The sequence below is a fragment of the Pieris rapae genome, chromosome 8, assembly GCF_905147795.1.
Source record: "Pieris rapae chromosome 8, ilPieRapa1.1, whole genome shotgun sequence".
In the NCBI taxonomy this organism is placed as follows: Eukaryota; Metazoa; Arthropoda; class Insecta; order Lepidoptera; family Pieridae; genus Pieris; species Pieris rapae.
Window position 1 is genome coordinate 10,560,278 of NC_059516.1, and position 60,630 is coordinate 10,620,907.

Genomic DNA, 60,630 nt, shown 5'->3' on the forward strand with positions numbered 1-60,630 from the left:
GCCATCTTGAAAAAACTGCGTCATATGGCGGGAAAAAACGTAAATGATAGAGGAAATGATTTTACGCGTATATTTCAAGCTTTCTTTATATAAAGAGGATGTTGTTATTAATTTATGTAATTTAACCCTTTATAAACATATGTTTGGGTTCGGATTAACTGCTATTCAAGGGGTTGGATGCGTTTAATTTTGAATTTATTTTGATTGCGTCTTGTTTTCGTTGTATCCGGAGAGACTTCCGTTTGGTAGGTTCTTAGAACTTCGTCTCAGGAAATTATTATTATGAAGATAAGCAATTAAATATTAGAGTATTTTTAAATTTATTAATTAAATCTCTAAGACACAACTACTTTTGTCAAAAGTCTACTACGCGTGTGGTCGTCAAAATAACGTCTAAGTCACATTTATAACAAAAACCATTCTACATGTACCTACTCTTATGCAACTGTGAATAAATTATACGCCAATAAAAATTCAAGAAAAAACAAAAGCCACATAAACGCATTCGTTGAGCACGACAATTGAATTATAATATTTAACACTTTAAGAGAATTTCAAATGTAATAACATTTAGTTAGCAAAGACAAATGGCTCGCCGGGAGGCGAACGTGGGACACGACATGACATATTCGAAAACTTTAAATTACTTAAATTCTTGTGATATTTCAAAGTGCAAACTTATGTGGCGGTTATAAAAGATTGCCCTCATTAATATTGTGATTTAACATACTTTAAGGATAACCTCCCACGCTTCAATAGCATAGGAAAAACGATGATCTATAATAATAAATAAAATTCTCTCCACGTCACAATAATTAAAAAGAGATATTATCATAAAAATATAATACTAATATTATACAATTAGACGATATTATCATATTTCTCAGTAAATATTACAAAGACAACAGACCGATTTATAACATTTCTCTGAATAAGCTCCATCAAGCAGGACGACACGTGGGTGTCTCACGCGACTCTGGCGTTGCTCTGTGATTTGGCACTTTTGACCATTTCATCATTTACATACAGAGTGTTATAATTCATTAAATAACTATTCAACTGATATAGGCTTCCAATATAAAATGGTTTTGCGTTTCTTTATTTATCTATAAGTAATCTTACAGCTACAGATATACAAATAACGAAAGAAAATATACAAACAAATACACATTGTTAAACAATATATACGAAACAAAAAATATAAGTCATTTAAATACATAAATTAAGAACTACTCTAGCTATTCAAAGTAGAAAGCTGCCAGTATCTTCGGAAGCTTGCCTAAATGGACTCTTGTTAATAATATAGTTTAGTTATTGTATTATATTTTTAAGATTTTTTAAGCTTCAAGGAATGTTATTTTTATGTAGTTTAATTAATCTAGTACATATTTAGATAATAGCTGGTTAATAATGGATACATATTAATTAATAAAAATATAACTGAAATATGAATTTTTATGTTACCTATGTGAATAAAATATGTGGGACACTATATTATATTAACAAAGAGATTACGGCTTGGGATAGATTTAATATATTTTAGATATAACTGAAATATCTACTGCTAAATAAAGTCAAGATAAAATATTATATTCTAGGACTAAATCTCATAGAGGACGTCACCAAAGCAAAAAAATGTTTTGTAGAGAGAGGTCACAGTAGCGATAATATGTATTTAATATTATATATTTTTAAAATTATAGTATTATATGTCCTAAATAGTAAAATGAGTCCAATGTATAGTTTTTAAATAGTTTTGCGTGTCTACGAACGCGGTAAATTTAGCGGTAAACATAAATACTTTTTTGAACACTCCATACACAATGTACTAAAGATCTCGGCTCGTTAACGTGTTGACTTTGTGTCGAGTGTTACGATTACGTCGAACCGGAGTTCGACTCCCGACCCGACAACTGATTTAATTTCATACTAATTTAGACAAAATTACCGCAATTGTGAAGTGAGTGCGAACTTACGACGCATTTGAAGTTATAACCACATTGAGCAATAAGAAAGGGTATTTATTTTATTTATATTTGTTAAGATTTAGATATTATGTAATATTGCATATATATGGTCTGGGCCTCAGATATCTGTATCTATTTCATGATCATTTGTTAATCTAATAGGCAAGTAGGTGATCCTATGCCTGACACACGCCGTTGACTTTTTGGATCTGAGGCAAGTCGGTTTACTTACAGTGTTTTCCTTCACCGATTGAGCAAATGGTAAATGCGCACATAGACGCAAAAATATTAGTTGGTTTTGTGCAAAGTGTGGAATCGTACCTACGACCTCAGAGATGAGAGTCACACGCTGATGTCACCTGTCTTTTGGTTTCGGGTTCGTAGCAATATCTATCTTTCATCATCTGTGACGATATCAAACTGATCTAGCATTTGGTGACACCAGTCCATGCGAAGGTGTTTTTAAAATTGTTTAAACTTTCTATTTATAATTTTTTAATACAATTAAGAACATGGTTTGTGTGTTAGAATTAATCGAATAAAATATAATATCAAACACATTTTACAATCATAAATAATATGACGATATTTTTACTATGTCCTCTCTATAGAAGTTTATCTAACAGAAACCTAGTGTAGCAAAAATATCGTAATATCGTAATACCGCTCGTATGAAAAATGCCTCAAAAAACTGTAGTGCAAATTCATTTAGCGAACAAAAGGATTGTTAGCAGATCCGATGAACTCACGTCAACACAATTTTGTCTGTTTGCTCTTCTTCCGCATCGCGTTAAGGGGAATTCAGGTTGGTTCAATGTTACAAATATATAGGACAAAGCAGAGACAAGTTTAGATATGCCACATATAATTTGATTTAGATGGTTTTAACGGAATCTGTTAGCTTAAAAGTGGGGCTCATAATGAACCAAGATAAAGCCAAAATAATGACAAACAGATAGACAGTATCGAATAAATTTGTCTATCATGTTAGAAATCATCTATGCTAATATAATCATCTCTTATGCTACTGTCCAATGCACTTATTATCTAGTTTCTCAAATATATCGGAAATATATAATAATTATTACGCTGTTATTATATGATGTTGAGGCAAGAGCAAGCCCCAGGAAGAAATATCTGAGAGTGGTAGAGTTTCTGGTGGCTCGGTGCTTTGAGGAAATGCCACAATTTTTACGACAGCGTAACGACATTGCGAATAAGCACCTCAGTAGTTAGTATCCAATAACACTACTTACAGTCTCTATTAAAGGGAAGACACTCTGTTCTTGTGTTCTATTTTTGAGGCTGATGATGATGATGATTATATTTGACATGTTATTCATATTTGATAATATAAAAAATTTAAAATGTGATAGTACTTGGGGGATTAAAATGTTGAACAGCTTCCCTTAACATTTGTTTATATTTTCACAGAGAGAGAAGCTGTGATGGTGTTTGACAAGTGGACTGTTTATCGCGGCCTCGCTGCCCCGTAACAAATATTATTTTGGATGTATATAAAACAATTTTTATGTTCGTTACCCATGACTATTGTACCCACATTATTAACGCGTATTATTTTATACAAAACGACGTAAGAATCAGATGGTATATTTAAAAAATGATCAAATAAATAACGTATAACAGGTATAGCAATAAATTTCGTATAAATTCTTAAAAGACTGGCAATGCACTCTTGTGAGCATTCAGGTAGTGTGCATCATAATGCATCGCGTAAATATAATTAATAATCAAACTACGGCTTTGCTGTTTTACACTTTCACGAGTAGTACAAACTATCCGAAGACTGTACACCTGGGTATCCCCTGGCGACAGATGTCGAAATCAAATAGACTATATATTAATAGGGGCCCGATGGAGAAGCTCAGTGACGAACGCTACTACTTACCCGGGTGCTGACTGTGGATCCGATCATCAGCTCCTTGTGGCAACTGTGCAAGTGCGTTTTAAGAGAATATATAAACCTAAGCAGGGTCCAAATATGCAACGTCTAAACGCCGATGGATTCAGACAAGGTATTGCTCAGAAAATGATTGTGTTTCATAATGAAGAGAGAGATAGTAACAGCAAATGGGAGAGTCTCAAAAGGGTGATCGAAGAAACAGTTAGAGAAAACATGATAGTGAAACCCGTAATGAAAGATTTCATAACACCAAAGACGGCCAAAGTCATCCTAGAGAGACGGGAACTAAAGGAAAATGGTATTCGCTCGCTAGAAGATCAGCAACGGTATACAGATTTAAGCCGTCTGGTTCAACTTTACTGTCGGAAAGACTATGAACATCACATCAACGAAATCTGTCTCGAAATCGAACAGCACTCTTTGAAAAACGAATCCAGATATCTTTTTCAAAAAGTAAAAGAACTGACTGGTACTCGTAAGCCAAGAACGTGTGCTATCGAAGGTACAGATGGGCGTCTAATTACAGATGTGGCTCAAGTGTTGGACCGCTGGAAGAACTACTGCGCGGAACTATATGACGCTGAAGGGATTAGCAAGAGCAGCTCATGGGCAACAGAAGAGCCTGATATTCTACCATCTGAAATTGAGCATGCCATCAAAGCTCTCAAGTGCAACAAATCGCCAGGTAAAGATGGTGTGACAGCCGAAATATTAAAAAACCTAGGTCACCGAGGTACAAAGGCTATAATCGAGATCTGCAACACCATATGGCGGTCTGGAAGGTGGCCAAATGACTGGACAGAATCGGTGTTTATACCTCTGCACAAGAAAGGCTCTTCTAAAGTCTGTGGGAATTACAGAACTATAGCATTGATATCTAATGCGAGTAAGATCCTTCTCCATGTAATTAACCGACGTCTTAATTACTACCTTAGCCGACAAATACCTGAGGAGCAGGCAGGCTTCGTTAGAGGCAAAGGAACGCGGGAACAAATCCTTAACATTCGCCAAATCATTGAAAAGAGTAGGGAATTCAACACTCCCGTGATCTTATGCTTTGTTGACTATACAAAAGCCTTTGACTATGTGCAATGGGATAAACTATGGAGGGTTCTACTTGAGATGGGAGTTCCTGAACACCTCGTAGCTTTAATACAGAATTTGTACATAGAAAACCGTTCCTTCATCAGGATGGGCACTGAATACTCCAATATGTTCCAAACAAAAAAAGGTGTGAGACAGGGCTGCATTCTGTCACCCGCACTATTTAACATATATGGAGAGTACATTATTCGGAAGACAATGGAAAATTGGGAGAAGGGTTTTGCAGTAGGCGGAAAGAGAATAGCAAACCTACGATATGCTGATGACACGGTTCTTCTGGCAACATCCATGGAAGATATGGAAGAACTGTTCCAAAGACTCGAGTTAGAAAGCACAAACATAGGCCTCGCAGTGAACAGAACAAAAACTAAACTGATGTTAGTGGATCGAGCCAGTAAGCTTCCACGTGTCACTTGTAACATTCCTGGAATTAATATCGTAGACCGCTTTATATATCTTGGATCCCAGATCTCCAACGACGGCAGCTCTGTCCCCGAAATAAAAAGGCGAATCGGCATGGCTAAGGATGCCATGACACGTTTAGGCAACATCTGGAAGAAAAGAGGAATTGGCATCAAAACTAAAATAAGACTGATACGGGCTCTGGTTTTCCCTATCTTCCTGTATGGAGTAGAAACGTGGACCATCCTGGCTCGAGAACGACAAAGAATCGATGCCTTTGAGATGTGGTGCTGGCGGCGAATGCTCAGAATACCGTGGACTGCAAAGCGCACCAACACATCAATCCTGACCCAACTTCGCATACGAACTCGCTTGTCTACCGTATGCCTACAGCGAATCGTATCGTATTTCGGCCACACAATGCGCAAAGGCGATGAGAACTTGGAGAAGCTGATCGTGGTTGGTAACACAGAAGGCAAAAGATCACGTGGCCGTTCACCAACCAGATGGACCGATCAAGTGAAAGACTCATCGTCTTCAAAGCTATACAATGTTATAAGAGAAGCGCTGGACAGAAACCGGTGGAAGCAGATAGTCCGCGCTAAATGTTACGTTGCTGACCACGACGCTCAGAAATGAGCTGCCGACTAAAGAGAGAGAGAGACAAACTAAAATGTTTTCCTCTAACACGAAACATAAACAACAAACATGATAATTAATACCCATATTACCCTCGATGGCTGGCACGCGACATTCGTCCCCTACGATGCGCTTGCGTTCATTAACTTACGTTAAATAGAAGATGGTCTGTGCCTTAGCAGCTTGTATTAGCTTATGAGTTTCAGTTTTGGGTTCGTGTTTTTGTTTGAACACTGATAATAATGTATCTGTTTCATGACCTAAATGAATCTAATTGGCAAGTAGGTGGTCGGCCTTCTGTGACACGTTAACTATTAAACAGTAAGACTATAGAAAAAGTTAATTTAAAAGATTTAATTACGGACTATTTTTTTATTTTTTAGGTAAAACACTTTAACTTATATGTTTCTAAATCATAATTCCACACGTATCACAACGTCCATCCCTATAAAACTGAGCGTTGGAGTTTTTGCCGCGCACCACCACAATATGGACCACTGAAATACTTCCGAACCAAGTATAAAAATATTTGCAACCTTCGACTTAGGGTCCTTCAAGAAAAAATCCTAAAATGCCAACAAGGCACTCGCATTAAAAGTGTCCTTCTGCGATCATACAAAAATAAGAACATAAATTATAACTATTCTGTGGCCTCGTAATTATTAAATACCCATTTATCTTAAATTCATAGGCGATGTTCAATGTAACAGATTTCTGACAAAAAAAATTCATTTAAAGTAAGAGCTGCAATATGTATAAACATAATTCTGTATGCGTTGTACCTTTAGATTAAATAATTTATTATTTTATTCGTGGCTAATTCGATCAATTTCATGTTTTATAATGAGAAGTCGGCGTATGGTGTTTAGTATGAAGAGTAACCAATCAGCCTCATGCCATCGCTGGCACGCGATTATTGGGTAAAATTACGTAGAGCTCGGCCTACCAAGTATGAGTAGTTCAAGCTTTGGTTACTTTTTACAGGCGTTAATTTAATATTTATGTTGGCGTCTGATAAATCTGATCTGTGTTGCGTTCTTCGCTCAATGAATAAGTATCGCAATACTGTGAAGAAATGCTTTAAAGGTACACTAGACTAAGCCTAAGCTTTTGAATTTATTTTAGTTTTCTATTTATACATTTTTAAATATTATTAGGTTTGTTGTGAATAATGTAAATAGACACTTACTATCTATGAAGTTTTGTATAGTAGCAGATTCTAAGAACAATTTTTAATCACTTGTCAGTATCAAAATTGGCATAATTGTCCAAATAAATATAAATACCTATGAGCAGTGTGCTTTCAACGTTTGACTTTCAATCCTGGGTCGCTTTGATCGTTCGAACAGCTTAGAACAAAAAAAAGCTTAGACTGCTTAGAGTGTGTAAGGCCCAGAAGCTTGATCACTTACTTGCCTATTAGAAATAAGAGCACAAATACAGAATCTAGACCTATATGGTTGCAGCACCATTTGTAACATGGTAAAGGCTGGCTGCTAGCCATAACAAATATACGCGCTCTATACATTGTGACTCATTACAGCCCCTCAGATGCGCACGCGCCTAATTTAGTTTTTATACTACATATTTGTTAGTTACTGGATAACTAGCTCCTATGATTTTGAACATCCCCTTTCAATAGGTAATCATACATTTTGAATTATTAGCAATTTTGTCGGATACTGCAGTTCGTTAGCAACAGTCGACGTTATTACAAATGTACCAAAATTTCTAATTCTTTTAGGAAGTGGTTAGATACTAAAAAAACATTCAAACTTTTTTTTATGTGCCTTAATTAGTCTGTATATATTTAAACAAAAATTTCTTCCACTGAAATAAAAACGTCGTTTAAGAATGGGTAATTTCCTAAATATGGTATTTAGACAAGTTACACTCATATACTTATATATTATATATGTATATAGATTAAATTAATGATACGGTGGGTATGGAATTTTTGTGGGCAAGAGTATACCCGGTAGACCGAACCTGCGTTGCTGCGAAGGAGTTGTCAAGGACTTCGAAACAATAGGGGATCGAGATTTGACACGGGAAGAACTATCAGAAGCAGGATAAATGCGGGGTGTACTTTTATTGAAGTTTACCAAATCATACATAATATATTTAAGTGTGTTACTAAGGTTTTCTAAAATATATGCCAATAATCTTGGTATACAAGAAATCTAAGAAAAAAATTGAAATACAATAAAAATACTAGTAAGTATATATTAAATACAATATTAATTCCTTTTCGACTGTTATAATAAAATACTTAAACATTTGACAACAGAATTGATGATAGCTACAATAAGGGACGCCACCCCATATGCCACTCAATGAGCCCTAACTAATGTGTGCACGCCCTATCGTGGCCAATACGATGCTAATATTGATTCTGTAATATATTTAAATTTCTATATTCAATTTTTTTTTAAATTCAGCACGTGATAAGTTTATTTACTTTAATATAACTATAAATACTAGACAATCGAGACTTATGATTCGAGTACGTTAATTAATACAGTCTAAAAACCTACAAACATACAATACAATTTATGAAGATGTTGACATTTTCCACCTTACCATAGAATAGAAAGGAAATATTTTATGAAGCGGGAAGACTTTAAATTTATTTAGCAGTAACAATTTAAATGTTTCATTTGCAGTTTTCTTTTTTATAATTAATGTACTTAATTTACATTTGTTTTCGATATTTTGTTTAGCAATGTTTTTGCTTTGTATATTGTCTAATTGTTTTCTTTTATAACATGTATATGTGTACCTGGAACGTTACCTTTATATAAATAAATGATGTACAGTACTGTGCAGGCACAATCATTTAGTCAAAGCATCTAGTCATTGTTCAAAAGCGCGCCATACAAAATTAAACTGATCATGATGATGGTCAACCTTCGAAAGGAGATGGCACCTCTGCTTGCTGGTTGTATTCTTCTTCTAAATACGAAATTAATTTCATGTTGTTTATTCAAAAGCAACGGTCATTTTAACCATGGAATTAGTTCTAAATAATTAACTCAACGGCGCGTGCGCTCACCCTCCCCTAACAATCACCCCGTATTCAAATTAACAAAGCATTACGATATTCCGAAACAATTATTTTATTCATCTTCAAAAAATCGACCTATTTCAGACATTTGTTTCAAAGAAAAAGGAATTTTATGTATACTACATAGAGCTGAGAATCGTTTGTATGTAATAAGGTTGTAAAATGTAGGTGTAATTGAAGAAAAAAGGTGGCACGAGGCCTGTCGTACGCGCAAGTACTGTATCTTCCCTAGCGATCGTGGGGTTGATTGGGGATGCACCTTGTCGATAAAATGCTTTCTTGCTTTAAATACAACATTGCAAATAAATAATATCTATATGAAAGAAATTATGTTATAAAAGAATGCGATGTCATTTGTTTATATTTGAATTGCCACCAATTTTGCAATTATAAATTATAAATATCACGTTGAATTAGCGACATTTACGTTATTGCATTATTTAAAATTTAAACTTACATAGTGATAATAATAATTAAACATTGAAAAATTGAAAAATAAAACAAATTAAAAAGTTTAGTCCTTGTCAATGTACCTGTAACGCTGGCAGCATTTCCCCGTTTCATTTCGATATTTATTCGTTAGGCACAAACTATTACTTATTTATAAAACCAATTTCACTAATATTAATTACGCTGGTAAGATTATGATTTAGTGAATAAAAGAGGATATCATATTATGTAAACGAATTGAATGACATAGTTCCATCTCGACTGAAATGTAAATAAAATCATACAAAAGCTTAATAATACCGATATTTTAGTCTCGCGTTCGTTACAACACTATCGGCGCGTGCGCAGGTGTCGGTTACGCTCCGCTCCGCTCGACGCTTATCACACACCTGGGACACCTTGATATCGCATCTAAGATTTAGATGCTCCTTTTTTATTTCGCTGATAATTTGTTACAAATGCAAATATGCCAATGGCGCTATAAACGTTAAGGTCTGGGCCTCAGATTTCTGTATCTGTACACATTTCTAATCATTCAGATCAGTCTCTTCTGTGACACACACTGTCAAGTTTTTGGGTCTAAGGCATTTTATTCTTCACGATGATTTCTCCTTTGCTTTACATATTGCTTCAAAATATACATATGGCTGTGAAGGTTTTAAAAAATCATATGTTATTCATTACGGTTTTGACATACGTCATGCTTACAACTGAGCCTCGACTATGTGAGATCTAGAATCAATCTAAATCATTCAACTAGATTCATCTTTTATATTTCATTTGACTTCCAAAACTGCTAATTTAGGTGGTCTAATTGGATTTTAAATGACTTTGGAGTGAATTACTAGTACAAGCTAGTCCTAACACCAAAAGATTTTCACCGCCAGCCGAAAGCACTGCGGGCCCATCCCATCTTGGTTAACGTTTATAAGCTCAAATATTTTGTCGAACTGCTTATAAATCATATTGAAAAAATTACAGTTCAACTTATATAATTCTTAGCAAATAAACGATAGAAGTTCGTTCTCGCCTGTCCGAGAGACATTGCGTCTCTATGCGTATTCTACAAAGTGTACTAACTAGTGTTCTGAAGCCTGTCTCGTAGCATCATCATAGCCCTATTAATTCAAAATTTCATCCGCATCATCTTCATGAGAACTCTTTTGCTTTACAAGACAATTTGTTTTGCCAACGATTGAAATGTGGAATCGACTATCGGTGAAGGTCTTCCCTTCTCCAGATTCTTCCACTTGACTCTCATCCTCGCCTCAATTTTCTAATCCTTCCCCGCGATCCCTCTTTTTCTATCTTCCCAGGTTTCAGGTCTACGTCAACTCTTTTTTTCCTCTCTAGAAGATGGACATGTTTTACAGTTATCTGTTTTCCTAATAAAGAACGTACGTGTGTATGTTACGTTTTTCTTCAACCGTTTCGACGCAACCTTTATCTCTTTATGGAAAATAAATAAAAAAACGGGTTATGCTTAAGCCATTGTTGAATCTTAAGTACGGTTGAACTCTGCATTGTAACTGACATGAAATCGCATGTTAAAGCTTCTCATTACTTTGAACTTTAGCGAACCTGAATGAGTTTATAATATTGTTAAATGGTTCAAATCTTCCACATGTAAGGCGAAGTTTACGGTGAATTATACTTATTGTAATTCAGCACCCGTGGCTGGCGTATTCTTCGCAAACTGGATTTATTATTTCCGATTGTGTAGGTACAATATATTGTGCATGTACTATATTGTGTGTATACTCCATCAGCTTATCTTATTCTTTCATAATTCCAAGCATGACTTTTTATTAATATTTAATATGCCTCAAATAATTAGGCTTCGGCAAGTAGATTTAGATATATCTTTTTACAATGAAGTACGCACAAACATTCATTAAAATTTTAGAAATTAAGGACCTATCTAATAATGAATATAATTATTATAAGAAAATTAATATCTCATTGTCTAGCATAAAACGAAAAATGTGATTTAACAACTCTTCTAAGTACTTGCCGAGAGTTAGCAAGCTTTCATAAATAAATCTTTTCACTCAAGTTAAGCAGGTTTGTTACGAAAAATTGAAGTCATTAAATACCTTCAAAATACCGCCTAATATGCCAAAAATAAACGTGTAAACCACACGCTAATAAGCCACTGATTTCGCCAAATTGAATCTCAATAAATGCGTTTCAGTGCTACTAGATGGCGTGACGATAAAATTGCCAGAGGCTAATATTACGAGAACGCGTGCCAGCTCATTTAGTGAACACAGAGTTACTCGGAAGCAGAGAGTATGAAGTACTAAAGTACTTTTCTATGAAGTAGAATGCTTTTTTAATGATCGGAGTGAATGGATTGTAAAAAAAAGACAGGGTCGTTTTATTGTGATTAATTAACAGCATCATGACACATATGACATGCACCGTGAATGCTTTTATAGATTCCCTATTCATTAAGCAATTTAGGCGTTGGTGGTTGACGTGTCGTGAATTGAACTAATCAGATTCAAGTAATACGATGGTTTCTCTCGTGGCCAGTTTTGTTGAAATATTTGTTCTAAAATAGTCTCCAGTAGGCAAACTAGATTTTACAGAACTCTTTAACTAAGATTTGATAAGAAAAAGGAATAGAAACCTTCGTATCTATCAATAAAATGATAAAAGTATCTCTGGTTTGTATTAATCTGCATGACGTATTTTATAATCTTGATTGACGAGAGCAGTTCCGTGAAATAATGATTCTTATTACAGGCTTGTTAGCTTGACATCACGAATGAGAATCAATTTGGCTAATATTACAAGCGTTAATAAATTCGTGGTTATAAAAATACTTTTAATATACGTTTCCAATATTTACATTATTTAACTATACGAAAGGCTATGTAATAACTTAATATGACTTTTTATTATAAGAATATTATGTTAAATTAAGCTACTTATATAGTTTATTTAAATTTAAAATAACTTTATAAACGTCATCAAACCTACTCAGGTGTAATACCACTTTCGGAGCTTTGAATTAACATAATTGGTATAAGTATTCAATGTTTACTTTTTATTAAGTACATATAATAAGTCATAATTACTTCCAACTAAAAAATATACCTACAGTATATTTACAATATTCTTAAAATAGTAACAATAATAATTAAAAAGTAATAAATAGAAAAGTATACAAATTTAATAAGTTTGGTCCCTATAGCAGTGTACTTTTAACGCTGGCAGTATTTAAGTAAATTATTACATCATATTCTATTGTACCTTATAAGAAGCAATAAATTTTGTGGATAGACTTACATATATAATATTTATGGTTAAAAACACACCAGCTTAATTTCTGAACTTATAATATACCACAAAAAATGTTCATTTATTATTTCAATGTGTTGATTTTAAAATAGTACAGTTAATATATGATTCTAATTATCAAGATAAAAGAAGCGAAGTGTATAAACTGAAGCCTACATCTGCCCTATAAGTAGGCACCATCAAATAAATCTTATTAAAGTAAAGCCTTATATTCTCACGATATATTACCATAATAAGAGGCCGGAAGCTCAATTTGTCGGAGGCTTACGCCCATCTATCTGTCGACTTCCGGTTTGCTGAAATAAAACGATGCTTAAAGCCTGCTTGATGACGCGTTCTGCTCGCTTTTAGTTTTATTCTCTCTCGTTAAGCTTTCGAAAATCTAGACTATTTGACTGCCTATAGTTTTCATCGATGAAACGAAAAAACAGTTTGCTAAAAACAACTGGTACCTGGCACTTTTAGTTAAATAAGTATTAAAATGTGTCATTTTACGAATGCCATAATTTCGTTTTTATTATACAGATGATAAAATATCTAATATATTAATTACCAAATTCAGCGTAGATTCATAAAAACTTTCTCACAAAGAACAAATGTTAGATTTATGTATATTACATTCCAAAAATGCCATTTCTAACAATTCGGGAGCCATTAGGGCGTCATTAAAAGACTACAGGCTCAGATTTCGAGCAATGGCGGCTGCATCGACGAGATCAAACGTCGGATGGGCATCACGAGAACGGCGATGGACAAGATGCAGAAAATATGGGGAAACAGAGATATAACAAAAGCCACGAAGACCAGGCTCGTGAAGGCACTCATATTCCCCATATTTCTGTACGCAGCCGAAACGTGGACCTTGCGAGATGTGGAAAGGCAGAAAATAGACGCTCTCGAAATGTGGTGCTGGAGAAGGATGCTTGGGGTATCGTGGACCGAGTTTCGTACAAACGTCTCTATACTTCAAGAACTCGGTGTTAAGCAGCGTCTATTTTCAACAGTACAATCTCGCATCCTTACATTCTTCGGTCACGTATCTCGGCGTGGCGATCAGTCCTTAGAACGCCTTGTCGTCCAGGGGAAGGTGGAAGGCGCTAGACCGCGCGGCAGGTCACCTACACGCTGGACTGATCAGATTAAGTCCGCCGTAGGAGAAACACTGAATCAGTGCAGCAGGATGACCTCCAATAGGCAGCGGTGGCGCAGCGTCGTGAAGCGCATTACATCTGCGCCTTCTACTTCTACTACATAGCGATCACGACCGCTCTGCCAAGAGCGAAACGAATGAGAAGAAGAAAAGACTACATCATTTTAAGTGCCTTGCATTTGTCAACCGTGACTAAATTAATATTTAATATATCATTATCGCTTTGAGAATTTATTTCTTGTATCGATTAGAAACATCTACACCTAAGGAATGCGTTCAGAAGAATTCAAATGACAAAAATCCTTCTTATTTATTAAGTTATCTTTTTTATGAACTGAATTTCTAAATAATGTATGTTATCGTTCGCTTTGATAAATCATTTTAATTATGTGACAACATAGCTATAATTGAAGAGGTAATGATGCTCTACTTTTTAACCGAAATTACCAAATATTGTACCAATTCTCAAACGGCCGGCAACGCACTTAACACCAGTCCTCTGCCCATTGCGCTCCATTATACATATATAAAAAAGACTACGCAAGAATTAAATCTACTTGCTTGTACTGTTAACTGTAACAAACGACGCTTGCGCGTGTCTTACATTATTTTTTTTGCTATAAATACCTATTTTTAAGGTTTTTTTAGCCTCAGTGTGTTTGGCATTGTGGCTTCCAATAGACCAAGTTATGATATGGAGACAGGTCCTGAGAACCTCTGATGATAATCAGATGTATCCTACTTAAATTATGGCAGATTTATGAGCGGGCTCATGTGAAAGTGTTGAGGCTGATGCGATATCTCAATGAAAATACAAAGATTTGTTATTTCGCAGATGCGTTGTAGTGTAGAAAAAGTAGTGTTTGATTTTTATATTTTTTTTTTTGTAAACGAAATTGTAATTGAATTCTTATAAGTTTTAAATATATTAAAATTAGTTCAAGTTATTGAAGACTGTTGAGAATATTGTTTTTTATTTGTGCTCAAGTTTCCATAAATAAAGTATACAGGTATGGGGTATACAGAATATAATTTAGAACGATTTAGGTATGTGCCTAATTCACGATCATTTGTCGCAAGTAGGTGATCAGGCTCTGTGCCTGACATATGGCCGTTTTGGGTGAAAAGCAAGCTGGTTTCCTCAAGATGTTTTCCTTTACCGTACGAGCTAATGTCAAAAGCGCACATAGACAGAAAGTCCATTGGTGCACAGCCGGATATCGAAACGATGTCGGATGAGAGTCGCCAGATGAAACCACTAAGCCAATACTGCTCCTACTTTTATATTACCATAGGTAATTTAATAGGAACCATTAAACAAATATCTCGTAGAATGTCTAATGTACTAAAAGCGTCTGCTAAAGTATTCTTAAAATAATTACATATTACCATTTCTTTATTCTTTGACCAAATCCCGCGACCCATTGCATTATTTTCAAATAAATCATACGTTTTTGTACAATTTTATCTTCGACAAATATAAAACTGTCAACCGTAGCCGCAACATAAAAGATTCATTCATTTCAAAGTTCATATTTAAAAAGCCGTTTGAATCATTTCGTATAAAATATACTTCGATTTTCAAATTCGGAATAAATTTCATGTCACCTGCGCCCGCGCAACCGGAAGAAGTGAGTCGTTTCATCTCTTTCGCGCGTATAGCGTTGTCACTGTCTATCTTCTTATGTTTTATTATTTGTTTCGCTTTGACTCCCGAAGATTTGTATGGAGATAATTTTTATGCCGGTTTTAAATGCGATAAATTTCTTTAAGCTAGATCTTTGCTTTGATACGTTGCTAGCAATTTGTAGAGGCGCTGACAGGTGAACTAGAATATAGATTTCTATCGCTAGACCATTGTTATCTACACTAATAAACACGGCGCATCTGAGCATACATTAACATACACGATAATACCTGAAGCGTAATTTTTTTACATACCGCCGCACACGGACGCTAGGATTGCCAGAGGGCTCGCAAGTGCATTGCCGGCCTTTTAAGAATTGGTACTCTTCTCCTGACCCTTAGTCGAATTGGTTCGGAAATACTGCAGTGGGCAGGATTCGTTAGGAGTCGGGAGTGCTATAGTAATATTTGTAATGTTACTATAATAATATATAATGTTAATATACAGTGCGTAAGCTTCTTCTCTTCTTTAGTCGTTCTTCTTCCATTCTCCCTATCTTCGGCAAGCCTTAGGGTAAGGATCTTAACAGGGTCTAGCGAGTAGGAGATCAGCCTCCGGGTCTCTTGTCTTCCACTCTACCACCGTCACCACAAATTTGTCAAAGTAACCTCTGCGTGGTTTATAACCAAAAAAAATTATTTGAGCTATTTTTTTATTACTACGCCGTCAATATTATATCATTTCGTGAGTGTTTTTTTGTAAATTGTTTTTCTTTCAGTGAAACGTATTGATTATATTCGTGTTAAGTTTTTGTATTTTTTTTAATATTTGTATTATATATTATCTTTTCGTGTGTGTTATGTTTGCCTAACAGAGTTTCACATTAAACATTGTCTTTTGTGATTTTATTATTGAAAAATTGTGTCACACCAGCCACTAAGCCGTTTCTTATTATGTAATTTTTTGCGGCTTAATTTCGCATTACTTTGTTTTGCCCGTAATCCAAGCCGGGATTCAATAAACCAAGCATTCAATTCACTACAGAGGCCGGCAAAACTTAGTTAATAATTCCCTAGTATGGGTATGTGTAACGCACACATTTTTTGAGTTATGAAGTCTTATAATAATAAGGTTCGTTTTCACTACCCAAAAAGATTTAAAAATATTGCTACTACTTAAAAACAATTAGATCAGCTGGCTTCTAGTTAATGGAGAAAAATATTATTTGTGTAACTTAATTAACAGATATACTTACTTAAACCTGGTTCCGTAATAATATAATAAATATATAGAAATGTGATGATATAGTGCTAGATCAGATAGATTTGACTATGATGATATGATTGATAATGTAAAGTAACTACTATATAAAATTATAGCTTTTAATTATGTAAGACAAATTTATACGCCATTATGTGACAGAGTATGCGGAGCTTAGATTGTACCACCATTATATTTTTGTACCATATTCTTGCAAGTCAATTATTATTATATTATTACTTTCTTAACTTAATAATAAAACGAGCTGGTGATTTCCTCGCTCAATGCGTAAGTATCGCAATACAGCGAAAAAATACAGTCAGCATTAAAAGTCTGCCACACGGTATTAATATTTGTTTTAATTTTCGCTATTTATTACTTTTTAATTATTATTATTACGTAAGCTTGAGAATATTGTAAATACTGTATATTTGTGTAATTATGTCTCATTATAAGTCCTTAATAAAAAAACTTTGAATACTTTTCAGGTTTGATGATATATAAAATTGACGTTGGTTTCCTGTTTGCGTAGTAGGACTGTATGTAGTATTTTTACTGTAACTTTTCTCCATAGATTAAATATGCGTCCACAGAATTCTTCTCAAAGCCTTTTTTGGTAAACTGAACCCAAAAATTTGTGGAAACTAGCATTTTTAATAATTCTGATGATCGTGGCCACGCCTCATCCGTTATTTGTGATTAATACTTATAATTTATGATTATAACATTAACTTTTCGATCATTTACTACTGGGTGTTCGTTTGATGTCATTATTTGTTAACTGTATCAGTTTTTTAAGTTTCATTTTAAATTATTTGTAAAAAATCCAAATACAAAAATCTTACCATCCGCGTTTATAAATAATTCGTAAGTATGTGACTTACTTCGTCACATTTATAGATAAACAAATAATGGAATATATAAAAATTATATGGGATGCAACAGGCTTAACCAAATTTTATAAAACTAATCTTAATTTTAAATAATAAATTACAATAGTCACGGTTGAGCAGGATAGGATATGGATGAGAAAAGTAATGTTTATGTAAAAAAGTTTTGGGCAGCCAAAAAAAAAATATTACCAATTTAATCTCGTAACAGTGTTTTGTTAGAATTTTTAAAGCAAATTTTATAGTACTTTTATTATATATATTGTTATACGATTTTATTGTATGTTTTTTTTGTAACACATATGATTACCTAAATTGTCATGAATTTTAGGGAAGATATATTGTAACATATAACAAAGTATATTTCTTTTAGTACATACAACTTAACTAAAACATTAAACCAATAAAAAATATAATTGTACTTAATTCTAAATATACCTAATATCTAACCTTAAAATTTAATAATTAAAATATATTATTAAAAGAAGTCCCTTTAGGTAAGGTTCCGAAGATACTGGCAGCGTTCCCCCTTTTCATAGCTAGCTAATTCTTTGTAATGTAGTTATAGTATTTTATGTGATGTGGTAAATTTCATTAAATAAACTTTATTATAACAATACCAAGTTTCCTCAATCTAGAAAAGTCTAGTCTCCCATAGGAAACAGATCTATCTTACAAAAGTTAGTTCCAATTATTCGCACGTCTTTACGCTGTTATTTTAATAATATGTACTTAGGTACATTAATATAATCAGAAAAAGTTCTATGAAGGAAAACACTACTTCGGGTCAAAATATTTTTCTACACAATGCTGTGAGTACTTTTTGTATGTTTCTATAAGCACTATTATAAATATATTCACTTGCCTGATAAATTATGTTTTTTTTTTATAAAACGTCGGCAAACGGGCAGGAGACTCATCTGTTAAGTGATATATATTTACACCCTTAATGCCAGAAGGCTTGCAAGTGCGTGGCCGGCCTTTAAATAATTGTTACGCGCTTTTCTTGAATGATCTTTCTAATTGGTTCAGAAATACTTCAGGCGCTGTTTCCAAAATGTTGTGCTGCAAATAAATAACGCTCAGTTGTCGAAGGGACGTCGAGATGCCTTGACGTCCGGATATGAAACTCAGCTGTAGGTATTAATTAGAACAACTCTGTGCACTCTATTTTCATCTGCAGGCTTAGAAGAACTACCACAACCCAATGTATATTTAGGGTATGCCAGCACAAGAAGCATTGTTGAAAGCACCTGCAAATATATCTATTTTAAGACACTACTTGGCACTTGAGATTTAGCCGACAGCGTAATTGCATTACATCCGTCTGTCTGTAAATCGTGATTAACTTTAATTTGGACTATCGAGTGGTAATTGTTCAATCGGTAATTTAAAATAATTTCACCCTTGAGTTGTTAATAGTACGCGGAATACTTTTTTAATTGTTTGCAAAGGCTCTGTGGCTGTAGTTAATTTGAAGAATCTGTAAGGATCTGATTTATTTAGCGAGCTATAAGCTTTTTATAAATAAATAAATCAGTGGCGCAATAACCTGTTCAGCTCTGGGACTCAGATTTCTGTATCTATGTCATGATAATTTGTCAATCTAATAGGGAAGTAGGTATTTTGTTGGGTCTAAGGCAATCCAGTTTCCTCACGATGTTTTGATGACTGATGGGATTGAAGCTACGAGCTCAGAGATAAGAGTTGCACACTAAACCACTAGGCCCACGCTGCTCATTAATCAATAAATAATAAAATATAAATAAAAATAAAAAGTCTTTATTCATTTTAAGTACATTTTCTTTTCAAAGTGCAAGATTTGGAAACCCTTTTAGGTAAAAAATACCTGTGTTAGGGTTTCCAGCTCTTCCATAAACATACATAATTACTTAAAATATAAATTCAAAATAAAATCTTACAAATAGGTCTAAGAATATTATTTCATAATAAGTTTATCGATATTCTCTCTATATTTCTCTCTCAATCGATTAATAATATATTTTGTAAATAGTAACAATAACAGTGGACATTCTTTATCTTGTATATAAGGCATTACATAATGCTATGTACGCACATTATTCACGAGATAAACCCGCTTTTGTGTACGTACATAATAATTCCCCTTTATGATTCTAATTCTATTCAGTGCGCGTGCGCTATGCCTCGCCTGCTATTGGCCAAGCCCCAACCAATAAAGTACACTGCTATGAATAGGTATTGGGGACCGGATTTTGAAGATCCGTTGTAAATTCTGTATATATATAGATATTAATATAATGTACGACCCGCGTATGCCAAAGACAATGTTTCATGGTCTAAAAAAACAGATTATTAAATTTTTAATAACATAAATTTAGTAATCTATGTGGAAACTATAATTTAAAGTTGTTTTTGATGAAAGGAAGCAAGGGCTACTTCAAGCATCACTTCACTAACGAGACAAGCGAAAATTTCTCACACGAAAATACTCCAGTCACCCAAAAAGAAACATGCTATTAACAATGCGAAATATATCACTAATAATAACGTATCACTTTATAGAATTGCGTATGACTCGGCGCATTTGACAGCTGTCAAGTTTGATAGCTGCCAGATCGGACAGCTCGATGAAGACGTAAGGTGTCAGAAGTGTACAGAACCGGTAATTATGTTCGCGCCTTTTTTTAATTACACGGCGGAAGACGTAATGATTAGAAAACTTAAAAAATGATTCCATTTTTAAATGGCATAATTTATCCGTTGGTTCGAATGCAATCCCATTAACCCATATAAAAATTTTCGTACAATTAAACATTTTTTACTAATTATAATTTTTCATAAGATGTCCAGAACCGGAGATTACATTGTAACATAAGTCAAATTGATAAGTACAAATCAAATTGATTAGATCTTGCAAGAATCTCCCCGCCATTCTTTTTAATCACGAAGTTTTGAGTTACATGAATTGTTTGAACTGAAGCAAATTAATCCTAAGGATTAGGGTCATTTAAATAATCGTCAAATTTATAAAGAGCTTTTTTGATTAATTTACGTTTAACAAAAGTTTTGAATTTATTAAGCGATAATTCTCTATATTCGCTTGGGAGTTTGTTCTAAAAACGAAAGAAAGCGGATAAAAATGTATTGCGTTTTGAAAAACGTTCTTTTTGCGTTGCGTTTGTAAATGGTTCAGGCTTAGTCTAGACTCTCAATCTAATACTTAGTAGGTAAACCCTAACTTTTCTGAAGTCGGTAAACTATGCAAAACAATGCGTTGAAGCAATGTGTAATGTGGAACAGTTTTAGTGAACATCTGCCTAATTTGCATAGAGCGACGGATTGTTCTGTCGATCCCCGTGATAACGTACCCTATCTACTGGCTTTTTACCGGCCAATCTCTACCACTAATAATACTATTTATATAGTTTTCATACTCACTTTATTATTATTATTTTCGTATTCAATTCCATGCCAAACGTGTACGTCATACACGTTTTTAATAAAAGATCGAATGTATGTTGGTAAAAAATATAGTAAAAAATTGATTTTAAAAATCTCTTCAAAATTCGAATGTGAACAATATTTCTTTGCAAAATATTAAAACAATTTTAGCTGTTCGAAAGCTGGACAGGCCAGGCTTATAGTTTCAACTAATACATATATTATTAATACTTACAACTAATAAATAGAAATAAATACTTCTTGCAGAAAGTACGAAGAAATTCGAAGAAGCAGCAACTGTTATTGTCGCCGTGTTAGAAGCATTTGCAAGCACAAAGATATATTTGTAGACTGGAAACAATATATAAAGTCCTATATAAATATTTCAGCAAGTAGCAGTGGTTTAGCTTTGCTTGCATTTTATTATGTTTAAATATAGTCTATAATTTATGATAATATTAAATAAGACCAAGAAAATGATTTAAAAAGTCAAAAGTTGTCTTATTTATGATAGACCTCAACTTACCTGTGGATTATATTTAAATCAACTGTTTAAGTTAAATGTTACTGTTTATTTAAAATACTCGATTCATATTATACATAGGATATAGGGAATAAAAGATAATTTATAAACAGACTTCGTGTATTTACAAACATGAATGTGTTTTACAAATTTAACAATAATTTATTCAATTTCTACTACAATAAAACTTAAACTAAATTAAAATTAATACTTTCACGGCAAGATGTTTTACATAAGTTATACCTTAATAATAACAAAATCGGTAGGACGGATTGCTGATAAAAGTAATTTTCCAAAACTTAATGACATAAGCGTAATTTGCAAAGAGCAAGGCTATGCGCAAAGGTTAATCTAGGGTGGTAACGTGGTTAATTCTAGTCATAAATATCCCTGTACAGCTACATTTTGGCAGAATACCTATAATCTCATACTGGCTTCATTATTTATGTACAATTACAACTATTTCTTACGAATAAACTGCACAACAGCTCACATAAGAACCACTTCACTCCACTACTGCAATAGTTCATACAGCGCCGCGATGTACGTCTGAGCCATTTGCAGGGTTTCATACTTGGACAATTGACGATCAGCTCCCAGTGACGGCAAGTGGCCTCGCAGTCTGTCGAAGGCTTTGTTGAGGTTCTGCATTCGCCGCCTCTCCCTGGCGTTAGCGGCAAGACGGCGACGTTTCAACACTGCAGCGCTGGTTGCACGCCCTCGCCGTTTCCCAGAGCCTTCGTCCAGGTCTTCTTCTTCCAGAATATCGTTTGGTAATCCTCTATATGCGATGTGGGTCGACTCGTGGTTGCCGTCCAGTGAAGACGTCGGCTCCAGACTGGAGCGTCCAGAGTCTGGTGATCTCGGCCAATTTAAGTAGCACTCCTCAGTGGAGTACTCCAACATAACATCAGACGAAAAGATGTCCTTTTCGGAGTACAAAAGTCGATGTCCGTAAGTATCGGTTGCCATTTTGACACAGGTGCACAGTTTGATGTCCCGAAGGGTTCTGCCGCTCCCGTTTACCTGTCAACCCTTATATATTTTCCCGGTATGTCGGAACGAGCGAGGTGAGGCCTGCGGTGTGCGTTAGAAAGGGACGAACGACGAGATCGAGAGGGTAATTTGAGGGCAATCATCATTAATTATTTTATTCTTGGGGCAGTGCGTGTGCCGATACTATTGTTTGACGCTCGACTCTCCGTGTCAACCTATTTTTGCCTTTTGTAATAGTACAGTTACTATTGATAAAAATTGGCACATCTTATATAATACCAATCTGTTATTATAAATTGTCAAAAGTTAATGTTATTGTAAGTTCAGTATAGGTAAAACTGGTCAATGGAGATTGAATATCGTAGCTGAAATGTCTAATAATGATGTAATGTTTTACGTAGTCGTCTCTGAAGCTTTAATACAACGAACAGCGCGAATATTAGAAGGTCATTTCTGGGGTAGAAGCTAATGATAGATTGCGTTTTAATAGTATCCTAATTAAAGATGCAATGTATTGTAATCAAATAATTATTTTTTGTGGCAAATATAATCTTTTATTAGTTATTGTAACAGTTAAATTTAAAGTACATATTTAAAATTTTCTTAACCTACATAGTTAACATTTAAATTAATAAAAAGAAAATTAAATCAAATTTCAAAAGTTAGGTCTCTGTCGGTCCTCGCTGTTGATCATTATTCGTTGAGCAAAGAAAACACCAGCTCTGGTGGCCAGAGGTGGTGAAAACACCAGCACCAGTACTATCTACCAGGCGCCAACTTAAGTCTATAATTAGCACTTTAACCCCACGGCCCAAAAGACAAGGATTTTATCCAAGGGAATCGAAGTCGGAAGAGAGACTATAATATTTACGAATTAGTATGAACCAACACTTAATATATTAATACATCAGATTCAGCGTTTAATTAATTTTAAAAAAAATATTAAAATGAAATGTATTAATTAAATGAGATAAGCTGAATGAAATGTTCACGTGAACCAGTCACCATTTGACACCGGAGGGAATCGAACCCGATATAGTTTTCAGTTGAGTCGCGAGGTGGGTGAAACTCAACACGAGAGAGTAGGTGGCCTGAGATTTACAAAGATCTTTAATTATGCATACAATTTTTAATTAATATAATTAGTACGTTTTAATTGATATTAAAAAATAGTTTTACGTATATAAAATGTAAACGTATACGTAAATATATATATATATATATATATGTGTGGATAAATAAAGCCTTATTTATCATTTCAAATGTTTTAATAGATATGGTATGTAAATTTAAAAAAATCTTTTTTTATAATTTTCATTTATTAATTAAAGTTCACCCCGGATATAAAACGCATTTAGTACTGTATAAGTTACAGTTATTATTGAACTTTTAATTCAAGATAAAAATATAATTCTGTAGTTACTAAAATAAGCCATGTTTTTAAGTTAATAAATATGCCCCATTTTAATCCACCACGTATTTCAAAAAGCTCCAAACACTTGCTCTCTCCATACTTATATAGCTTCGTGTGGCTTTTCTACCCCCGGTGGTCCGGTTGATTTTCAGAATCTCACAGTTTTGCAAAATTACATATTAAAGAAAGAATATTTATCGACTAATTAGTATTTTAGACGTTTCATCACGCTGATCTCTACGCCATAGAACTATGGATGGAGAATATTAATAGTTCATATCTATGAATGAATGCAGAGTTTTATGTATAATACCACCCGTATCACCTCAGTGTTCGTCGTTTTAGATCTGGAGCTTTATAATAGGTAGCTTTTGCCGTGCACCAATACTGTGGAACCAGATGCCCATTGAAGTATTTCTGAACCACTTCCACTTAGGGTCCTTCAAGAAAGACTGTACCAATTTTTAAATTCGCCAGTAACGTAGTACCAAGCCTTCTGGTAATGTGAGTGTCCATGGGCGGTATCACGTAACCTTCTTCCCGTTTTTCCTCCGTTATATATAAAGAAATCTCTTATAAAACTAAGTAGCAAATACTACCACTTTTACTTGCACATAATCGGTAATTAGTAACTAATCTATACGTGTTGATCGTAGAAGAGATTTCAATCTCTAATATACATTGCGTTCTGGCCTGGAACTCTGAAGTTCCAATAGCAACTCACAACTTTAATATCCGGCGGTAAAACAACTTATCATCTCAACTCAAGACGTTTGAAATTCAACTGTCAGGGCAATATCAATTAGATAACTATTTAATCTAATTGATTTGCCCTTACAGTACACAGTGCCTGACGACTAATTTTAATTTTAAAAAAATACTCATTGAAATGATATTATCTTTTGGTATGTTGAAACGTTTCACGAAAAATTTAGGAAATCATAAGGATGAGAAATATAAAATATAAATGTTATCTGAAGAATTAGTATTATATTTACTTAATTTTAAGCCGCAAAATTTGAAAAATTATTACTGACAGAGATTTAATTGATTAGATTAAAAATCATTGAACTAGTTTATATTGAAACTAAAAACGATGACCTAGACCTACCGTAACATTCGTATTAGATTACGTAAGCTTTGAAGTATCAAGGTCACTTTCGATTATGAACTGGTTCAAAATTAAGAAGACGATAGATTTTTGCAAATACTATCTAATCTCAATCCATATAATCTTATAAAAACTACAACGTATAAACGTATTTATTTCATTGCTAACAAGAGCAGTGTTAAGCAAGAGACTGTAGCGTAAAGACAATAAAGTTTTTTCAAAATATATTTATATTTGAAGTCCATAAAAATCGTAGTTATTTGTGGTAGTTACTCGGTTCTTATTTCTTGTAGATACTAGAATGTTCTGTATAAACTATATAAGAAATAGCAGCATAAACAATAACAGCTCAGGTAATGTTTTATCGTATGTCAAATATGTCACAACTATGTCTAAATATTAAGAACGGGTTGATTCAGGTCAAAACCGTGGTTTTTTGCATCATTTTCCGCGTCATTAAGCCGCCAACACGGCTCAGATTTCGCGGTAAAAAAACGTCCACACAGTCTAAAAGTGCCCACTTGCCACGGTGGCTTTGTGGGAAACAGAATAAGCACATCGTTTGTGATCACCATGATTTTGATTTAGTGAATTATGTAAAGATGTTCCGTAAGACAATTATGTAAGATTACTTATCTTACAGCTACACTTATCCATAATATAAAATAAAATAGACAATATACAAAGCCAAAACAGATTTGTTTAGCTTTGTATTTTGTCTAAGACAGCTTAAGAAGTTAAACAAAATTTACGAAACAAATGACAAACTAAATGAATAAAGTACCTAGCATCAATTAATAATCAATATCAAATTATAAAGACAACTGAAATTAAACATTCAACAAATGGCAAAATTTTATTTTAAAGAAAAAAATATACTTATTATTAATACTGCTAAATAAAATCAAATACTTCGCACTATTTCCTCACACCCTCTTTGGTAAGGTGGAAAATGTCAACATTGCTAAGAAAGAAAGAAATTGTCATCAGTTTTGCAGCTGAGTTGAAACCACCAACCTTGCAGGTAAGGTATAAAGGAGTATTTTGGTCATACACTAGAATATCGACATATTATTACCCATTATTCAAGTAATTGAAATCAATAATTTACGTTACTGTTCTAGTTAATATGTTGGAGATATTAAAAACATTTTCAGTGCAGTGTCAATACATACCTATATAACTATTGATATTCAGACAAACCACGCCTAATGTAACGGGATGCCGTAGTAAGTCAAGCATGATAATCCCAACAAAAACTCGTGGAAGGGGTCGTTTGTAACTGTATACAGTTAGCGAAGGGTTAACCGTTATGCTGATCACTTGTTCCGGGTTACTTCCGAAAAAATATCGTAATTTATTGGATACCCTTTATTGAAAAGTCAATCATAGATTCATTAGTTAGAAAATGTCATTGTATATGCATGTTAATATATTCGCCTCGTGAAAACAAAAAGCAATCGAGCGTAGAAAATAACATAATTTTTAAGTTAAAAAAATAAGTATTTAACAAAACGGAATGTAAAGAAATCAGACAAATCCACTAAAACATAAAATTTCTTAATAAAATTATGGAAACAATAGCCTAATTCTAATTATTGATAATTTGGTTTGATTATGCTATCAGACAAAAATTATCATAATTTGGAAATTCATCTTACATGGCCACACAGAATTGCGGATGTTACAGGAATACATAAAACTTTCCCCTATTTTGATTAAGCCTTAATAGGGCGATCCAAATTTACTTTTAAATGATTGCAATACCGGTCAGTTGAAATAGAATACAAGTAGCAATAAAACACCAAAACTTAGTCTGTGTTAATTGCATTATTATTCAAACATAAAAAAAAACATTACCATGTTAAAATTCTATTGTATACGTATATTATGTTTGGTACAATTTGAAAAAATCTATAAACCTATCATTTTTGAACATTTTTGAACCAACAATATCAGCTATTAAAAAGTCCGTCAATATAACTTTGATAAAATTACAGAGCGGCGCTCGGAAGCTGTTAAAATTGACACATTTAATGACCATAGACTTCTTGGGAGGTTGCACATATTGTCTATGGATAGCAGATAAACGGTTCCGGTAGGTTTAGATAATATTATGACATTATGATTTCCGGAGAATGCAATATTGAGGCGACAGAATACGTGTAATTTTCTTCTTTATGATTGATTTTAAACGTAATTTGGTTTAGCGTTGGAATGAAACATCTATATGTTTGGTTCCTGGGTTAACCACTCGTGTACAAATCGAAACGAATGAATGCAATTTAACTTACTGGAGAGACTGCCTCTGTCTGGCTATACTGTATAAAATTACTAAAATCACTCTGTATAATATGTAGATTATAAGGTTATTAGTTATATAATAATAAGATATATTTCATTTTTCTTTTATAGGCAAGTAAGGCAGTAAATAAGACACAAAAAGACGCTTTCAAGATAAGAGTATGTTTTGTTCGTTGTGTAGTAACTATTGAATTCGGTAGTCGATCATGTCGACCAACCTATGGGTAAAATAAAATACCTAAACTTTTTAAAGTGGCTTGTATTATAAAATTATTTTTGTGCGTGTAGACTTTGTTTTGTTAAGCTAGGCAGGTGTAAATTATACCCTCAAGCTAAAATCATCACTTTCGTTTTCTTTGATTCAAATCGATTTAATATCATTATAATATTATTATAATCGGTTCGTGTGTTTAACTACTGTTGGTTATTGTTTTCTTTCTTCCGACTGCTTGGTCTTATATGTACATTTGAATAGATAAGTACTCAATTTCTTCATTAAAATCAGTCTAAAGAGAAAGATATTTACAACATTCTCCTACTACACCACATCTCGAATGCCTTAATCTTTTTTTCAGTTCGCTAAGCATCTCGAATTGTGGTTTGTTTGTAAAAAAAAACTTCGCGATTAAAAAGAGTGACAGAGAGTTTATTGCCAGTTCTTCTCTTCCGTTCTAACTACTTTGAGAACTGGCAGTAAGTAGAAGGATTTCATATATATTTTTATTTTTGAAGTTCACAAGTGTATATCAATAAATGATTTTGATTAGAATAAAACATAAGAAAAAACAGTTATTTGGAAGGTGTTTTCAAAAAGTTTATCAATGTACTTGTAACGTTTTACTAGAGCACCAAGCAGCGAGAATATTATTAAGATTATGCACAGTCTTTAATTTTAAAGCCCTTGAGCATTTTGCCTTCAACATTTTTCAATTATCATTTTAAAAGTATGTTTTCAATTAAACAATAGGTGCATTCTAATTTAAAGTGGATTTAATCACGCGATTCATCATAAAACATATTACCTGCATTATATTTTTTATCATGAAATTGTAATGTCGTTAGTTTAAGAATATCTTAAAATTTTCCGAACTGATTCTCATGTCAATACGGTTATTTTTTTACCTATCAGAAAGTCAAAAATGTATGCAGCCTTTTCAATGTTAATCTTAAGAGATATAAAGCGGTACCTCTCTGTGTATTTCTTGAAAATGTGTAGTACAATTAGTAACAGTTACCCAATTGAAAAAATTGCAGAATTCCTAACAAATTGCGCAAAACTGTCGACTATGTTGAGGGACCGTGACGAACAATAAACTGTCTATAGGAAACACGCGTAAAATACGTATGAGTTTACGCTAAATCTATATGTGTCCCTGTATTCTTGAGATATATTTTGGTTAACATTCTAAATATAATAAATTCATACATTCTAAATGTAATCGATTTATTTCGAACACAAAAATATTAATTAACTCATTTTTACAATATTCTTAACCATTAATAAACAGAAAATTAAAACAAATTCGGAAAGTTTGGTCTATGGGTCTATTGAAAGCAGCCCTGAGGCACCGGTACAATTAGGCACCAGATTGATGTAGTCATATATATAGTATAAAAGGGTCAAACCTGGAATTAAACTGCGGTTTCAAATGGTTTATAGATATTTATTATATTTTTGTATTGCAACTGAGTTGAAGGAGTTTAGTAATACAGTCCCGAGCTGGCAATTTGAGTTTGCATGGATGGTATCACTTAACATCGGGTGAGTCTTCTTTCGTTTGCCTGTTATAAAAAGTCAAATCAAATATCACGATTATATTATTCATTAAGATAAGTGTGCACTGAAGAGAGTACAAAAGAAAGGTTTCTGAATTTCATCTTCCAGACTAAAAAGAACTGGCAAGAAACTCTCCACCATTCCTTTTAATCGTCGAGTATTTTCACAAGCTTGTACGAAGCTACAACGGATCTACATATATTTTATCATCGACTGAATAATAAATTGTTTAATTTTTATATAACATCGTCCATCTTGCCCTAGCAGGAATCGTAAGAGCATTACAAATATTAAATAATATGTTATGAAATTACAAGAAGAGGCATTAAAATCTTTCTTGCAAATGCTACTGAATAGGAGTCCTCATTCTCTGACCTTTGAGACAAAAAGGATAATTTTGAAGTAAACGGTATCTTGCCCTTGTTACGACAGGGATGGATTCATAAATAAATCTGAAGTTGTGTGAATTCTTTTTAAAATGTCATTCACGAAATTGGACCAATTATTATTAATAGAAATTATAAACTATGATTTGGATTTTTTGTCATTTTAGGATGTTTTAAAAGTCTAATGAAGAGAACTTCCAAATTTCCGACTACATATTTGTTAGTTACAATTACTCTCTTGTAAACTTGTATACTAAACAGCCTATATAAGAAGAATAATGTCTACACTTAGGCTTTTGTGAATGAATAATGTAACAAACTTATAATTTAAGGATAAATTTAATAATAATGTATCTCGTGTACGAGCGGCGGGAGCGAAAAACAAAATTTTAAGCAAAAACAGTTAAAATAGCCCGTAATATGATGTTATATGTATTTGCGATAGTGCGGCTCTGTTTTCCATTCAATTTTATAATGAACAGAGCCTATTGAGTTACATCAACAATGATCACGCAACGGAATAAGGCTTTTGAGGTTAAGAACATTGTGTGTGTTTGTTTATTTCCTCCAAGGACGAAGGAAAGGATGTGGGCAAATTATATAAAATATATACCTCATTGACTAGATTATGGGTTATTATCCTAAATGTTTTATTTGTAATTGAATGCAGAAAACTGTTTTGTTTTTTAATATAAAATACCGTCACCTGAAAGTCGTGAATTGCGGTCTGTTTGTCTATTAAATTACTGGACACTAAACCAATAATTATGTCTTGCAAAAATAATATTTACATTTTTTTCAAAAGCTCACCGCGCTTATTACAAACAGATCCCAGAAAGCGCGAGTCACTGCGCAGGCGCCGGCCACCCTTACTAGCGCAAAATTGCAAAAAACGTCTTTGTCGCAAACCGCAAAACGTAACATACAAACTTAACAATGCCTTCAAAATAGCTATTGTAGTACATTTTAAACTCTATTTATTTACCATAGTGTTCATTTTATAAAAGCATTTTTCACTATGAAATCGTTTGTTTCTGTCGCAAAAAGTTGACAATTCATATACCTTTTGTGATATTTTGTTTTATTTCTTTAGAAATAAGGATTAAATTGGCACTATTAACAGCAATATAAGGTTTGTCAAAGCGGTGTATTAGCACACTTTGTTAAACAAATACTGATTTGTCAAAAAAAGTAATCACCATTGTATTCATCTTTCGTAAAATATTGGTTATTATAATCGATATTTTGTGCAAAAAGTGTGTGACAGCGTTCTGGTTAATTTCATTTGTGCTATACCGCTAAATAGCTGCTATTAGATGTGTATTTCCTTATATGTTGATAGTACCTGAACGATAGTTTTGTATTGCAATATGGTACAAAAATATGAGAGTGGTACAATCTAAATTTATATTCTGCCACATTTCATGCAAATTCATTCTACATCATTGCATTATTATTAACTGTCTTCATTGGCAGAGCTAGTAAAGTGATCACTCATCAGCCTTGTGTCTATCAGTTATTTAGTAGACCTGCGAATTTTCATATCGTGTTTTCTTTTTGTCTGGTTTTATTTAGCAATAAATTGGAAACCAGACGAGACTCACAGTTGGCCTTCTACGTACTGAAAGTCTTTAAGGGGTGATAGTGTACCGAAGTGTACTCCAAGAACTGAGTTTACCTATAGTTACTGGTTAGTATCTATGGGATATGTGCGACGGCGAAGGCCTTGGTTATTTACGATACCAAGGGCAAGAACCAGTCTTATTTTTTTATATAGAAGAGGGGGCAAACGGGCAGGAGGCTCACCTGATGTTAAGTGATACCGCCGCCCATGGACACTCGCAATGCCAGAGGGCTCGCAGTCTGTTGCACAGATCCCTGTTATCCAGGACGTTGTGCTGTCTGAATGCTGTCTCCGACACTATCGATATATTTTTATTTTATCTTCGCATATGTACTTTATTATATTCTATTTACACAATAATAACAACAATAATATTTGACATTATCGTATTGGCATGGTCTGTAAGGAAAATTTATATATTTCTGTAATAAATAAATAAATTTTCGTTCAGACCTCAGCGATGGAATTATTTGATTTTTTTGACTATGCCAGGTTGCTTATTGCTTAACTCCTACTCACTCGAATAAGGTGATTTAATTGGAACGGGTGCGATCGGGTGCAGGTTCGATTATATAGATTTAGATTTTTTTCGGCTCAATCTCATTTCGCTGTGTAAATATAATAAATTATATTTGTTTGTTCATCGTTTCGGCGCCGTTTTTTGTTATTGATTGTTAAAAATTATAAGGTTTACTGCGAATGGCTGTTTGCTTTTGTTGTTTTTGTGCAATGTTAAGTAAAATTTGAGATAATGATAGATTTCTCGTTAATGATAATGAGAGCATTTTGTACATATGTGTATATATGAATAAAAACAATCAGGGGCACTGCAGCGTTTTTTAGGTCTGATATATCTGTATCTGTTTCGTGACCAATCAATCTAATCAAGGCAAGGCAAGCAGGTCAGCCTCCTGCCTGACGTGCCTGACACACGTCGACTTTTGAGATCTAAGGCAAGCCGGTTTCCTGACGAGGTTTACCTTCAAATTCTATCTGTTTTGCTTTCGTTTAGCGAATATTAAATGCGCACTTAGAAAGAAAGTCCGTTGGAGTAAAGCTGAGGATTAAACCTATGACCTCAGGAATAAGAGTCGCATGATGAAGTCACCAGGCCAATACTGATCTTAATCGATATGGCTAATCTTATTTGAGTGTAAATTTTAAATTTTTCATAGAAGTTTTTGCTGTATTCAGAAGAAATATAAGTTAAATATCTATTAACTATGGTCTATGACAAACTAAGGCTTTTACATAGTTATATTGTAAATTTAAACCTGACTTTGCTAAATTATTAATGTATGTTTTGTAAAAATTCCAGTGGAATACATAAAAAGAACCGTAAAACAAAACCGCAACAATGCTCTGATTATAGCAATCGTTTTTCTATAATAGACCAATTGAAATAATTTTATAGATTCGGGAGTTTTACGAACAGACAATAAACCGTTTTATATAGTAAAAAACTGTGGCGCCGATATTATTGTTAATTGGTCAATGTTTTATAATATTGTTTTGTAATTAGTAAACTATTTCAAGTATCACTCAATCGCCCAACTTCGCGATTATATATAATATAGCAAGACTTTAATAGGCTTGACATATTACATTATTATTTGGCACTTTGCTGGCTGTGGTGGCTGATAAAATCTATCTGCTTGGGGATGAAAATGGAATCTCTTAGGAGTGTATGGCTTATCCAGTTCCAATTGCTTTGCTTAATCTGCTAGCTACTTGCAGTTTCTCGGCAGAGCTCCCAAAGTTGCTCGTAAGAGATCTTCACGGGCCAGCTGTTGTCGAGATGTATAGTACTCGGCGCACACCCGGGGATCGAATCAACGACCTCAGGGATGAGAGTCGCACGATGAAGACTTTAGACTATTTATTCGATAAAACAAGATACTTTAATGAATTCACAATATTAACATTATGACCCCTGAAATAAAGTGGTTATAATGATTAAAAAGAAGCAGTTAACGCTCAGACTTCTGTGAAAATAAAATCTTTATAATAGAAGTAATAAAAGCAAATTATGGTGTTACATCCAATAAGGCACAGGCTGGTTCATTAATTGGTTTGGCAAAAACTGAGAACGCGTTTTCATGTGTCAAAGATTACACAGGCGTTAATTTAAGAAGTACCTCGACGTCCGTCGTTTCCTGATGGAGTTTTTGCGCTCCACTACTATGTAGAACCAGCTGTCCTCTGAAGGTTTCCGTACCAATTCCACTTAGGATGAAGAAAAGAGCATACCAATTCTTAAAGGCCAACGCTCTTGCGAATCTTCATTGTGGCAATGTGAGTGCCCATGAGCGTCGGTATTTACATTAGATGAGCCTCCAGCCCGTTGTTTCCTTTATCTTATATATTTTTGCGTTTATTGTAACTTGGGTACCAGTTTTATACTTCACTTCTCTGTTCCTCTTGCTCTTCTTGTTCTTTATTTTATCTATTCTTCTCTTCCCTATCATTACTTAAAAGAAACGTTAATTACCTAGTTGATGTGCGAATAATCGGCATTAGCATAATAATTGGCATAGGAGAGAGAGCAGTTGTAGTTGCTTTCATCAGAGATGCAACCAATGCATAAGCTATACTGTATCTGTAATAATAGTCTATGGCCCAATCCAATCAGTGTTGATGATTTATTGCGGGGGTGATTCCGGCGGATGTTTGTTTAATCGATTACAGGTATTATGACTACCGCCTTAACAGTTCACAGCATCGGCGCCTTAAGTGCTGACGAACAAATTGACTTGATAATGTCTTGTTTGCTTTCGATACAGGTGTTTTATGGCTTCGGAGTATAGTCTTAGCAACATATTTCTAATGTCTGGATGTTCTAAATTATTTGTCTGCCAAATGGGGATTTAATGTGCTAGAATGTCTTCTATTACAAATGAGTTTATGATAGAGGACAAATCTTTGTTTTTAATTATTTTTTTTATTCTTTATTACTCAATATGTCATATGGAACATGGTGTAGTGGTTGCAGCTCCTTACAAACATTGCGTAAAAAAAAACTTGGCGATTAAAAAGAGTGGCGGAGAGTTTATCGCCAGTTCTTCTCTTCCGTTCTACGCCCTTGATTTGAGAACTGGCAGTAAATGTAAAATTAAATTTATTTAATATTTCTTTTTTTGACGTTCATAAGTGTACATTGTTACCTACATGAATAAATAAATTTTGAATTTGAATTTGAATATGATTTGTTTCATAGTTGACCAGTGTGTAATTAAGTAATTTTGAAAAGATACATCTGTATACAATTAAGTATGCCGTAATTGTACTTATTGTACGCAATTTAAAAGTAAACATGAAAGCAAGAACATGTGTGACAGACATTCTCACTAAGATAGACCAAATGAAATGAAGATGGACGACGGTAAAAGACTGTCAGCGCAAAAGATGGGAGGACGAACTCAAATTAACTAGCTAGCTACGACTGCTACAACTGGAGAAGAGTCGCTAAAGATAACGACTCTTCAAAACTCTTCTCTTAAAAGAGAAAAGTGGAAAGGGTTAGAGGAGGCCTTTGCCAAGAGGCACACCGTACTACGAGATATACTGAAAATATATTAAAGATTTCACATAGTTTCGGAATATAATGGCTATATTAGTATTAATTTAAAAGTAAGATACCTTCGTAACAAAATGTTCAATTATAACGTAAAATAAACTACAAATTTACTATTACTTCTCTAGATGTGAGAAGAACGTGCAAGAATCGTACTAAAACTAGGTTTGATTGACTACTGTCTTTCATTTGCATTTATGCACTTACGTATTCTTTGCCTTACTGTATATTTTTAATGAATATGCGAACCATCATGTTTGTGTAGATTTCACAATATCTCTATGGCGGCTTAAAAATAACATGTGAAACAGTTGTTTGTTCTGGCACTTTAATATTTTTCAACTTCTGCCATATGGAGTATAAAATAATTAAATACCCATAAGATATGTTTCGCATAAATACATAGCAATGGGCAAAGGGTGGTCACGGTGTCTGGTCGTGCCTTATGGGAACTGAAGAAGCATCAAGGGCAGGTTCCCACGATACAGCCAATTACATGTTTGACTTTTGACCGAATGAACCCACCCTTCAAGTGTAGCTAATAATTACACATTTAATACAATAATCTCTTTCTCTGCCCAATACCATTTTGTAGACATACCAGTGGATAAGGAAGTAAAATAATTTCCATGAAGAATCTTAAGAAAATACCCGAATAAAAAAAAAGTGGCCATCTACTTTCGAGCCTATTTCTACTTATTTTTCATTGATAAAACAATTACGTTATCAAACCGTTTTTATCACTTTTTCCCTTATAGCTGTAATTGTAACATTATTTTTAATAACTGCCAGGAACATCAAGAACATATCGGGACAATTAGAATTAGGGTCCTTCAAGAAAAGAACCGGCAACGCGTGAGCCCCATGGCATTGAAAGTTGTTCATGGGAGGTATCACTTAACATCAGATGAGCCTCCGTTTGTCTCCTGTTCTATAAAAGAAGTTCAGCGTTAAGACACCTAACAATCCATGTATTTTATTTCTGATGACATCGTTCACGCTGAGTGGCCACCATTAAAATACCAACGGTAAAGCACGCTGGCGCGGTACAACTGCACGCAATTACAATTTTGATACTTATCGCTTGACTTATAGGTGGGGGATGATACTTCTATGACTACACAAGCTGTTGCTATTAAACTACAAAGAATTTTTATCCAAGTGTTTAAATTATAATGTATTCAACGCAATAATATCTTAGTTACATGCGATTTCTGATAGAAATTAAATTTTCCAACAGTATTTTAAATGTTTACTTAAAAACATTATTGTATATTTATTTCAATAAAAAAATTGATCGCAAAATATGTTGCTAAGCACAACTCGAAGATGACTGAGTAAATTGGATTTTTTACACATTGAACCATCCCTTGAACCCTGAGAAATTTGTTTATTATATATTATAGTAAATAATAAACACATTCCTCAATCTATATATAGTATATTATAATTTAGTATTTAAAAAAAGTACGAGAGAATCTTAAAAATTGCTTAAACCGTCTTTATGGGGTAGCCTAGCAAAATGTTCCATACCTATTTAAATCAAGTAAGTAAATCATCGAAGTTGGCAGGGGCAGCAAATACGAGATACTATCATTATTTTTAGTACGTTTTAATAGAAAACACAGACAAAGAAACTGATTATTCAAAAATAATACATAAACACTGATGTTAAAGTAGTCATTGATCTTTGTGAGCTTCCTAGTTCTATCCTCGTTTTAGATATCACACATAATACATAATCTTAAAATTATTGCAAATTTTAAATCAATTCTGATTATAGTTACATATGTAGGTCACCGCAGCATTAAAACTACTCAGATTGTTGACTCCAAAAGACTGATTATAACGATTATAGATTGTGGGAAATGGAAAAACTTTATTGGCGAATATCCGGAACAAAAACTAGCACCTCCGGAACCGAACCGACGACATATGGCCGAACCGTTGGCACACGATACGCCACCTGATTACTGCACGTGCTCTACCGTTTTTGTAATTTTTTTGCTACTAATCATAACGTAGACACACAGCATAAATTATATATACCGAGTGGTATGTGTGTGTATTGTTAAAGTCAGGAGATCCAAAGATCGCGATTAGGAGGATTGTGGAGAGCAGTGAAGTGGACACCGTTCCCTCGCCTAGACAGGCATTTGGCCATTGTGAGTTAAGTGCTGGCTAATTAAGCCTAGCCAAGGTCTGGATAGACCAGAAGCTAGGAAGTTACCTAGGCACTTCGCAGGCTTCACAGAGCGTCACACATTCCAGGACTACCCTGGTGACTAATTCCTCTGCGCTGAAGCAGCCTCTGCACAAGGAACTGTCTGCCACGGAAGAACAAAGAGGTGTTTATTAAGAAGACAGTGACCCGTAATTGTCCGTAAATGTTAAGATGCATCAGTAGCATCGGAGCCCCTAAACAAATGTACATGTGATCGAGATGGTTCTCATCAAAAATTAGGTTCTGCATTTAGGTCATGTAGAGACACCAGAGAGCCGGATGGACCACTCAGCGGTTAGTTGAGGATCAGATGTTTTAAGTTGGATTAAGATGGATGAACTATACTTCACAGTCATGTGCTCTTCTGTTAGCTGCGCCACAAATCTTAAACACTTATTGAATACAAAATTATTAATTCAATTTAATTTATATTATACACGATGAATTTTCTTTCTCAAGTCCTAAAAATTCAATTGAGCCTTACCGTTCTTCTATACTACATATATTTATATATACCAGATGCTAACTGATGACTGTAAGCTAATTAGGAGGCTTCGGGTGCGACCCTTACATTGAAACCCTCCTAATGTCAAGGTCAAAAGTATTGCACTGGATTAAGTGGGGTGAATGTGTATCCATTACGAAAATAAAATATAAGTTTATGAGTGTTTAAGGCCAGACAAATAAATGATACTTTGTTTTACTTGTGTTTATTGAGTGTCAGTATTTATTCCTCTAACTGTTGGGCACTGCAAGTCATACTAACATAAATATACTCCAGCGACAAACAAGATCTTAAGAGCAATTGCAAAAGTTTGCGGTTTAGGAATACCTTGAAATAAGAACAATCAAAGAGGTTCAGAGACTGGCAGCTAAATACAAAGAGCAGTTAATCTGTCACTGGATGTGTATGTGAGACGACTAACACGTCATCATATACTTGAGCTAGAAGACCGGCAGTGGCTTTCGGCAGTAGACGAGAAGATGCTTCAAATGGGAAGCCACTTCACATGACACCACAGAACAGATTCTCAAAGTATTGCTTATTAGGAGTCATTAGGATTAATGTAGGAAATCTTAGACCTAAATTTGAATTAATTTTTGATTGCGAAATTTATTAAAAAAAGGTTTTCTCTAAAATTTCCATAATATCTATTAAAGTGTTGAAGATGTTAAACAGTCGTCAAGAGTGCAACTACGCCACGCAAAGGTACCGCTCACATATACCTGGGTCGGCGTTTTCTAGTTTTTTCTTAATTTCACGTTAGTTTTTTACGTTGATAGCTTACCGCTATTATTTTGTCATAAACCGTTTACGAAATTACTTGGGATAGGTTTACCGATTGCGTTTAAAATATATAATATTTTGAATTTAGAAATTTCTTCTGTTCATTTGTAACCTTAGTTTAAGTTAGTAAATCAGAAAGGTATAATTCTTATAGATTAAGACAAAATATATTTTATATATTGCTTTAAATAAGTGTTTACGTCTATTTATAGCCATAATAATAACATTTTACAGTGGAATGTAATGATGCCTCACGAAATTGACCAAGAAACGGTTACCTGCTAATAAAGGTGTAATTTCTCTGATTTTTACTCGTTAAAGTTATTTATTTTGAATCTACAGATATCCTAAAACTGTTTTTTTTCTAAAATGATTTAATTATACTTATCCGACTTTACATTTCACGGTTTCTGAACTGTTGTGGGAGTATTGAGAGCAGTGTGTCAGGCACTGGAGGCTGATCACCTACTTGCCTATTAGATTTAAAAATGATCATGAAACAGATTCAGGAATCTGAGGCCAAGACGAGGATTTTTTGCGGGAGTATTGAGGGTCTAATTCCCTTGAAGCATGTTTTTGAGTAAAATAACAATAATATTTAAAATTAATATTAATACGCATACTTTGTGAAATATTTTATAAAAAATATGTGAGATGGAACAAACACCTATTTAAATAAACAACAAATCAACAATGTTCAAGTTGTTTTATAAATGTAATAAACCCATTATTGTAGTCATGTCATGTTTCTGTGAAAATACTATGTAATAAATATCTAAGTGTATAAAAGGATTAGTTTTTTTCCAATGTATCAAAAGTTTCCTACCTGCATTTGTTGAAGTGTAATAAAAATATATAATTTTTTATATTAAATTTAAAATAATTAAAGTATTTGTTGGAATATGAAATTTCATAATATAGAAGAGAAACAGGTTTTAGTGAGGTTTTTTTAAATCTCTTATAAGAGAAAATATATATTAAAAAAAACCACCGACCAACAGTAAAAATGCCAAATACTCTGAATGCAGGTTGGCAGTGCCTGTCCAGTTTGGCAGTGTGTGTGTTGTGTTTAAACCCACGGCCGCTCCTGTCTGCCACACCGTGTACATTACACACATAGCCGTCTATCGAAACAATATACAAAATGATTTAAATTCTTTCGTGCATGTTTTTTATCAAAAATTACAGCTGTGATAAAACCTTGTAAAAAGGTGTGATAAGTAGTCAAAGGTGATGTTTAACCATCCGGATCAACATTAAACTGATAGATAAATAATCGGGTCATTTGTCACATTCAAACCCTTTCGCAGGTGACATAATTAGAAAAAAGGGAACGGCTAATCATGGCGGTTTGTTCTTAACAAGGTAAAGGGTGAGATTTAACGTCACCGACCCTAACATTTTATCCTATTTTTTATTATAATTATAATACCTGGGCCTCTTTATAACTACTATTAGGTACTATTGTTATATGTATTAAACTTTCCTCACACCATACAAAGCATTGATCGAAGGAATTAGAATTGTTTATTTATTTAATAAACAATTCTACTACAATCTACTATAGTGAATATGCCCTTCAAAGTCCTTACAGTTTTCGTAATTAAAGCATAATTTATTCTTAAACCTTCGAGTTTTATGTACATGCAAATATGAATTTGGAGATATACCAAAAAAATAGTTGTGTTACACTATCAAAAATAATTAGGTATATATTTACAATTGAATAGAATAATGTATCAAATTTTCTTCATATAAATTTATTTTACTAACCTGGTGCCTATACTTTATGGCTAGTGAGGCAATAAAGAATTGAAGAGGCAAATAAATAACATTTTAGTATAACATACTATTTGGATACATTGTATTACTCGTAGATATTATAGATGTATGAAAACTGAAGAGGTTTTATGATTACTGCTGACACCTGTTGGATTTTCTCGTAAGTACAATGACTTGTAACAGAATGAAGTTTACACAGGTTGCAGTTCTAGTCCGCTAGATGGCAGTGACAACAAGAGAAATGAAATAATAAAAAAAATGTAAGAAAATATATTTAATTACACAGTATTATGCTAAATAGCAACATTATGGCTAAATTTCAGTCTCTCACTGATATTTATAAATATGGTAGTAGTAGTAGTAATTAAAATTATACCATAGATGTGTCCCACAGTTTCAACCACTTCAATTTGATCGTAGCCTGGATTTATATAATAACCTGATAAATGGTATGGTACATACAAACATATTTTTTCAATACAAATTAGTAGTTTCTTAGTAGTTATTTAGATAAAATTTACATTCTTTGCACATCTTACAAATGCAGTGTCTTAAAATCAATTCACAAAAGTCTCAATTAGTCTAAACTTAGTAATTTAATCCTTTGCGTTCCATTTCATCCCGGATCTTCTCTGGTTTCGGCCAAAATATTATAAGTATCACTGAACCTGAAAAAGTAACAATATTTTTTATTTATAAAAATAATTATTCAATTACACATTTCTTGTAATATGAAATGCTCATAATTGAAATATAAACAAGTTTTGATTTACCAGCAGTGAAAACGCCAAATACGCTGAAGGCAAGTTGGCAGTGCCTGTCCAGCGTGGCTCCGAGGATATTCGAACCCACCGCCGCTCCTGTCCGACCCACCATGTACATAACGCACATAGCCATCGCTCTAAAAATAATACCAACCATAGACATTAATACTTGTAACACACAAGAGTATTTTTTATAAGTACTTAATTTAACACACAATAAATCAGTGTCATAAAATGGCAAGACTATCCTCATGAAAGAAAATGATTCGAATGATTTAAATATGCATTACATAAAATATCGAAACGTTTTTGTAACAGGTAGAATAATTTCGAATAGAGATATGGAAGTAGATAAATGCAGGCTACTTTGTGTAGCGGCCTATGCTCTACATACCTCAAACATGTGGGGAATACGTCTACAGCAATTGCGGCGAGGATAGAAGCAGCGCATCCGGCGCACAGAGCCAGAATTAGGAGCGCCGTTGCAGCGCCACCTTGTGGTACAAACGCTGCACCGATAGTGGCGAGTCCGCACACGAACATTATGCAACCTAACAGACATTTAGAAGGTGGGGTGAGAAGTCGGAAAATGTCAGTCCATCTTCTGAGTTCGACACACTTTTTAAATACTAAACCTCAATGAATTATTAAAGAGGGTTCGAACCTTAGGATTGATTATGCTAACTACTCCTAGTTTATTTATTTTTAGCTAAAGATTTCCCTAAAAATGCTTTTTGTTGAAGACATCGGACAAAAGTATCCAATCTTTATATATGTTTTTTTTTATTTCATTGAACAATATAAAAATTAAACCAATAAAATATTACACTTACAATAGAATGTCTTTCTGCCAACCCTAGTGATGAAGAGTCCTATAGCCAGGTAGGTGACAGCAAACACTGCACCCATACCCATTGATATAGAGAAGACAGTTGTCGTTACGTGGGCCTTGCATACTCCATGGCTTACTTCCAACTAGAAATGTAAATGTACCAGTATATATAGGATCACTTCATGTATTTGTATATCTATATTCACACTATCTATTACACACTGTATACGTGCTAATGATAATATAAATAAGTAAAAAATCTGAGTTTACACACAAGATGTTATGCGATTATGTACGACAGTATTGCCATCTAAAGTTCTAATAAATGTAACTTCTAAATTCGATCTCCCCTACTCTCTCTTTCAATCTTTCTCACTATAGCTCTCCACCACCTCTCGCTCCATGGCACTGTGCATGATGCGATGTTCGCTCTATCTCACTCTTTCTCTCTATCTTTCTCACTTGCCCCCTACTCTCGCTCCATGGCTATTTGCTTCATGTTACGTTCGCCCTTTCTCACTCTCTCTCAATCGGTCTCAATAGTTCGCTCCCTTTTCTTCGACAAAAACGCTGTACATTTACGTAAAAAAATTCCCCTCCCATCTCATCCTGCTTAAATTGACAAGATATATATGTATAATAATAAGAAGAGACACATAAACCTATGTGAATCAAGAAAGTGGACGAAGAACTTTTTAATTTGACAAAATTTCCCTTTACAGATTGAATAAACAATTAAATTATAAAACTTACTGAAGAATTTCTCGTCGCTTGGAACTTATTGTGTATAATTTCACAAATAGTTATGCTCTTCTCACTCGTATTACTGAGCATGCTGTTCAGGATATCTGGTACCCACACGTACAAACCACTTGAGCTGAAAAAACGTCGCGGTTAAAACCCGTAGGCTTTTTAAATTTAGTTACAGTTAGTTAATACAAAGCAATGGTCTATCTTGTTCAGATGATTTAGTTTTTAACAGTCTTACGCAAGGTTGGTTTATTAAGAGGTAATTAAACCATTTTGATAAGATTTCAACTCGGAAAAAGCCTCACCGATGAAAATTAAAATTGTTTATCTAAAATTTTATGTTATGTTTACTCTGAAACATAACACATGTCAAAGAGGACAATCAGATACTTCTGAAAATATGTTACGGAACGTATATATTGTGTGAAAATGACATGAGAACTTAAGGCGCTGCGGATCTTCTCCTCAATAAAAAAGCCCGCTATAGCTCAGCATGACTCTGAATATACAATGTAAATTCCATTATTATTTAGATAATTTAAATTATTTACGCATCATCTTTACTGGTATGTATCCGTTTACATTACAATAATAAAATTAGTCTTTTTTTAAGACCAAGTTGTTTAGTTTCAATTTAATATGAATACATGATAACACTTACAGCATGAACACGGCGAACATTGATATGTGTGATATGAAGACACATTTAAGCAGTGGTGGTCTGAAAAGCAAGGAAATGTTTCTCACTGCTCCAACGAAACCACCAGATCTCGATTCTATGCTGCTTGTAACAATTTTCTCTACCTAAAAATAAAATCATATGCATATAAGGGTGAATACTGTTTTAGTCTACATAAGCATATCTTAAAGGGTGTATCGGTACTGAAAGAAGCTAGGATCTTATGATAACATATACCATCAGGGACTTTTCTGTAGACCTTGTCAATGTGTACAATACTTAGTGCATTATTTTGATAAAAAAAAAATAATGAAGTCAAGCAATAAATGAATTTGTTAAAAAGTAAAACTAACTAACATTAAATGTACAAAATTACCTTAAATACGCAAAATACAGATGTGTTTCTAGTGCGTTAATTGAAATCCTCGTTCTAAATCGTAGTTTCCATTTCGGTTAGAAACGACGCGTATTTATTATTGTAATCGAAAAAGTGCAACGCGCTGACGCAGCGCTGCGGTCGCGCTACGATGAATCGTTGACCTAATTGTTACTGTGTAATGAATTAAGGCAAGGTTTTTGATTTTATAATTTTAATTATTTTAAATTTATCATGGCATCTCCAATTGTCAGTGAAATTAAAACCCACTTATTAATAGCTGAATTGAAAAAGGAAAGAGCCCGATGCTCAGACCTGGAAACTATTGTCCATGAACTAAAGGAACGGATAGCTCAGCTCGAGCAAAATCAACCCTTAACACAAAGGGATGCGGCAGCCGCTGAACCTATCCAGTATGAGACGGACGAAGAAGAACTGGCTAAAGAAACGGAATGGGTGCGACAAAAAAGCAGAAAGAAAAGGAAACTAAACACCTCCCCTTCCCCCCTGAAAGAAGTTACTTGTAGTGAAGTAGCCAAACAAAAGTCCAAAAAGGAACCCCTTCCACCCCCGATTATCGTCGAAAATGTGATTGAATACCAATCATTTTACGACACTTTAATGAAAAAAGAATTAAATAAAGACTCCTTTACAGTAAAAATGCTCAGAAATGGATCGGTGAAGATCAATACCAATAGCGAAGCTACCTATAGATGTATCACAAAACATCTAAAAGAAGAAGAAGCCTCGTGGTTCTCTTACGAAAACAAGCAGAACAGACCAATAAGAGTTATGGCAAAAAATCTGCATGCTTCTTGCAAGCCTGATAGGATAGTTGAAGACCTCATCCTCCAAGGATTTAAAATTTTAGACGCAGCCGTTAAATATAGCTGGAAAAACAAGGAACCGCTGAACATGTTCATTCTCTCTTTCCATCATGAGGAAAACATAAAGAACATTTATCAAATCAAATCGATACTTGGCTGCAAAATTGATGTACAGCCACTGAAATCACCAAAATTGATTCCTCAATGCAAGAGGTGTCAGGCTTATGGGCACACACAGAAATACTGCTCCAAGGAGCCGAGGTGTGTAAAATGTACTGCAAAGCACCTCACAGTAGACTGTAACAAGCCTCGAGACGCGAAACCGAAGTGCGTTCACTGTGGTGAGTCACATCCAGCTAACTATAGAGGCTGTGTAGTTGCAAAAGAACTGCAAAAAATGAGAAACGTCTTAAAATCAAAATCAAATACAGAACCGGTCAAATCTGTAAAACCAGAAAAACTAGTTTCCAAGACTGTTTCTTTTGCTCAGGTCACTAAAGGACCAAAGGCTAAATCCTCAACACAACAAAACGAGAAAGCTAACACAGGCATAGATGAAAAGATTAACACCATACTTTCATTATTGACATCTTTTGATGAAAGACTTAAAAAACTAGAAAGCGGCACCATAATAGCAGCTTCTAAACGTCTGAAGCAATGATGTCTTTAAAAATAATGGCATGGAATGCTAATGGGTTATTAAAACACCAAAGAGAACTTCATATTATTCTTAAACATTAAAACATTGACATCTGCTTGGTATCGGAAACACATTTTACCAGGGAGTCATACATTCAACTTAAAGGATATCAAGCCTACCATGCCCTTCATCCCAGTAATAAATCCAGTGGGGGAAGTACAGTTATAATAAAGGACAGTTTAAAACACCATGAGACATTTAAATATGAAAAAGAGCATATTCAAGCTGTGGCTGTAAGCGTAGCAATGAAACAGTGTCCATTAACAATTTCATCTATCTACTGCCCACCTAGACATGCACTTAAGTATGATCAGTACAAAAGCCTACTAGAAAGTCTTGGAAATAGATTTGTGTTGGGAGGCGATTTCAATACAAAACATACCTACTGGGGATCAAGATTAATATCGACTAAAGGAAAAGAACTGTTCAATGCTATGAAAGATTTGAGATGTGATACTATTTCGACAGGAAAGCCTACCTACTGGCCAACAGACAAGAATAAAATACCAGATCTTATAGATTTCTTCATATTTAGAGAAGTATCACCAAATGTTCTCCAAATAGAGGAAGCCAATGATATGAACTCAGATCACTCACCAATCTTACTCACAATTGGCGAAGACCCTATAAAGCGAAAACTGAATCCATCTCTCGTAAACCCGCATACGGACTGGGACAGCTTCAAAATTTATCTTGAGAATATGATAGACCTAAGAGTACCTTTAAAGACTGAGGAACAATTAGAATTTGAAGTAAATAACTTTACAAAGAACATCCAACAAGCTGCTTGGAGCAATACTCCTAAATTTAAGAAAAAGGTACAAAACAACTACTTTCCAAAAGAGATTATAAATCTCATACAGACAAAACGAGCTCAAAGAAAAAGGTGGCATTCCACAAGATGTCCTGAAGACAAAAAACATCTGAATAATCTTACTAAACAACTAAGGAGAGAGATAAAAATATATAAAGATACCTCAATAAATAAATACCTAAGCCAATTAACATCTGATGGTTCCACCAACTACTCCATCTGGAAAGCGATAAGAAATATCAAAAAACCTACAACACATATTCCTCCCTTACGAGAGTCTAATGGGAATTGGGCTGCAAGTAACATACAAAAAGTTAGGAGGTTTGCTGATCACCTAGAAAATATACTTCAAATCGATGAAGAAGATTCACTTGACTTCGAAGAAACATCGTTAGAAGAGTTAAACATCCGTCTAGTCACACCGAAAGAAGTTATAAGAGAAATTAAATGTTTAACTAAGAAAAAGGCGCCAGGTTTTGATTTAATTACGGGTGAGGTACTACAGCATCTCCCCCGTAAAGCCGTAGTTAAAATGACAACCTTAATTAATGCCACATTTCGACTTCAATATGTTCCCAGTATGTGGAAAGTTGCGGAAGTTATAATGATTCCCAAGCCAGGAAAACCACCACACGAAGTAACATCTTACCGGCCAATCTCACTGTTACCTGTTATAGCAAAACTATTTGAGAAACTCTTTCTCAAACGTCTTAACCCCATTATTGCCAAAAAGCAGCTCATACCGGATTACCAATTCGGTTTCAGAGATAAACATTCTACCATAGAGCAGGTCCATAGAATTACAAATAATATTGAAATAGCACTAGAAGAACAAAAAGTCTGCTCCACGGTCTTTCTGGATGTAGCTCAGGCTTTTGACAAAGTGTGGCACCGAGGACTTGTTTACAAATTGAAGAAACTACTGCCTTGTCAATTTTCAAATATCCTCGAGTCATATTTAACACAAAGAACGTTTAGGGTACGACAAGAAGATGATTATTCAGAACTGAAACAAATAAAAGCTGGGGTGCCGCAAGGGAGTGTATTAGGTCCGGTCCTGTACCTCTTATACACGTGCGATATCCCTGAACTAGAAGATAACATAATCGCGACCTTTGCCGATGATACTGCTATCATGTCTACGGCAGCTACTGAAAAGGAAGCGGTAGTAAAACTACAAAGAGCTATAAATATTGTTGGCTTGTGGACCAAGAAGTGGCGGATAAGACTAAATCAGTCGAAATCAGGTGGAGTTTTACTCGCCGTCCATAAAAAATACCAGGTCATCCGTCAAGCATCGTGGGATAGTGATATGGAGGATGTCTGGGTTACTCTTATTCCTGAAGCACGTGACACTTCTCGCATAAATTTATGTGTTTGCTATTTGCCTCCTGATATTAGAATTAACAAGCTTGAACTCTTTTATAGCCATTGCCAAAATTTACTTCTTAATCGTTTCCCTTCGGATAATTTCTTATTAATTGGTGATTTTAACACACCTGATTACTCTGATTCGATTAATCCCTCTCTGTCAATTTCCCCTAACCCGAGTAAGAAGCTCCTTCTACTAAATGAATTAATGTCACTGTGTAATCTAAAACAGCATAACTTTATCACAAATGCAAACGCTCGCTTGTTGGATTTGGTGCTTTCTAATATAGATTGTATAAGTGTCAATGAAACACCTGCATTAAGTTTGTTAGATAAAAATCATCCCGCAATTTTGATTACTCTTTCTCCGATTCAGATTTCTAAAGGGCTTCAACGCGCTAACATTAAACGGCTTAATTTTGCTAAATGTAATTTTGTAAACATTAAATCTGAACTCCAGTCTGTGAACTGGTCCGAAATCTTATCGTCCCCTTGTATTGATGAGTGCACCGAAGCTTTTTATGAGCTTTTATTTGAAATAATATCAAGAAATACACCAAGGTGTTGTAGCAAATTCTCATCTTATCCAGTCTGGTACAGCAAATCCTTAATTAAATGTAATAAAGAAAAAAACTTATATCATAAACGGTTTAAGAGGTTTGGGAATCCCCGCGATTACGACGTTTTCTCTTTGCTGAGGGAGAGATGCAAATTTCTTACCAAGATTTGTTACGACAAGTATATCGCATCCATCGAGGACTCGTTGGTCAAGGACATAAAATCATTTTGGAGATTTGTGAATAATCGTAAAGGCCATATTTCAGTGCCTCACACCATGACACTTGAAAATACTTCTGAGACAGACGGTCAGGGGATATGTGACCTTTTTTCGCGATACTTTGGTTCAGTTTTTGACGATAAAACTAATAAAACTATATACACTGACCAATCTGGTGCTGTTAATAACACGTATTTTAATATATTATCTGGCTTTTCTATTACGGTAACAGATATCAAACGTAAAATAGATAGTTTGGATATTAACAAAGGGGCAGGTCCTGACCTTCTGCCTCCTATTTTCATAAAAAGTTGCGGAAAGGAGTTGTCCATTCCATTATGTGTTCTCTTTAATAAATCGTTAACTAGTGGTGTGTTTCCTAAGCGCTGGAAAACTGCCCACATAATACCTATTTATAAAAGTGGTGATAAGTCCAATTGTAAAAACTATAGACCGATAAGTATTTTATCTTGCGCTGCTAAATTATTTGAGTCAGTGATGTATACTCATCTGTTCAGTCATTTTAAGCCTGTTCTTTCAGACAAGCAACATGGTTTTGTTAGAAACAGGTCTACGGTCACTAACCTTCTGGAATACAAAAACTATCTCTGTCAAGTGTTTGCCACAGGTGGCCAAGTTGACTCTGTTTACACTGACTTCTCTAAGGTTTTTGACAAAGTAAATCACCATCTGCTCTGTCATAAGTTAGCGTCACATGGTATCCACGGCAGTTTATATAGATGGATCTGCTCATACCTAGACTCTAGAACTCAGTTGGTTGCGTTAAAGGGCTTCATCTCTGCACCTATCGCAGTTACATCGGGAGTACCTCAGGGTTCCCACTTAGGGCCATTATTCTTCGTAGTTTTTATTAATGACCTTATTCAACAACTGTCCTGCAATTGTCTCTTATATGCAGATGACTTAAAAATATTTACTTCTATTACTAATTTAGATGACTGCTTAACGTTACAGCGTGATATCAATACCGTGTCACAATGGTGCAAGACTAACTACATGTATTTAAATATAGACAAGTGTTTTGTCATTTCGTTTACTAATAAACGAAACAAAATCGTATGGAACTACGTCATAGATGGTCAATTAGTTAACAGATCAGATGTTGCAAAAGACCTAGGTATCCTGTTCGATGACAAGCTTTCATTCCGTGCCCACTATAGTCACATCACGTCTAAAGCAAACCATCTACTGGGTTTTATTCTTAGATCCACAAAAGGTTTTAAAAATCCTCGTAGCACCTTGTACTTATACTTCAGCCTCGTAAGAAGTATATTAGAATACGGTAGTCCTATATGGTCGCCGAATTATAAGGTGCACATTGACGATATTGAACGAATTCAGAGGAAATTTCTCAGAATTTTATGTTATCGTATAAAACCTGGCCGGTCTAACTTAAATTATTGCGATAGACTCCTGAAATTTAAAGTTCAACCATTAGAATCCAGACGCATAGTCTTCGACTTAGTTTACCTTTACAAAATCACCCACTCCATTATAGACTCTCCCGAACTACTAGCTCACATTAGCCTTAACATTAGATTTAGTGCCCGTAGAGCTAACGAAGTCAATTTATTTTCCCTTCAAACTTATAAGAATAACATCTCTTTTTACAACCCTTTGACCAGGATGGCTCGTCAATATAACGAGATGGCAAAGAGCAACCACTTACTTGTGGACATATTCTGTCGTAACATCAATAAATTCATTAGTGTCGTTAAAGACATCCTCCATCGTAGGTTAAGTGCTGACCCTTGTGGTCTTGGTTAACGTTACGTTAAATTGGTGTCGAGGAACTTATTATTATTATTATTATTGTTTTTTTTTTTTACTATGTTACCTTTGTTAGTTATGAGCCTTTTATTGATGTAACATTAATTTTGCAGTGTGCACATGGTTTTACATTAGAATCCTGTTCATAACTATTAGTTTTAAGTTTATTTTTGTAAAGATTATAATGTGTTTTGTGCACCAAATAAATAAATAAATAAATAAATAAAATCAGTTCACATTAACTTTTCCAACAAGACATCAAATTACCAGCCAGTATACATTGATAACGACAAAGTTCCGTTCGAAAATTCAGCTAAGTACCTAGGTATGACGCTGGACACTAAACTACGATGGAAGGTCCATGTTAAAAAGAAGCGCGAAGAGTTGGATCTCCGTTACACTAAATTGTACTGGTTGCTCGGAAGGCATTCCACCTTATCAGTACAAAATAAATTATTGATATACAAACAAGTCCTGACACCTGTATGGACTTATGGTTGCCAGCTGTGGGGCTGTACCAGTAATAATAACATCCAAGTGATCCAACGTTTCCAAAACAAAGTGCTCAGGGGAATAGTCAATGCTCCCTGGTACATTCGCAATTACGACCTCCACCGGGACCTTAATGTAGAGGACGTCGCTACAGTAATAAAAAAGACTGCTGGAGCACACGAACATAGGCTCCACCATCACGTGAATGTCGAGGCTATCCAACTCCTTGACACCACGGACTTAGTGAGAAGACTGAAAAGGACAAAACCATTTGAACTAGTGATTTAGTGATAATGTACGTAAATATCAAGTGCTAAAGAGTGTCTGCAACATAGAACACAAGAACAGAGTGTCTTCTTCCCTTTAATAGAGACTGTAAGTAGTGTTATTGGACACTCACTTATATAATAATCCTTTTTAGTAAATTAGGTTAGACTTAAATTACTTATTAGTCTTAAGTAAGTCTAGATCGTAATGTTCCATGATGTCTCAGTGAAGACACATGTATATAGAAAAAAAAAAAAAAAAAAAAAAAATTGAAATCCGAAATCAATAAACAGATTTTATCGAATTTCTATCAAATAAATGTGTGTCAATCGAACCGTTCGTCCCGTGCCGTGCTGCGTCCCACCGTCGAGCGATTCATGCGCAACATGTGACGTCACGGAATCACGTGTGTGATATGGGCGGGAAGGCTTATAAGTTATACTACAAAGAAAAGTCTAGAAGGCCACTTGCGCATGCACAGCGGTGAGCGTCCGTTCCGTTGCGGGAAATGTCCCGCTGCCTTTGGCTACGAGAGCGCTCTCTATAACCACAATAAGCTCGTACATTTGAAGCATAAGGTAAACCGTAGCCGGGACCAGTCAAACTCAAATTGGATCGAAGTTCCTACAGATAAAACTCGTAGGGTTCAGCCTGCGTTTGCAATGTAAGCGGAAAAAATTTAATTATTTACGACATCACATGAGAAACCTCAAAAATAACAGTACTTCTCCACTATTTAATGGATGTCATTATACATATAAACCTTCCTCTTGAATTACACTATCTATTAAAAAAAACCGCGTCAAAATCCGTTGCGTAGTTTCAAAGATTTAAGCATACAAAGGGACATAGGGACAGAGAAAGCGACTTTGTTTTATAATATTTAGTGAAGACATTTTCCGCAGCTCAGAAAGTTCGCAAAAATATTGATTTGTGCGTTTGGAATTAATTATAAATGCGAACAGTTCTCTTTATTGATGAGAGTCAATCAACGCATAACTTGGAAAATTATTTACGTATTTGTATCGGTGGAAAGGATATGAATACCGATGGATTAGTTTCCCAAATTCCAGCTCAAATGTCTCATTCATTACGGTGTATTTAAATTTCGTAGTTTGTAACATTTTCAAATTTAACGTTCGTTAATTTTCGTGCATTTTCGTTTATCTTCGTTTATTTTTTGTTTATTTTCGTTTACCTTCGTTTATCTTCGTTTATTTTCGTTTACTTTCGTTTATTTTCGTGTATTTTCGTTTATCTTTATTTTTCGATTACTTTCGAGTATCTTCGTTTATTTTCGTGTATTTATATTTATTTTCGTGTATTTTCGTATATTTTCGTTTACCTTCGTTAATTTTCGTACATTTTCGTTTATCTTCGTTTATCTTCGTTTATTTTCGTTTATTTTCGTGTATTTTCGTTTACTTTCGTTTATTTTCGTGTATTTTCGTTTACTTTCGTTTATTTTCGTGTATTTTCGTTTATCTTCGTTTATTTTCGTTTATTTTCGAGTATCTTCGTTTATCTTCTTGGTTAAGGATTAATGCTGTATCGGTTAAAATCGCTTCGAAAATTAGCCAGTATTTGTCGTAAAAAGTAAATGACAAAAAAAGGTTATTGTGGGTTATCCATAAGAGATAGACATATACCATCATGGACTTTTCTGTAGACCTTTTCAATGTGTACAATACTTAGTACATTGTTTTTATAAAACTCGTAGGGTTCAGCCTGCGTTTGCAATGTAAGCCGGAAAAATGTAATTATTTACGACATCACATTAGAAACCTCAAAAATAACAGTACTTCTCCACTATTTAATGGATGTTATTATACATATAAACCTTCCTCTTGAATCACTCTATCTATTAAAAAAACCGCATCAAAATCCGTTGAGTAGTTTCAAAGATTTAAGGCAGTATATAGGAACCTCATTGAACTTACGGGAAAATTATCCTCTCCAGCATTCTCGTTGTATGCGTACATTTTCGCCAATACTGGTAATGCGGCCTCTGGACCTTTGGCAGACAATAGGTATCTGGGACTTTCTGGCAGCCAGAACAGAAACACCGAGGCTATGAGACCAGGGGCACACCATGACCATATGAAGGCTCGCCACGGTACTATCCTGAAGCCACCGATCGACCAGGACCATTGTCCTGGAATTATGATCCAGGCAAGACCTAGAACATATATTTAATTTTATTATTTATGGCTTAAAGTGTCAATCAACGTGTCATTTTCTGCTACATATGAAACTGTCAATAAAAAATCTGGCAGTGCCTACTAGTACACCTTGTTGCCACCTGTTGTATATAAAAATACACTTTTATGTGCTTATCAACCTGTATCATGTATAAAATCATTACTTTATGAATAAAAGCAGTCAAAATATTTAATTATAAAATAAGAAAGAAGAATGATTTTTGGGCTTCCTTTTTGACAATAAAGTAATTAAAAAGTAATTAGTTTTAAACATTTAATGTTTTACGTCACCTTTATCACTAACTGCATTCACGTGCAGGCGTTAATATCATTACTTGACTGATAACTGATTAGAGCAATTTAATTCTCATTTATCTGTTTGTCTAGGTCTTAATTTAGTATCAGAGTTAACAATGAACCTAAAGTCATCCACTGCCTAATATCTAAGTGGGTTAACTAATTTTAGAGTACATTGTGTTCAATTCGTTAAACAAATATACTATACACCACCTTAGTGATCAAACACCTCGATCTTTTGAGAACAATTAAGGCGTTTCTTGTAAATTGAATTTATTATTATTATTATTATTAATATACACGTCTCGCAAGCAACGGTTTGCCGCGGTTAGACTAAAGTCAACCAACATTATAACAATCTTAATTCCAAGTAGTTCCAGATTACAAGCTTAAAATCAGTTTTAGAAGATTTAGATTACCATTTTTTAAGTACTAATATTTAATTTAACTAGAATATAATGTATATAATAAATCCAGAGCTTGATATATTCGGTAATGATCAATTTAAAAAAAAGCATTTGTTCCTATCTGATACCTAATCCGCTATCTGGGTCAAAAAAATTCTCGTAAAATCTTAAATTGTAATTGTTATATTTTCTTAATGTTTTGTAATATCACTTAACACAATTGTCATGTATTTTAGAAAATATAGTATACATATACTGTTGATATAGCATTATATATGATGTGGTAAACTTTAATAAGTAGAACTAGGTTATAACACAGTTTCAGAGCGCATTGACATTGCTCGTACCAAATCTTCGTACTAGCGTTCATATTGACCCATAGATAACGGAATCTAAATTGCAATAACATATCAACCGTGTTATGATCTCCATTAGGAAAATGTTATTTTAACCTTTATGCGCATCACAGCTGTTTTTATATCATACAACAAATTTACGACTCATTAAGAAGCTTAGTTAGCTAACAATCAAACTGCAAGCTGTTAACAATAAAAAATAGCATTTAAATGAATTACATATTAATGTATAAATGATTGCTTCATATTAATAAATATATAAAATACACCAATGAAAAAAAAACTACAACTATTTGGTTCAACTGTAATTAATAAGTTCTAAAAACTTTATTTAACATCTACCTACATATATTTTGTACATCACGCTCTTAATGTGTTTTAAGTTTCTGTTAAGTTTTAGTTTTTTTGTAGTTTGCTTTAAGTTTTAAGTATACATGTTGTTTAAGGACTGAAATATCATTATTATAACATGTACTAAACCGAAGACAGGAAGGAAGTACACTTTATATGCTACTATTAAATTATGGTTTGTGATTCAGTTAATATGATGTTCTATCGATAATATTTTCAATACTGTTTACCAAGCCGGCTAATCAAATCTTACCGATACAAAAATATCGTCTCACAAATAGTAAAAATAAATGTACCTGGTAGAATCATAAATGAGAAGGATATGAAGGCTGATCCCCAAGCTATAGCTGCCGCCCTTCGGGATCCGGTGTGCATTTCACCAAGATAGGCATACACCGTCGCACTTGACGCAGACACCCTGAGAATAAACATAAACAATTTGGAAAATTAAGAAAGGGAAAAAGAAGAATATTAAAAATAGAAAAAAAAAGATAAACATAAATACTTACTTGTTTAAATACTTAAGGAAGGATATTTAAAATACTATAGTAGAAGTACAAATAGAAAACTATTAATACTTATTGCAAACATAATAACACCTACATTTTACTCTATCATCATTTGAAAATAAGTTTTTTTTTAATTTAATACCAATATACGCTACGCATTTAATTCATATGCTCAAATATATTGAACCAATAAACTAAAAACAAAAGATATTCGCACACAGTGTACATTGCGTTAGTTTTTATTTAAAGTTCTGCTGTACGAAAACATCATACGAAAAATAACATTTCTCTCCAAACGATACTACCACAATGATATTACAATTCATACTCACAAACAGCCCGTAAGTATCCGCAAAATGAGTAGCATCCACACATTAGTTGAGAACGATGAGGTAATAGATAGAGCGGCAGACGCTACCATTGATGGCAGCATCACCGCCCGTCGGCCAAATCTATCACCCAGGTATCCCCATAGAAATGATGTGCTTATAATACCTATGAAAAGCATTCAATTACTATTTTACGTATCCACTCATGAAGATTTAAGTTCAGTTAAAGCAGTTTCCGTGGGCCACCACTATGAGGTACCAGCCACCCACCCAAACCACAGTCCTTCTAGAAAAGAGCTTCTCAATTCTTAAAAGGCCGGCACGCACTCGCTAACGCTCTAGCATTGAGTGTCTATGGGTGTTGTTAAGTGATACTATCCTATAAAAAATGTGTGCGTGTGCTAGTGTACACACGTAAGAAGTGAAACTTCTTTAGAACCTTATTTTTCGAAAAATTATGTTCTATATGCAACTTTATAGAAATTAGTTAAATAAAGTTAGATAAAGAGAGAATTTCTAAATAAAATTAAAAAAACTTAAACTTTGTAAATTAATTAACAAATTTTTACCGGATTACAATTAGAATTTCATTAATAATTGTAATAGAATTTACTGTCATTATTATCGTTATTATATATTTTTGTTATTAATGGCTTCGAATCTTCTCGAAAGAATCGTGGTAGAGACAAGATAAAAAAGTTGTTTTACATAGTAGAGGCATCTAAGGCACGATATTTACGTTAACGACTTTTAATATCTATTTTTTGTAAAAACTATGTTTACTCTATTTGTCATACATTTTAGATGGAAGATTTTGTAAAATAATCAGTAGATTTAGTATGTATTTGTACGATGTCGTAAACTTCATAAATAAATAAATAAACGACCGAGTGTTAAATGCGCACACAGAAAAACATCCACTTCACTTAGTCAACTGCGGTTGCTATTATGGTGCTTAATTACACACACACACACACATAGATATATATATATATATATATATATATATATATATATATATATATATATATATATATATATATATATATATATATATATTAAAGTGGCATTAACGTGTCACAGTTCGCTTTTAAGCGCTACCAACATTTGTTGAATTCTGTTGAAAACTTGATCAACAGAATAGTTAAAGACGAGTGTCAAGCGTCCCTTACATCTAAGATTTCATTTGTAATAATAGTAATAATCGTAATTATAAAATCAGCCATATAAAAATAGGCATGCAATTGTCATATACATAGTAAGTTATTTATAATTGTTGTCAAAACTTATGGTCTAAATAGTCTCCCGCGCTATAAAGACACCTTGGCTTTAAAAATTTAATCACCTTCCCCTAGTCTGATCCCCTGATCTGTAACTTAACAACTTTTTGAATACATCGTGGTGTAACATGCAGGGACCCACGGCCGTAAATTCACCCCAAGAAGTTTACTATAAAAGAAACAGCCGACGAAATTTTATTGTTATTTTTTACGTGAGAAGTTTCCCCCTGGTAATAATAACCATTGCGTAGCAAAGGGGCATATTTGTACGTGCATACATGAATCGTTCAAAATTCAAATACTAATCCTTGGGATTGATCCAGTGCAAAAGAATATTATTCGTTCATAAGTGTTCTTATTTACTATGTGAATAAAGTTAGTTTGAGTACGAGTTTAATACTAAAAAACACAATCACAATCTTTGTTATGGGAACAGTTACGCGGGCACGAAGATGTGTGAACTATGGCACTTCATTGTATCTTTAACCTGTATGAAAGTTCAACGGCCTAACTGCAATCGAAAGTTACACAATATTAATCAGACATTAAACACGGGTTCAGGAATGTCATTGGTCTTGCATTCATTTACGAACAAACCAGTTTGGTATTTTTAAAATATTGTGTGATATGGTTTTCGACAAAGGTTGATCTATTTATAGAATTATAATTAAGCTTAACCTAGTCGATTCCCTCGATTGCTTCCTGGTACAATCGCAATGAAGATCTCTATCGGGAACTTAATGTAGAGACCGTCACTAGATTAATCAAAAAGTGATCTAAAGCCCACGATCAAAGGCTTCACCAACACGTGAAACAGAATACGTCAAATTTTTGACACCACAGGCCTAATGAGATTGAAAAGGACCAAATGATTCGAATTAGTGAATTTAGAGAGTACACGTTAGTGCTAAACAGTGGTAAGTGGAAAAATAGAACACGAGAAGTGTTTTGTTTTGCCCTTAACAGATACTGTAATGTTATGTTATTAGACAATTTCTTACGTTCAAAATCATTTTTGATAAATTACTTCTTAGTCTTAAGTTAGGCTAGACCGTAATATTAATTTAATAATAACTAGTCGTCGGCGCGTCCACACAGAACGCGGCAAATGCAAATATTTACATCGTTAGTGAGTTTATAAGTTTATACCAATATTCATCACATAGTAGATGATATTTTCTTTAACAATACAAAGGTTCATTAGTTTTTGTAGTTCTGTCCATCTATTGCGAACCTTTAACTGCCAGCAATTACCCGGCTACTATTAGGCGGGTCACTATATGCTATAAAAAACATGTCATCGAACGATAAATCCAGTGGCAGTGATACAACAACCTTTTAATTACTTCATAAAGATAACAATAAAAAAACATCCTATTTTTTTTAATTAGAATCAATTACAGATTGCCTTACATCATCAACCAAATTGTCACTTGTGCGTTTATGTAATCAGTAAAAACAATTGCTAAATTCTTGAGATTAGCTTCGCTAAATTGTTTATGAAGTGGCAGTGATAACAAATCATCTACCAAAATTCTTTGCAGGCGTATTCGGAACGGGTCCACTGCTACTACTTCTATCTCCCTGCTCTTGTATTCCTTATGGGCAAGCATTTTGTGACCTTAAGCATACGAAAGCCTACAAATTCAACGCATTAAGGGCTGTATAAACCTACTGAATACATCAAGTTGGAGAAGTCTTGAAGGTCAACAAAGTAAACTATGCTAAGTATTTACTATAGTAACTCTTTAAGAAAATAAATGTGACGACTTGATCGAGTTTCGGCGAACTCTTCAATATGAAACCTACTTCGAGTAATGTAGTTGTTAACTTTCTTCGATGAGACGATGTGCCCATTACTACATCTGTGTAGATATAATTTCACCCTGTACGTATATTTATTAATGAAAGCTGACGTTTCTGTGGCTCCCTAACTTATAATAGAATCATCTTCTCTCTAAAATTAATTAATTAGCTACTCAATGCTTCGTTCTGATTGTTTTAAAACACTCATAATTAAAATGTAAAAGATGAAATATTTATGAAATAAAAGAAAGAAAAAAAATATATAGGCATATTTTTTTTTAATATAGGCAATTACTGTTATTCTGATGTATGTAATCTATAAATGAGACAAGGCTCATAAGTATTTTCCTTTCCAGTATTATACTATTAGCAACTAAAATTATTTAGCCTATTCCAATATGGTTTAAAGATATACAAAAGAAGTGGAAGTGACAGAAATTAATTTTTGAGAGAGAGATGAGGAAATTAACGAGACAGATTGAATTGTATCTGTCAGAAATGGTAAGGTATTTTTTAAGAACAAAACATTTTTTTATAAAACAGGGATTTAACGGACGCCCCCGTTAATGGACACTCAATACCAGATAGCTCGCGGTTGCGTTGACGGCCTTTTAAAAACTTCTCGTACAAGTTGTTAGCTATCTTCAATATCGTGCATGCTCTACGCACAACGGTCCTATTGAGAGACGAGTATGGGGGTAACATATATTTATTTAAAAATATTTAGAGAAATTATATTTTTTTTTAATAATAAAATCATAAAATCTTACCAATGAAAGCCGCAGCATTCACCAGCCCCTTGTGCTCACTTGTCAGCTCCAGCTCACATTCTGCAGCTGTAATGACGTAGCTCATACCGACAGACTCCATAGACACGTTTAGCATGATCAGACCACATGTTAGCAGTACCAGGTGATTGAACTTGCCGTGACCTGGAAACCATATGAAAACGATTTTATAATTTATACGTACAAAAAAGTATGCATTATTCAGCGGATAAAACAATTGATAGTTGTGTGTTGGCAATAGTCTGTAATAGACAATGTAATATAATTTATGCTGGCAACACTACTTTTCAATAAACCCTCTTTCTTTCTCTTTACTTTTGTTAAACACTACATACTTTATTCTTCTAACAAAATCACAAGTCCAGAAATATCATAACAGTGTTATTAAATAAATAAAAAGTAATATTATGTGTATATATATTGTGGTAATGAAGTACTTAATGGATTCGTAATTTTATTACTCTGTAGTAATATCGTCATGTTGTCTAAATAACTAAAAGTGACTTTAAGCCTTAGGAACCTATACATTTAGTATATCACAAAAACGGTACATAAAATTAACATATAAGATAAGAGTAGCTAATGAAAAAGTAAATGTTAAATATTTTTTACCTAAAGCATGTTGTTTTTATATTTTAGAATAAGTCAGTTTTTTTATTAAATATATAACGTATTTAAAAAAACACTAAGTGAAACTCAACCTAGTTTACAGAAATCAATAAAAATATTAATTAAAAAGTTGGCTAACAACAAAAAATATAATCGGCAGAAAAGTGCTTGCATCGCATTAATCACCCGTATGCATATGGAATAAATACTCTACTAGCACAAATTCTTGAACATATATATTTCATACTAAGCAATATTTAATTTTGCGTAAGTATGAAATATATGTTATGTCGTATATATTAAGATTAAACTGGAAAGCATAACATTAATTTCGGTTATTATAGATGTAGAGATAGTAAATGGGAACATACCAGTCAACTCGAATGCATCTTCGAAACAAACTTCGTTTAATTTTTCTGAACTTCTCTCGACATCACTGGAGCGATCATTATCAACATTTCTTTTTAAATTCAAACTTTCTTTTAGTCTATCACTGTGAGAATTATTTTCCGACATTGTAATTTACTAGTAAAAATTAACAACTCAAAAACGTGTTAATGTGTGTATCTTTGACACCATTTTATCTAATCGTAATTCGTAACAATAACAATTTTATTGTTTTTTCTTAACCGTCATTAAAACAAAAAACACCAAATCGCCAATTTTTTTTAATTTTCAGCCAGTTTTCGGGATAATTTTATTTATTATTTTTATATTTTTAAATTTCGACTGTTATCTTTTTATGTACTCAACGTCTTCACGATATGATAGTCCGGAATGAACTAAACAAAAATATAGGTTATGCGTATAAATAACGCCCGCGTGTGTCAAAGAACGCACGTGCAGTCTAAACTAGCTCTACAGGCTACGACATAGGTCTTATTATTATTTAAAAAAGCAAATACCTTAGGTTTTACACGCAATAAAATATTCGTTTTACGGAAGTTAAATATAACCTTTAGAGAAATTACAACTAAATTGTTATATTTGGATCGGTCAAATTAATTACATAAATGTAAGTGATACGTTTAAAGTTTACTT

At 33.8% G+C, this 60,630-nt stretch overlaps 2 protein-coding genes across 2 annotated transcripts; both read right to left on the reverse strand.

The window, feature by feature from the left end:
* Positions 1-21,928: 21,928 nt before the first annotated feature.
* LOC110992070 (protein atonal-like) lies at positions 21,929-22,734 on the reverse strand. The gene has a single exon (XM_022257736.2). The coding sequence runs from the start codon at positions 22,705-22,707 to the stop codon at positions 22,249-22,251; it is 459 nt and encodes a 152-aa protein (XP_022113428.1). The 5' UTR covers positions 22,708-22,734; the 3' UTR covers positions 21,929-22,248.
* Positions 22,735-40,474: 17,740 nt separating this feature from the next.
* LOC110992082 (synaptic vesicle glycoprotein 2C) lies at positions 40,475-60,357 on the reverse strand. The gene is made up of 11 exons (XM_022257749.2): positions 59,961-60,357; positions 58,963-59,124; positions 55,110-55,272; positions 54,565-54,686; positions 52,597-52,835; positions 43,223-43,365; positions 42,565-42,688; positions 41,813-41,954; positions 41,374-41,530; positions 40,989-41,116; positions 40,475-40,883 (listed from the first exon to the last, which is right to left on the reverse strand). The coding sequence occupies exons 1-11, from the start codon at positions 60,103-60,105 to the stop codon at positions 40,804-40,806; spliced, it is 1,605 nt and encodes a 534-aa protein (XP_022113441.1). The 5' UTR covers positions 60,106-60,357; the 3' UTR covers positions 40,475-40,803.
* Positions 60,358-60,630: the final 273 nt, after the last annotated feature.

Coding starts and splice junctions, on each gene's coding strand:
- LOC110992070 (XM_022257736.2), bottom strand. CDS start 22,707: ATGGCAACCGATACTTACGGACATCGACTTTTGTACTCCGAAAAGGAC.
- LOC110992082 (XM_022257749.2), bottom strand. CDS start 60,105: ATGTCGGAAAATAATTCTCACAGTGATAGACTAAAAGAAAGTTTGAAT. Junction 41,531..41,812: donor TGGCAGAAAGACATTCTATT/GTAAGTGTAATA, acceptor AATGTCTGTTAG/GTTGCATAATGTTCGTGTGC. Junction 40,884..40,988: donor ATTTGGCGTTTTCACTGCTG/GTAAATCAAAAC, acceptor TTACTTTTTCAG/GTTCAGTGATACTTATAATA.